General features: G+C 38.5%; 3 protein-coding genes across 3 annotated transcripts in view; 1 reads left to right on the top strand and 2 right to left on the bottom strand.

Annotated features, from left to right (window-relative positions):
* Positions 1–2,050: 2,050 nt before the first annotated feature.
* TMEM182 (transmembrane protein 182) lies at positions 2,051–23,297 on the bottom strand. Its single transcript, XM_017818454.1, has 5 exons — positions 22,948–23,297; positions 22,457–22,556; positions 21,042–21,140; positions 12,494–12,631; positions 2,051–3,101 (listed from the first exon to the last, which is right to left on the bottom strand). The coding sequence occupies exons 1-5, from the start codon at positions 23,086–23,088 to the stop codon at positions 2,878–2,880; spliced, it is 702 nt and encodes a 233-aa protein (XP_017673943.1). The 5' UTR covers positions 23,089–23,297; the 3' UTR covers positions 2,051–2,877.
* Positions 23,298–33,234: 9,937 nt separating this feature from the next.
* On the top strand, positions 33,235–41,676 carry MFSD9 (major facilitator superfamily domain containing 9). Its single transcript, XM_017818390.1, has 6 exons — positions 33,235–33,503; positions 35,477–35,564; positions 36,871–36,914; positions 38,097–38,226; positions 40,010–40,219; positions 40,747–41,676. The coding sequence occupies exons 1-6, from the start codon at positions 33,405–33,407 to the stop codon at positions 41,529–41,531; spliced, it is 1,356 nt and encodes a 451-aa protein (XP_017673879.1). The 5' UTR covers positions 33,235–33,404; the 3' UTR covers positions 41,532–41,676.
* A 7,000-nt stretch (positions 41,677–48,676) lies between these two features.
* The window catches only part of SLC9A2 (solute carrier family 9 member A2), a 32,968-nt gene continuing 9,555 nt past the window's right edge, over positions 48,677–72,089 (bottom strand). The window contains exons 3-12 of the mRNA XM_017818389.1: positions 70,181–70,431; positions 63,976–64,193; positions 62,344–62,546; positions 59,659–59,748; positions 58,347–58,417; positions 56,815–56,976; positions 56,143–56,239; positions 55,111–55,242; positions 53,173–53,263; positions 48,677–51,145 (exon numbers count right to left, since the gene is read on the bottom strand). Of these exons, the coding sequence (XP_017673878.1) occupies positions 50,775–51,145; positions 53,173–53,263; positions 55,111–55,242; positions 56,143–56,239; positions 56,815–56,976; positions 58,347–58,417; positions 59,659–59,748; positions 62,344–62,546; positions 63,976–64,193; positions 70,181–70,431 (1,686 nt within the window). The 3' untranslated portion in view covers positions 48,677–50,774. The remainder of the gene's footprint in view (positions 51,146–53,172; positions 53,264–55,110; positions 55,243–56,142; positions 56,240–56,814; positions 56,977–58,346; positions 58,418–59,658; positions 59,749–62,343; positions 62,547–63,975; positions 64,194–70,180; positions 70,432–72,089) is intronic.

Raw genomic sequence — 72,089 nt, forward strand, 5'->3', positions numbered from 1 at the left:
CCATCACTTTTTCAAACACATTTCTTAGAAAAATAAATCTCTTTTCTTCCAATATGATCACAAGCTATTAAGCCAGAGAGGCAATTATTAAAAAAAAAAAAAAGGCAACAAACCAACCAAAAAAGAAAACCCAAAACCAAAACCAACCAAACAAAAAACCAACAAAACACAAACTCCTATGGATTTGTGGAGAACACATGTCTTTGACCAACTTCACAGAATATTTTGATTACAGTGTTTAATCCTCTTTACAATATTTTACACAGCTCTCATGACAATCCCTGCATCGCTGCCAAGGACTTTCTAGACAAAAGCATATCTGGAAGAATGCCATAGAGCGAGTCTCCTTAGCTGGTCTGTCTTCCATGAGTTCTTACAAACTCATTCCCCTGCACACATTTCTTTAATGAAATCAGAAGAACAAGAGTTAGACTGTGGTTTTAGTCCATAGAGAAATGCCTCTCCACCATCCTCAACGCTACTCCCTGGTCTGCAGTGACTACATATTACATATCATGTGCTTACCTACATCTATGTTTTGGAGGGAGCAAGCAACCTTCCAATTAAAGCAAATGGATAGAGCTACAGACTACTGCCAAAGTGTGAGTTTGAGTGAAGAATTAATGAGGACTCAAGCAATTTCTACTGATGCCAGGAAGGCTTCTGGACGTTTCTAAGGAAATCCTCAGAAACACCTTGGATCTTCAATGGCCATTACATCCACGGTCTGACCCAAAGCATTGCCTCCAAGAGAGGACGTCTTGCACACGAAAGTGCAACTAATTTAGCTGCATAATGGAGAGAGTTCTGAAGATGCACGTGGGCTGAATTAAGGGCGCCACGGGAGCCTTTGGCTCATTCCTTGCAGAGTTTATTAGTTGCTGCTGCACACATGGTTAGGTTTGCTGGAAGAGGTCCAGCTCTGAGGCACCACTCAATTCCTCCAGCTTCCAAAAGCTGCAAGAAAGTGGCTCAAGCGTATTGCCCCCTCTAAGCTCTTGTGCAGAATGACTCTCCCCTGCAGAGAAGCAGAGAGGGTTTGGGAGGGATACCTAGTCAATAACTCTTGATTATTGAATTTACCTTCACAATTACCAGTGAGTATCCTAGACTGTAAAGAGGGTAAATACCAACAGATTGTATTATTTGAGAAACAGTATGTGATTGTGTAATTAAGGGCATGAATATAATACCATATGCACAAGGGCCAGGGTTAATTTCAGCATTTCCTAACTAACCAATGGCATTATGGTGTAACCCTAATGTTCTCCGGATGGCTATCATTTATGTGGACCTCATATATATGCTTATGAATATTTGGTTAAAATTCATCTATCATACTCTCTGACACGATAATTAAAAACACTGTGTTAGCTGCCAATAAAAATATTTTTGTGATTTGGTAATTATTCTAAACCTCCCAGATTCCCTACCTCCCACCCTTGTTGTCTTCCTGTTCTAAAATATATAAAGCTAATCTTGATGATGGAAAAATAAATAAGTAGCAGGAAAGGCTGGAAAGCTTCCAATCACAAAAGCTCAAAAATAGAAGTAACATCCAATCTGTCCCACCACATCTTCTATATGGGCATTCCTTTCTTGCCTTTTAGCGATGCTTTTAGTATTCATAACAGCTGTGGAATTAAGCCTTACAAAATAGAAGAAACCAACATGCAGCCTTTACTTTTCCCCATCAGTCCCCAACTATTCTGCACTGAGTTACAAAGTGAAAACCAGCACACTCTCAGATGGATTTAATTTCAGCTTGGGCCCAATGCCAGACAAAGTTTCCCCATTGTTAAAACTCAACCCCATCTTTTCTACACCATGCATACAGTCTCACCCTTATCCCTTCTTCCAAACACACATGCACGCACACACATAAACACACAGAGAAACAGCCACTCCTACAATATAGAACCAAATCCACCTCTCCCACTGTCTTAGCTAGGCTCATTGCTTTCCCTAGGAAGCCTAGTAGGCAAGTTGGATTTGGTCTACAATGCAGATTTTTAAAATTTGGGAAAATGAAGGCTGCATAAGACACACATTTTCATGTCCTAGATATTGTCTTGACAATAAACCTTTTTTAATAAAAAAGTAATTTTACACAACCAGGAAAAATAAAAGGGTTAAAACATAATTAAATTCTTAATGCTGTAATTCAAAATACAATCTTGGCATAACTGCAGCTAGTGATTGTACTACAGCATTTTGGCTTACAGAGTCATGCAACATATATGGACTTCAGAATACAGAAGTATACAGCTTTCAAATGCATACAGAAAAGAGAAATGGGTAATGGAAGCAGTTAAGCTTTTACACATTCACAGCAATTGTCTTCTCTTATGTCCTCTTCTCATGGATCTGCACTCTATAAAGTGCAGACATCTTTTCTTCCATTAAAGCTAAGGCAATTAGTGGAAAATAGGAGAGGAGGTAGAATGAATTCCTGTATTTGAATGCTTACCTTCTCCTCTACTTTGTGCCATTCTCAACAAACAGAAGCACAAAGTAAATGCTAAAAGATAAATGCATAAAATCTTGATTTGGGTCACTTCATGTTGGGCTTTTATTTGCAAAAAATTTCTGCCTTTCTCTGTTTGCAAACCTACAAAAATGCTGCGAATAGTACAATCTGGAGAACCACATGTGTACTTGCTAAAGAATTAAAAACAACTAGTTGGGACTAGAGGTGGCTTCTTCCTGTAGTGAGTTTTGTATCTTTTACCCTTAAACAAGCAATAGAAGAACTTCCAGAAGTCTGCCTGCATACTTAGGATTGCCATAATGGTAATAATGTATAAAATTGTGTTCCAGCTTACACTCGTCACGAAGTTTCACCAGTATTCCTGTATTCCCTTCAGCAGTGTACAACTAGTCTGAATGTAAATAAATGTGACGCCCTACCAGTAAGAACAGCATTCCTGCTAATAAAGCAAAAAATACTCCTATAGGAGCCAGCATAAAAGACCAGCCATAACGTACATAAACAGCAAAGTCTGGGCAATCCATTTTTTTCATGCTTGTGTAGTTTTCCAGATCAGCCATGGCCTGGACCCAGATGACATACATCACGACTACCAGCGAAAACAAGACACCTGGAAAAGAAACACCAGGTTTTAACAATATAGTGTGAAACAGATGATGGGTGCATTTACTGTAATACCTAAAAATCCACCAGTGCTTGAGGCCCTGTCTGCAAGGCACAGTCAGCCACCACTGGATAATTTTTGCCTTTGGCTTCCTCTAACTGCCACTACCTCCATCTTGCTTCTGATTTGCACTGAAAGGCATACTTCCATATCTCCAAAAGGAGATATCTGGTTTTGGTAGGCAGACTTTAAGGCAAAATTCAGGCAGCTATTTACTGGTTTGAATTCAGGGATCAAAGCGGAGGAGGGAGGGGGAATGGGATGGGACAATCTGGGAAAAAATATCTACTTTTACTTCCCAAACTCTGACACTGTTTTTATGAGTCTTTTGGAAAGGAGTGGGAAATTTTTCTACCATCTTCCCCTCTCTGCATTTGCATCTTTATTCTTATAAAAAGGGCTTTGTTTGGAACTTGCAACCTCCAGAGTATTCTACTCAAATATTTTGCAGGAAAATTCCAATGTCTTTAATTCAAAATCATCCACATTTAGAAAAGAAGCTCTTGTTATAGGAAAAAAGACCAACAAAAATTAAATAATAGCTATGGAGCAGGTTATTAGTATTAATCTCAAATTTTATACAACAGTTTCCTGTAATTAATCCACCACATAATTCATAGCCTTTTCCCAACTACTCCTCTGGATTGTTTACACATGATAGTAATAGGAGCACTTGCCCTTACAAACTTTGTTAATCTCCTTGTTTCTATATACCAGAAGGAGATATAAGAAGAAAGTGCTTTCCAAAGTATCAGTTGCATTCCTAATATTTCATTTCACTCTAGAGGAATGTGGACACTTGAGAAATGCAAGCTTGCAGCACACATGTTCCAGCAAAACATTTGCTGGAAAACTGAGGGCACAAGTCTAAATTTTTTGCATGCTCCAGCGTGTATCCATTTGCTCTGGGAGTTCCAGCTGTCCCAGCATAGTTACAGCAGCAGGACTATCTATTCCAACATTAAAATGTTTGAGGGACACAACCCCATCATGTTTTTATCCCAGGTTATTTAGGTGCCTCATTAAAACCACAAGCCAGTGCATAGTCCTGGGAACACTGAACTGCCAAACTTGAGTCTAAAGGCTGTAGAGCTGCAGAGTATAAGTTAAAGGTATTTGTGATCTCTTCACCATCCTCCTAAATACTTGCAATGCAACCTTGAACAAATGTGACATTTGTGGCAAAATCCAGAAATACAATTTGTAAGCACCCATGGCCAGGCATTTTGCTCCAGACCCACATGTCCTGGTAAACTTTGATGGTTGCCTTTCCCCATTCCCAACCTGAGATGCTGCCTCACAACCTCCTTTCTCTGCCCTTTCTGCCCATTTAGCAGGGAGCAGCTCTTGTCCTCACTCTCTCATTTGACTCAGATAAAACTAGACAGGTTAGATGCAGCAGCTTAACTTGGTGATCTGGTGACCTTCTTGTCGGTGCTTTATGGTCAAAATGTAATAGCTTTACATATATCCTGAACATCTGACAGACGAGACCTCATGACTCAATGCTTGTAAACACCACCTTTTGAAGCCCACCAAAAAAAGAGCTGAAGTAGTTAACATGAGGCATAATCAAAACATAACTGAAATTTCCAAAGGATCTGCAATTTTTAGGAGGCTGAAAGAAAAGTAGAAAAACTAAATAAAGAAGGAGGCAGACACATTTTCTCTCTGTGAAATATACTTCCGGGATTATATTTTTTGCTAGGGCTCAAATTTCTAACTAAGTTTGAAAAAAACCCCCAACACTCAACTCTAAAAGGCATAAATTCAATTTTGAAAGTATTTTACCCAAGTAAAACTGAATTTTGATGGAATTTAGTACTGCACTTATATTAAACATAAAATTGGTGAAACAATCAGAGAGAAAGATCACCTTAGGGCCAGCCAGACATGAAGAATGAGAAATTAAATTGCAGACTCTCCAAATATAATTCAAATTGAGCAGAAGATTCGTAGAACAGAATGTCTAATGATAACAGATAACGTAGGCAATATAAGAAAATTAGAACCAAACACAGTTAGTAACTTTTGATTTAAAAAGTAAAAAGATTCAGGGCCAAATTCATAAATGGAGTTATTAGATACATGGATTTTGCTCAAGGTTTCAAAACTTGAACACACACAGAAACAACGTAGCCCAAAGATTTGGAAAGATACATTAATAACCTGGCAAAATCCATACAAACATTGGAATTTACCTCTTCAGCTGGCTGTGCCTATGCATTTTCAAATTTGTCCTCTATTTATTTTCTTCATTGGGGAAAACTTAGTCCAAAACAATAATAACAAAAAGTAGTGGTGCATATTCCCTTATTATAGCAGCAGGTAAGTATAACCAGGCCTTGCACATCTGGAATGCCCTCTAGCACCCTGGGCAGAAACAAAGTTAAGTAGGCCACTTAGTTGGAAACATCTGCCATTAAAACAAGACTGCGTCAGAGGTGCTTTAATCTCGAAATGGGCATCCCTTGCTTTTCGGGCAGTCTGAAGAAACACCTAAGTGATTAAACTAGAGCCAACACTATGTAGGGGCAAAACAGCAGGCCAATGCTGCCACACTGTGCTACCATACGTGGTAAAACAACTTCAGGGAAGCTAACATCCACCGGGTGTGATTTCACAGCAAGCTGTTATACTGGTGAGTGGCAAATTGTTGGTATGGAAATTTGCAGAAGAAAAGTATATCAAGCAGAGATAAATGTCCTTCTTTAAAAGAGAAGAAAAAGAGAGGAAGAGCATGTAAATCCTTTCGGCTAATTAGGGCACTAAAGGGATATTTAAGTGTTCTCACTGCCTGCTAATGGAGACTAATTAGTAGGTGTATTACTTAGTGTGTTCAAGAAATATCTTGAACAGTAGAATCAGGCTAAGTAAAAACTGACCATGTCCTGTTGTCTCCAACAGTATTTTATTCATTAGTGCTCCTTTTGTCTAATTTTCACAGAGTTATGATTTCACAAGGGTTAAGCACTTAGACAGGAGTTTAGTGAATATATATTTATTCTGAGAAATCTGTTCCTGCAGTCTTGCACTGACTATCTGTTGGGAATGTCATGAACTCTCAAAGCCAACACAAAAGTAATGAGACTTTAAAAAACTCCAAAATTCAATGAAGCAAATATTTTTAGGAAAAATGTGTGCTATTATGTATTTCTACATTTTTGGCATTTAGACCTTTTGCATAGTGTGTGGGAATCCTTTTGCCCTTGCCTCTTAGTGAATATAAAATGAAACAGCAGCTGTATAAATCAGGAATGATGGGGAAAATTACTCACAGAACATGAAATATGTCTGAGAGAGATTAAGACACATAAATACTTCCCTACTACTCCTTTTTCTTTCCTTTTTTTTCCATTTTTCTTTTTCTTTTTTTTATAAACACATGTTTGATACACAGCTCTGTGCAGTGTGATAAGACATGGGACTTCTCTGAGGTCACACTTTTCTGTCTTTTGCATTCATTCTTTTGAATTTCTTTCAAACAAATACTTGTGCATTTTGTAGAGGAGAAAGAATACAGAACCTTTAGAAATGTCTGTGAATTCAAGAAGCAGTTTGCTGGCCTTTGGTACTGATTCTTCCCACGTAGAAATGCCTTTCACTTGTCAGTGGTGAATGGCTGTTTGTGGCATGAATCTTTTACTATGCAGACAAGAAGACAACAGGTGCTGGAAAGAATGATGTGAGCTTTTTACTTGTGCCTAGAAGTTTAAAACTCTTTATCTCACTTGAGGAAAACTTGTATGTGTGTGTGTGTATGTATTTTTTTTTCAATTGCATTTTTCTGTTCCTGTCCTAATTTCAGATTCTACCACCTACCTTGGCCTTTTGTGATCTTTATTTAAAAAGACCAAAGCACATGCAGAGGATCCCATTTAAGAGTTATAGGAGTTGGCATATGTCTCTGAAGACAGATTTTTGTCCTCATCTAGGATATACAATTAAAGTATCAGCTTTTTTTCACTCTTTTGGCTGGAAGCAGTTGTACTTCTAATCTTGCTTCTTCACCAGGGTGTGATTCTGTAATGCTCTGTGCACATCCTGGAATATTGCTTGTTGACGTCAGTACATTAGGACAGTTTTTACCACCACACAGGCAGAAAGAGATGCAAGGTAATTATGGACTTTATTGAAGGCTGCTGTGATTATTTTATGGCCACTTTCTCTTCTTTTCCTATGACCTTTGAAGTAACTATAAGGCTTCTTGCAGTTTGCAGCACTGTAGCTGCTCTTGGACCAGCCTCTGATGTTGTAGACATGAAGGTGAGGCTGCAAAGGCAGCACTTGAACTGTGATATCATTGAACTGATATACACTCTTCACCCACAGGTATAGCAGCTGTAGTTTCACCTGCAGCCTCAAGTGGTTTATGAGGTTACAACAAATAATAGGGAAAGCTGCACCAAATAATTTTGTGCTCCATTTGTCATAGTTTATCTACACCACTCATAAGAGAAGTGAGCAGCCTTTCTTAAAGATCAGAATTAGGAAAAGGCAAGTGTGTGACTCTTCCACAGGTCAGACATCAGAACTGTTCTGTGGGTAGGTTTGTTGTTTTCCTGGAGCCCAGATATACAACACGGTGAAGAAGCTTCCAAGGTTCTTTGACCTCTTTGCAGTTCATCCACCTGGGCACCAGTGATGCTGTCAGAGAGAATGTCAGTGGGCAATTATAGGGCTTTGATGATGAGAGGTAAGGGCCCAGGACCCAGGTGATGATGATCTCAAACCTATTGCCCAAAAGGTAAAAGCTATACAAAAGTTGCTATACGCTGTGCATCAGCTCCTGGCTTTGTAGCTAATATCACAAGCAGGGCTTTGGCTTCTGTGACTACAGGACCCTCTTTGAGATGTGAACATTTAAAATGGGGTGGGATGGCTGCAGTCTGCAGAAATAAATATCTTGAATGGATAGGGATCTTCTAAGTAAGAGGAGCTCATGGGTTAAGATCAATAAGTTGGATAAAAGGGTGCTGTCATGGTGAGCATCTCCTACAGGCCACCTAATGAAGAAGATAAAGTGGACTGGAAAAATAATTACGATTTCTGGTTCTCATGAGGGACTCACCCCAATATCTTCTAGAAGAGCAACATTGCAGAGAGCAGGCAATCCAGGAGATAGGTAGCTGGACTACATCAAGGAAAACTTTTTGAAAGAGCTGTGGAACAGACCAACTAAATAGAAGTGCTTTGCTGGATCTGCTACACACAAATAAGAAAAAATGGGTCAGGAAGATGATAGATGGTGTTAGTTGCTTTTATAATGGTCATGGAATGGCAAAGTTTAGTGTCCTAGGAAGAACATGGAAGGTGAGTAAGAGATTAAAGACCCAGAACTTAGGAGAACAGACTTCAGTCTGTGTAGGGAACTGGTAGGCAGGATCCCAAGAGACTGCCCTGAAGGGCAAAGGATGCCCAGAAGAACCGGTTGCTCCTCACAGGCAGCTTCCTTAAAGGACAAGAATGCTCCCTCTCAGTGTGCAAGAATTCAATGAAGTCTGACAAAAATAAAAATTAATCTCATACAGAGCCACATTAGCAAAAACACCATCATCAGGTTTGAAAATACTATTATTTCCCTTTATTCAACAGTTGTGATATTGTATATGGAAAACTATGTCCAGTTTGGGGACCCCTGGTGAAAGAGAGGTACTGATAAACTGAGGTGATGACTATCAGAATGGTTAGGGGGATGGAGAATGAGAAGAGGCTGAGTGAGCTGGGGAATTTTAGTCTAGAGAAGAACCCAGTCTTCATCTTTCTAAATAAAGTTATAGAGAAGATGAGGACGGACTTTTCAGAGACTTGCAGACTTGAAAGGATGAGACAATGGTCACAAACTGCATCAAGGACAATTTCAGGTGAAAACAAGGAAAAAAGAAAACATTTTTCACAATGAAGTTGATTAATCTGGGACAAGTGCCCAAAGGTGCTGTGGAACATCAATTATTGGAGATTTTAAAATCTCTACTGGATAAGGCTCTGAGGTGCCTGATCTAACTTTGAAGCCAGCCCTGCTGTAAATGTGAGGTCAGACTTGATTGCCACAAGAGGTCCTTTCCAACCTAAATTTATTTGTTTCACTCAAGATCTCTGTTTAGGCTTCTTCCATAGGTTCCTCTAAAAGGCAAATCTGCCTTATCACAAATAAGGTGAGGTGTCCCTCTGAGTGTTTCTTACTATTGACAATAGAAATTTAAGCAGTTGGTTCATACAAAACAGCCTTCAGATGGCTGAACAGTTGGCGTGAATCTCATTCCCAATAATATCTTCAGCTGCTTCCAGAACCCTAAGGCATCACAGCAGACCACACTACAAGTACTCTTCAGTTGAGGCAGAGCTTTTATCTGCTGCCTAAGTTGTCAGTTAAGGTTGCAGAAGGATAAAGATATTTCAGTTCAACAACAGGTATTAAATCTATTTCATCTAACTTCTTTTAATGATATGTAAGCAGGAAAATGAATGATCTTCCTATCATCTTCCTAATTTCCACAGAAAAACCATCTTGTCTAGTTTCATTCTCAGATTATTCTCTCCAGTATAACAGATGCTTGAACTTTGTGGTAAGACAGCATCCAGGCTCTTTCAAAACAATGTATATAATTCCTTTTTTTCTTCAAATCAATCTGCTGGTTTGTGTCTTGGAAGAACTCTAACTTCACCTAGAATCTAAGTCACATTACATCTTTTCATTTTGCTGTTAGGTCTGTCTTTAAGTAGATGCATACCCTGGCTGCATCCTGATCACATGTTTGTATGAGTGGTAAATATGCACCACTTCTCATCACTCTCCCCTTCCATACCCTGTTTTTCTTTGGCAGGCAGTAAACAAACAGACTCTCTAGTCCTGAAGGAGATGGGTAGAGGAAGGGGTCAGGGCAGCAGGGACACAATAGAGCACACTGTCCTGACTTCTAAAGGCAGGCTAAAACACTCCTCTTCTGCATCGTATTCTACCTTATCTTGCTCTGTCCCCATGTTATCCCAGATTTAAGATAATAACTATTCCTCCTATTGTGAGAAATTTTTACTGGGAGAGAAAGAGAGATAGCAATTTCATGCTGTCATACCTTCGGGTCTGAGAACCCCTCTTACTCTCCATTTCATGTGATGGGCCATTGAATGGTAACACCCCAGGAAAGTAAGTTGTTGCCCAAAACATCCCACAGGACATAGCTTTAACTACTGAAAATGCAAATTATTTATAAGAACTTCTTATGTCAGTATGGTCACACCAACAAGCATGATTTTTAATTCATGGTATAAATAAACTCTCTCCTTGGCTATGGGCAGTATCTGTGAGAAGAGATGAAAGCAACAGACTTCTTTTTAGTGTTTTTGTAGGTGATCTGAAGTGTTGGATAGGATAATGATATTTATAGTAAGTATCTTCCCCAAGCAGTCGTGCCCTACTGGTGGGACTGGGAGTAGGTGCAGAAGACCTTGGTTGGGAACCACGTGCCCCTACCCAAGCCATAAGGCCTGGAGCAAGCTGAATGGGTCCTATATTCTGCTGCCATCACTACTTTTTACCAAATCATAGCAGGATTTTGCTAAAGATCTTTGCTTTTCAACAACAGCAATAGTAATGGTAACGGTAATAGTAAAAATAACATAGCTCTTCTCTGAAGCCCTGATTGAGAACAGTCCTGAAGTTGAAAGATACTACATATAGAGAGAGTAAAAAAATCAGGATTTCCCTTAAAGAACATCTGCTCTACAGGGACAAAGGGTGAGGGGCAAAGACACAGACCCAAGGTCACACACTGGGATAATAAAACACTTAACTTCACACACCTAAAGATATAGTCTCTCCAGATTCCCTCAGTAAAGGGAAGAGGGGTGTAAGGGTTCCTCCATAGCGCATTCATCTGATCCAATTAGGCCCCTCTTTCAGTATGAAATGAATCCCCAGCTGGGGGAACTTCTTATACACCTGCTATTTTTACTGCCAATAAATGTTATTGCCTCTTGCAAGCCTCCTAGGGAAGCAGAGGGAGGCTACTGCAGACTTGGGGATCTAACTTTCCCCTAAATGAGGGCAGATCAACTGACCCAGAGTGTTGAAGACACACATCGTTTTTCACCTCTGCCCGTCAGTTCCTGGCATCTTTCAAGTGCCCTTTCCCCCTCAAACAGCCTCTGCTACTTTCTAGTGACAGCTGAGGTTTTTTATGCATTACAAATGCAGAGAAAGAGCATGGGACTCGCATGGGCTCTTGCCCTGCAAATTAGTGACAAAATGCATTGAAATATCTTAGGATTTCCATCAGACTATGAATATTTTTTGCACGTCTTTTAAAAGCATGGAGGAGCAATTCTCAAGGGATCAAATGCAAGTATGTAGGATTTTCTTCAGCTAAAATATTATAAAATACTTCCCACACTTCACTGAGAGTCCTTTAGAGAGGAATAATGATCACTAGTTGCATATGAAGAGCTGTGAGGTGCAGTGGGTAAGCAAGGTCAGCAGGTCAGCAGAGAAGCAGAGAAGCAGAAAGAGAGCTCAGGCCTTTTGGTCCTGATACAGGTGGCTCTACCCTGTAACATACTGTGTTCTCACAGGGCTGCCTCTCACCAGGCTTTAAGCAAAGGAGAACACTGATGGAGCACGTACTATCATTTACATCCTATACAACTACATCTTACACACCAGTGTGACATCACAGACTTTTCAAGGTTAACCAAAAGCATGCCAGAGAGCTGCCCATATCAGCTGAATCCTGGGAGGGCGCATCCTCCACAGTTCATGTGGGTTATGAGGAAGGAGGGAATTCACTTACTTGTTATCTTTCATTCAGAGAGGCTTAGAGCTCCTACTTACTCATATGACAACTATTTTATTATCAACCACTTACAATACGACAACTATTTTATTTACTCCTATCACATCCAAAACATTTCTCCTATATTAGTCATGTGAATGTACTCTGTTCCCCAGCTTCCTCAGAATCCACTATAATCATCTTTCATATCACTGATGAAAGACAAACCCCTCTCTTTAGCTAAAGCCCTTGAGAATCCTATGAGGCAACATCCCTAAATATGTATTCTTTTCCTTGTAGAAAAAGTAGATTAAAATTGCAGTGTAATTTCATAATTTGTCCTGTTTTTTTTTTTTTTAATCTTAACCCAAAAATAGCTTTTAAAACAGCTTCATGACTAAATAACTGTGGAAAGAATTGTCTCCAAGGTGGGCGCTCCACAAGCCAAAGGATAGAAGCATATGCTTTTTTTTCTTTTAACCATGATTAATATGATTTTTGGTCAAGGAAAAGGGAAGAAATAACTAATCCTTTCTATTCTTTAATTGACTGAGCAAACAGTATACCCACCAGCAATGATGAAAAAGCCTCCTCCTGCTTTGTATAGAACGTGACTGGCAAAAGGAGCTGCACAGATGATGAAGAAACTAGCCATCACAATAGTGAGCACTCCCAGGAGCATAAGAACTGTCCAGAAACCTCGATAAACTGGAGAAAAGGAGAAGGAAAAAAATTACAATGCTTTTTAGAACTTATCCAAATTGGCTAACGAGATTTTTTTCCCCTTGTCTTATCACTTGCTTTGTTAACAAATGAAACATTTATTCTATTTTTCATAATCATTATATATCATGTGGCCCAAATTAGGTTTGAATGCCAGTCCTTATCTGATGATCATGGAAAATAGGTTGTAAGTTACCATGAATGAAATCCATCTGATGATTATTTAACAGTATCTTGTAAGATAGCAACTTGAGCAAATTTACACTCTTTCAAAAATGGTACACCAAAGCTGTAGCAGTGATTCTTTGGACTGATATTTCACCAAAATTGTCTGGGAGAAGCAGAGAGCTGCAACATCTTGACATTCTTAGTGTTCGGACTATATCACCAATAAGAATCCGTAAGTTCTCTACAATTTACAACTCGATAATACTCCTTATGTATAGTCAAATTCAGTAGACAGAAACCTAAAGCAGGAGCAGGGAGAAACTGAAAAATGTAAATAGGATTGCTGAAAAACAGTTAAATGTTTTAAACCAGCCTATTTCTGCTCTAAAGATCTTTGTATTTTATTAGATTTAAAATGTTATGTTTCAGAAGCCCCTGTTAGACAGTGCCAAGCAGTGCTGAATTAATGAATGCAGCTGGTGATAAATGAGCTGAGAGTTTTGTGACATATTCTGGCCAAAAGAGTCTTTCTAACAATTAGTTTTTAGCTGGTTAATTGCACATCCATTTAACAAAGTCATCATTTTACAAATGCTACAAGAGTGACATAAATTTCTCCCATGAATTTAAAAATTGGTACATTAACACAACCCATTAGTAAAATTATGAGTTGTAAGGATCTTCATCGTCAGATCTGAAAATCTTGAAGCACTGACAATTCAGTCAGTGAAAAACATTTCCACCCAACTGAGGGAAAGTATGTAAGCCAGCTGGCAAGTCAGGAAAAGTGAATCACAAAAGAAACTGCCACTTATCATCTGACAGCACCTACTTACTATTATGGCAAAACACAACCAAGCAGCTATTATACTGGTTCATATCCTGAAAGTTTTAAATTCATACAGCTTGTTAAAGACAGCTATTCTGGAATAATTTGGGTTTGCTCTCATCTGAAATCTGAAGGTACACTAGATATTAGCAGATCACATTTCCCACTAGTGTGTTCCAAAAAAACCCTACTGTTTTTAACTTGACCAGCTTAACTCTTGTTAAAGTACTCACCATCATACTTGTTAATGTATTAGCTAGATCATGTTCACCACATTACATTAGCCATACTTTTCAAATAGCAACCTTTTTAATCCAGGCAAACATTCAGAGACATAATTTTCTGCCACACTAATGCCACAGCAGATTTGGGCACATAAAGGAGGAATGCACCTGAAAGTAGCTGGCAGAAGGGTTAAAATTGTGTTTTGGTTCATAAAAATACAAGTTTTCACTCCATACAAACAAAAAACTATGGGAATAGTAGGTAAGAAATAAGGCTATGGCTCAGCAAAGCAGTTAAGTGTGCATTTTACTTTAAGTACTCTACCTCTTATGGGGTTTAGGCACCTGTTTAAAGTTAAACACATAGTTAAATGATTCACTTAATGCAAATAGACAGTGAATGGAGACCTAGAGAGGTAAATCTCTCAAGTCCTTCAGTCTTGGGTTTCTGAAGCAATTTCATATTATTTTACTCATGGGGCTACTTTGATAAGCTTCACTGCAGTCCCCAAGTCCATGGGACATTACCTCCTCGTTTAAAGCCTAATCTCACTAAATCAGCCTATAACCACCCAACTCTTTTACATGGATAGCCCAAGGTACTTCAAAGTCATGCTATATAATAGGACACATTGGCCAAAATGGACCTTGAAAAAGCTTTCTTTGATATTATTATGGTCAGTCGCATAAGTCATGCAGCAGTGTTTCTATTTTCTGAATGGATGAGGACACAAGATTCTCCAGCATTACAAAATCAGCATCCACTTTCATTATCTGCTTTTCATACAGGAAGCTTTGAAGTCTGCTTTCAGTGACATTTTATGAGAAAAGCTTGATTTGATACTCAAATGTTCTTAGAAACAGATCACAGAAGGAGTACAAATGTAACTGATGAAAATTTGTTTAAACCTCCCTGAAACTATACAAGAGAAAAGCTGTTTTTCTGCTCCAACAGTGTAACTATTTTATGCATTATATGTGAAATATAATAGCTTCCATTCTATTTCTCTAGAAATAATTATTTACTCTAGAGAATCATGGATAAATTCTGATTATCCTAATACTTGCTTATCAAGCAAATTGTCATTAAACATCAATTAAAAAATACAGTGTAGTTGACCTGCACAAAGTCTGATCAAAAATCTGTGACTTTTCAAGCAAAAGAGAGCCCCCTCTAATTTGAAAGGCAGTAAGCCATTTGAATAATTTCTGGCACAGGTCTGAAGAAACACCCTACGAGCAATTAGACTTTTGTAAGGGAGTTAAAAAGCAGCCATTTTTCTGCAAAGATGGCTTCACTTATTTTATACTCTGATCATTTTTGCTCAGATCAAATTTCCCATCTTCTCTACCTAGATGGGCAAGATCACTTCCTAAAGGGCTAATCATTCAAAATTATGAGTCAGGCCTACTGCTGTCATTTTGCTTACCTGGCATCTACAGACAAACGCAAAAGAAGTGGTTGAAATTAAACCTTCCTAAGAATGAAATTACTCTTCAAGTCAAAGACTTTGCTGCTCTGAGATTGAGGTGAACCCTGACAGACAAAATGCAACAGAAGATGCTGCTTTGAATTATGCTTCTTTATATCTCATGAAGAGGGCTGACACCATGATCCAAACAGTCTGTTTCAAGAAATAATGGTTCAGTGGACCTATAAAAAGTGTTAATACAAGTTTGCACCATTTCAAATCACACTGCAGTACTTCATAGGATAGCCCATGTTCTGGTCCAGACGACAAGGAGTACCCTTGTCTCTTCCAGGTACTTCACAGATTATATTAGAGTCACCTACCTCAAATACATTAATTATTCCAAGTATTTCCTACAACAGAAGAAATAAAATACAAACACTATTGCAGAGTCCAAAGTAAACATATCCACAGTGTTTGAAATCTTAGATACCACTGCTCTGTGATGCAAGAGTGCTAAATAGAAGGTTTTGTAACTTGTCTTGGTGACCTGCCCCTTTGTTGAGTACAACATTTGCCTTAGAAATGACACACAGGCCTACAAACAAAAAATAACACTTAGTAGAAAACAGGAATACACACAATATACTTTTTTTTTTTTTTGAGCTCTGTACTATTGCACCTGTATGGGAACATTACGGTTGCAACATATTCCTCAAAAATCGCCTGACCTGTAGTTTTCCCTTGCTACTTGCTTTTCTCTCTAAAGATCCTAATTTAAGTCCCTCCAGAGACTTTTGCATTATTTGAAAACTAGAAGAAGTATCTGGGTTTGAGCTAGGGACCAAATTTCGGAGAAATGGTTGAAAATTATCAAAAATATTATCAAAAGCTTCCCTTTTTAGTACAGTAGATTCCAGAATTGGTTACAAACTGAAGTCACAGATTCATATTTTAAAATGTTACTGGTGCATGATATGAAAGAGAAGCAATAATATATTTGACAAAGTTACAGAGCTGTGTCACCTACAACACGCACTTCTTGTGTAGCAGTCATGCACACCTCTGAAGCTCCATAATGGTTATTCAGAAACAGGATAGATAAAGACACAAAGCAACACCCTTCTACTATTGCAGATGCTAACATCAGCCTCATAAAACCACATCAGGTATTTTATTGTCCTTGCTGGCTTCAAGTGTTTTCAAAACTCAGCCATCAGTCCATATATTTTCTGTGGCTTATCAAAAAAAAAACAAACCCAGCCACTTAATATTGAATTTAATATCAATACAGATTATTAAGCACTACAAAACCTTTTGAAGCATGTGTGACTGCAGTGCCACACAGACATTACTAAGGAGAGGCAAAATTACTTGGAAAAGTTGCCTTGAATTATCACCCACAAGCTCACGTCCCAAAGGGAACAATCTTGTGATCTGACTGTGGATTGTATTTTAGAATGTCTTCTCTTTTCCTCTCTATTTAATGTAACAGATATCAAAATGCTTTTGACAAGAGTATTGCCACCAAATATAAAGTACAGTGAAAGGTGAAACACCTGAACTGCTCTCAATCAGGAACATCTCTGCAGATAAACAACTGTAATTGAGATTACAGATCTCAGCAGCACCACAAGAGATACACCTGGCAACACAGTAAGCCTTGCAAGACCTTTCTCAGCTCCATTTAATACCCTTTAGTATCTCTTAGTACTAACACTCATTTTAATAACTTTAACAGCAAAATAAATACAATATTCACAATATAGATACATTTCTTTCTTAAATACTTCTTACTTTATTGATGCTTGGTGGCCAGAGAGCTCTCCCTTCCTAAATGTACTGTATCTCTCACGGGCAATTATATGACTGTATTACATAACAGCATTTTTTCCACATAGAAATAGACTACTGCTAACATTTCACTTGTACAATTTTTTTTTTTGTATTTCATTGCTGATATTTTCTAGATTTCTTTATGTTAATTTCAAACCATTAATAAACCTGCCAACAAATTTGATCTCACCATTTTAAATTTAAAAGCTGCTGAATCAGAATTTCTCTTTAGTCCTACAAATATTGTGTACTATACATTATATTAGGCACTACTTCAAATGCTGGCAATATGCCCAGTAATGGACAAAATAAGATACTAATAGTTAGAAAAAAAAGTATTAGCAGTTACAAATTAGAGTATTAAACTAATGTGTCAGTGCTGCCCCATTAAATTGCTTCCACTTTAGCTTCAGAAGGCATTGGGGAGACTTACAACAGCTAAGGAACTATTGTTTATTTCCAAATTAAGTTGAAAAAAATCCTCTGAAAAATAAAATTAATAACTTAGTGACTAGGTGCTAGATTTTTCATTTCTTTTTCTGAGGAATAATCTCTCAATAGGCCAATGGGACTATTTCCACAAGTAAGGACTTAGGACATTTTTCAAAAACAGGTCTAGTATTGCCCTATAGTAAAAGAGTTTTAGAAAAGTGTGATAGTCCTCCACATTAAGTAATCTAATTACATGATATCATGCATGAATCTAGTTAACAATGAATTAATATTTAAGTAGTATACTATTATGTTTTCAAATTTATGTTTATGTTGCTACTGTGGCACTTTAATCGTACGGTCTAATTTAATTTTTTTATTCCTAGGTTGTAGTCTGTTGCCCTTATGTTTGTGAATCATATAAATAAATCTGCTAGCAACACAATGAAGTGCTAAGTCAACTTAAGAACTGCACACTGTAATAGTTGTCACTATAAACCTCTGTACCATTACAGAATGTCACTAGTCAGGCTTCCCCTGAGTTCACTTAGATGCCTGTTTCAGGCTAAGATAAATGACATGGCCTACAAATTTCTTTAAGCACATTAACGATAAATGATGCTTCACACAGCTTTCGACCACACCTTACACGACAGCTAGGTGAAGTCCTCCCCACTCTGTCAAGATATTAACAAAACTAGTAAATGAACAAAAACATTATAACCATAATTAAAAGATATAACAAGCTGCAATTTCAAAGCCATGCTATATAACCCCTTGAAGGTGATCATGCATTTAATGGTAATAGTTAAAAGAAATCTGATACATTAAAGCATGCATTCAAATCTCCAGTATAAGCATCACTTTAGGCTTTTCTGTCTTTACTTTTCTGTTTAAGGCCATAATTCTTCACACCAAGAGCTCATAGTCTAGGTTTGTACATCAGGATGAACCAACCCTTTGTTCTAAAGATCTGTAAGACATACACTATGCCGTGGTATGTTTAGTGTTACCAGCTCACTGTAACACTAAAATTCAAGGTCCTCAGTCTTTTGAGAACTATCACATGAACGTCATAAATTGAACATAGAAAAAGATGTAAATAAGCTAAAAGAGGATAGATGAGGCAGTTTTGAATTCTGGTCCAGAAAAGCTCTAAGCCAAATTCCTACTAATACTAAAGCCAAAGGAATTATGTCAACAGAGAAACTGGTCCAGACACTGCACTCAACAATCATTAGAGATTTTATGTTCCTCAAGCAACTTCTCTTTGCCTGAGCTCTTCTAACTGGATGGTGACATGGTACTCCAACAACAAGCCACGCTTGTGTTTCCACTAGGGAACTGCAGTTAAATTGAAATTCCTCTGAAAGGGTCCCAAAGTCTCTTAAGCCAAACAGTCTGTAAAAGAAGTCACATACATTTGCTTCCTCAGAAACTAACAAACCTGTTAACAGAAAGTTAGAGATTTTTAGAAAATATATTGCATATACGTTTGATTTTTCTAATGAAGTTTAAAGCTTTTTATTCAGCTGTTTGTTTTTCTATGAAAGAGCACATGAATTATTTTTCACATGAGAGAATATTTCTTCTTATCTACTCCTAATTAAAACAGGACTTGATTAAAATAGGTCTCGACTAAAAACACAATGATAAACTTGTGGGGAAGATTTGGGGGTTTTATCATCCCCAAAAGTGAATATGTCAAGAAAACTATGAGCCATGAAACATGTATCAAGAAACAGTAGTAGAACTGAAAAAAGGGACAATAACCTCAACCTTTTGGTAGTGCCTTTTTATTCTATGTTTAGCTGATGCGGACAATTGGATATACAAATCATTGATGAAATCGTCTTCTTCTTCATGAAATCAAACAAGGCCTTTTGCCACTGGCTTTACAGAGAAGTATTTCCTCTATTGTGAGTCAAGAAGAAGAAGACAACCTTCTACCATTTCTTAATTTAGCCACTGCAGTTGCAGCGAGGTTTTAAAAACTTGTTTGCCAAATACCACATGCAGGACTGACAGTCAAACTAGACTAAAGGAGAAACAAGTTTTGACCTAACAGAAGAGCTGATGAATAAACTTCTTCATAAAAAGTTGTGAAAGACTCTTGAATAAGCATACCTGCTCTAGTAAATAACTCAGCTTGGATGCTGAAAATTAACTGTAGGCATAAAAAAACCCAAACCCTCTTCAGTTTTAATGAGCTTGAAAGCAATCCAACTGTATCTATTTATATAGCAGGAATGGCTCTGAATATACTCTACCTGGGCCAGCATCTATAGTACAATTCTGCCTATTTTTAATCTTCTAATATGAAATATAGATAGGAAAATTATATTTGAGCAGTGGTTCTTTTGGTAAACATTAACTAAAATTAATTAAACTTTTGATGATATTCCTTCTCCTTTCCTTTTTCTCTGTTTGTCCACTTCTGTGTAATCACGCAATATAATTTGAGGAACCTTTGTGAATGTATGAGTGAACAGTGGAATACAAACTCTGCCTAGACTATTAGGAGCTGATGACTCTGTCACTTTCAAATGAAAAGATAAACTGTTCTAGATGCCCTGTAAAGTTACAGGTTAGATCTCTGAATGGTGAGGTCTGAATTCTTCCTTGACAAACAGTTCACAGTTTTTTAAGACTAACAGAACAATTATAATTCCCATTTATTTTCTTTTTCATGTCTGCAGCATAAAAAAATTGGATTCTAAAGACACTTCAAAGTTATCAAAAGCATAATTACGGCTTCAGGACAGGAAGGGGTCACTTAGCAAGGTCAGAGACATGTGGCATCCACACAGAACAGACTGTTTGAAAAGTCATATGAAATAGGTATCAGAAGTGACTAACTTCAAATATATTTGCATAAAGCTCTCAATCTGATGAAATGTGCTCAATATTTTTAAGTAGCTCCTAAGTTTTGTAAAAACAGAGCTTTCCAGGCATTATTCAAACACAAGGTTTTCAATTATTGTATATCTTTCACATGTATCTATTTATATGTTTCTCTGTTACAGCGCTAGATTTTCTCAGTGACGTATATTTGACTTAGTTGAATAAACTTAGACAGCATGAAAGCCCTGTTCCTCTTTCCTCATACAGTAAAAATGCAATATATTTCCACATGATTATTTATTTAACAGAAAAAACCACCTAAACAGTTTTACTGAAATACATGACAAGAAGTACTTGTTTAAAGCATTCAGCCCAAGGAAGATACTTAATATGTCAGAGAAAAAAGCACTAGAAAAGAAATGGCTTTTTTTTAGAAATTACCTCAATTCTGCCATCAAGCTAAGCATTCATTTAAATGATTTGTTAAATAGTGGCTTAAATATGTATGTTGTAAAATTATGAGAAGTACGAAACACCAAAACTCTGTTAATTAAACTGCGTGGAGTGATGGCTGTTTTATTCGGAAGCATCCAAATTGTTTTCTTGGAACTATAGACATTGTATCCATTTGCACCAAAAACAATACTTACTGATTGCAGAGTCATAGGAAGTTGAGTTGTGTTCATCTCGGAGAAGAGGAAATGGTGACAGGTAAGCATGTGTACAATTCTTAGAAGGTGATTGGTTAGCTAAAAATGAAAGAAAGCTGAAGATTAATATTTTACTGCCTCAACAATATTTTATGTCTGTTCTTCAAATGGGCAAACTGAGTTTCATAGGTTCTTTCCTAGGCAACAGCTTTCAGTGGATTTGATTTCGTAAGAGATATGAGCCTTGTTATCCAAACAAGGATATTCCTTAAAGAGCAACACAGATTTGTACTATGGGAACGGTAAATTAGTCACACTGAAGGTTACACTGCAATTTATATGTTCTGCATATGTACGCTTTTGTAGCCATAGGTACCTCTCTTTTGAGGGTTAATTATGTTCATCTCGTTACCACATGTCCCACAAAAAAAAAAAAAATTCAGGAAATTACTGTTCTCTTGTGAAAGGACAATGAAAGCATCAAGCATCTTCAGAAAGTGTACAGTGTCCACAAATATGAGTTTGGTCTATGGAATTAATATCCCCCAGAAAAGAGTAATTTCACCCTTTATATTAAATATTTATAAAAACATCACCTTCTTTCTAGTTAAAGATAAAAGCTGACTATAACTTAAACCACATTTAAATTTCAGATTTTTGACCACAGAATTCTCCAGATAAATAACAAGGGGAAATTAACTACAGGGAATATTACATTTTCCACCTAAGAGTAAGCAATATATTTTACAAAATATGGTTTATTAAAATCAAATTTGTATGATGGCACCTGCTTTTCACAAGGATTATGGAAATCTTGCAATAAAGAGAGGGAGCTCTCTATCTCAGAGGGAGTGTAAGACAGGAAAAGAAGTTTTGTTTGATTTCTTCATGGGGGATTTTGGTTGTAAAATACTATCTGATCTTCCAGAATCTTGGCATGTAGTGAAAGAAAGCAAAGGGTCATCTGGAGATGGTGTGTCCTACACCATTTTCACATTCCTTCCTTAACCCACTTGTAGAACCTGATGGAGAAATTCTCCAAGCAAAAATTCATAGTTCCCAATAACCACTAAGCTCTTTTTTCCCTACATAACAGAAGAAAACCATCTGTTTAACAGTTAGTGGCAAGAGACTGTGTAGATAAGAATGGACTCAGGTTAACAGAGCAGCCATAACAATCACAGCGTAATTTGATAGTTAAACTTGTATCATTTGGTCCTGGGGTTTCCTTTAGTACAGATTACAAAAGTGTGCGTCAAGAATTTATTTTAGGGTAGCTGAAGAAACTGATCACCAAAGAAGCCATATGAAATCCAGTGCTTCACAATATAGAAAAAAAAAAAGAAACACCACCAAACCCTAACAATTTTGAGAACAAACTACTTTAGCTAATGTAAAAAGAAAAATTTACTTACTATACCAGAAATTCCACATGCTGGCATTATTATCTCCTACATTTCCACTAAACCAGCATCTCCAGAAGAAACCTTCATGATGGAAAGTGGCCTTCACTCCCTACAGGGGAAGAAAAAAAAAAAAGAAATCCATTATCATGTAATATTTGAATGGCTGAAAGAAGTAAGTTCAACCTGAATTAGATGTTGAGGTAACAAAAATCATAATAATGACACACACCTGTGTGCATGTAGATCAGCTATAGCATATCTAAACAGACATACTTTTTTTGAAAGGATATCCTATGGCAAAAGCAGTATCACAAAAGAAAAAGTAATTTTAGAGGTGATTACAACTGATTTCAAGAGGTTTTGAAATAGGCTTGTAAGACTCCCAGTGGTCAAAATTAGTATATTCAAAAGTTTATACAGAAGTAAATTCTTAGAAAATAAACACATCCAAGAAACCTATATATATAATTATTGTTATAAGTAAAAAAGTCCATACTAACCCCAGCATCTTCAGGTGCTTCTGAACACGTTCCTATTTCCGTAGCAAGAAGCCAATAATCAGTTCCAAACGCCACCAAAAAAAGCAAAACCCCCAGAGCTGCAAAGAAGCCTCCAAAAAATATCCCCACACTCAGTTTCATTATCAAAGTTTGGGTTTGTTTTTTTATTTTTTTATTAAAAAAAAAAAAAGCTTAATTACTTGCGAGATTGGCAGTAAAGTAAAAAATAAAATATCGTGAAAGTGACTAAAAAGCTGTTTGGAGAATACAGCTCATATCGGAAGAAAGTTTCTCTTCACTTGACTTTCTGTCTGTGCCCTTCTTCCCAATGCCCTGTGAGTCGATTTGTGTCTCCGAATTTGTGTTCCATGTGGCTGACTCAAGTCTGACAGATGAAAAGGGCCTTCTATTTTAGGACACTGATGGCAGAGCTTCACTCTGTTTCTCTGTCTGGGCGAGGCCAGTCAGAAATAGCTGACCTTCCCCTAACTAATCAGGGATTGACTTGAAATATTATTGCAGCTGGTGCACCAACATCAGCGGAGATGGAGTTGCAATGGCTCTGTCCATCTACATGAACTGCATTGCAGAGCACTTACTAGGAGCAAGGACTTCTAAAGCTCAGGCCTGGTGGTGAATGCTTCCTTAGCTGCTAGCAGGGAAGGAAACACCTGCAACACTTTGGAAGTTACTAGAAGCCACATTACAAAATGAAGGCTGAGGGTTTTTTATAGAATTTTAAAACATGGTAGCCAAATTGCAGAGATGCCTTTGAAAAATCCTAACTATTTTTACAAAATAATTCTCTTTAAAAAATTACATCTTATCTTTAAAGTGATAGGTTTAACAACACTAAACATGAAAGTATTTAAATGCTTTATTTATTCAGATGCACCTTATCAAAAATGTATGAAGTTAAAAATTCCTCCCAGCACCTGATAAAAAAACTTTCATCTTTTTTAAACAAGAAGACACTTTCCCATACACATGCTTTGGCCATTTTGGAAAGTGATGAGGTAGCACATATAAATTCTAAATACTCACTGCACAAGTAAAAAGGCTTTTTCAACAACTTCACTTCATGGCAAGCAGGCCTTCCCAATCTTCTCTAGTGGCTTACAGGGTATGCTACTACAGAGATTTATTGAGTTTATACTGTGCACCAGATCCTGCAGTCATTACCCAATAAAATTTCATTGGCATTCTCTATCATCAGAGTAGAAAATATTCCACTGACGTTGCATGCTGGTAAGTATTGGGATCAAGAGAAGAATGAAGCCAGTTTACTCCTGAAAACACTTGTCACAAATTGTATTGCAAAAGACTTAGGACTTCAGGGAGACTTCTACTTCCAATATCCCAATATTGTTTGGACAGTGCAGCAGCATGCTTAAGGAGAGCAAGAAAAATACTGTTTCTACCATCTCCTCTCATTTCTAGACAGATGAACAAGTGCCGTGTCCTCAGTGTTTTTATAACACTATATTATCTGCTTAACACTATATTCACATTTTTTACAAGTCATATTTTATTCAAACATGATACTATACTAATTCCATACACAAGCATATCTGACATTTTGTGGCCTTTTTGCATTTCAGAGTTTCAGTGTATGCAGAGAAGCAAATGAATACTCAAACAGACTCTTTTTGCCATATTTGCTTTTCCTGACAGCCACTGATGCAGTTCATTTTGCTATAGAAGAAAGAGATGTTTGCAAATATCACTTCGGAAAGGGATGTTCTATTCTTCTTTATTAAAGAAAACAAAAAAAAAGTCAGGAAAAAGAAGAAGACATAGTATATGCTATAAAAGAAAAAAAAATTATTACTTGCAATTTAGAATAATACTTTAACTCTTGGTCAGCCCTGAAGTGGTCAGGCAGGTGGACTAGACGATTTTTGTAGGTACCCTCCAACAGAAATATTCTATTCTATTCTGTTCTGTTCAATTCTATTCTAATGTGTCCAAAGTAGCACCAAAAAAAAAAAAATCAGTTCAGCACTAACATGCCCAAATTTAGACAATTTCACGTGAGCTACGTCTTTCCATAATAATCAATAGCAATCACACTCAGCTGAGCCAGAGGGCCGTTCATCACAACCTAGATTAGACTCACAGAGATCAGTTTGATCACTCAGGCAGACACCTTGCTTTAGCCAGTTTCCACAGTATCCTGCTGGCTCTCAGATGCCACTGCAAAGGGCATATTTCCCTCCCTGTTTTAAAATATATGCTAGCCCCATGCATGGGTCTTATGTACCCTCTTTCACCTTGAACGACACTAGGACTCTACATGACGGTGATAGAATCATGTCTGGAAAGAGGGATACAGTTGCCTTACTGTCATCTCCCACAAATGCTTCAGGATGTCAAAGGCAACCAGGTATGACAAGGGACTTAAGGGAGACTGACACTTTTCTTGAATGACAACTACAGTCCAGGTTCACACCACCTAAAAGTGATCCATCCTCTGTTTAGATGGCTAAAGCCCATCTCCATTAGCTTGTCAGGTCATTCTGGAACCACTGCTGAGTATTTTAGCTGGACCTCCATCAACTCTAATGGCAACAAAGATCTGTATTTTACACAGAGAAGTCTGAATGCACAGGTCTTAATCTGGAACTGAATCCCACTCAGTGAACTGGAGTTCCCAACCATTTTTTGTATGGGTACCCCTAGAAAGCATTGGCCCAAAGTTCAAGAATTTTATTCTGTGAAATCCAGAGATGTAAATAGTCACAAGATAAAAAAAATCCATGATAAAAAGTTCTTCATGATATCCATTAAAAAAATAATTCTGATGCATTGTTTAACACAATGCCATTTAGCTCATCCTAAATAATGGGGGGGTTATAACTTCACAATAGTGAAATGACTATTTCAATGTTACAACAGAAGTAAAAGGAGAACTCCAGTCACCTGACTCAGTCACTGAACCACAATTAATAAAAAAAAAAATCAAACAGCTGGTTCCAGTCGTATTGCACCTACCTGGCTTCAGGTCAGAAAAGTTAGTAACCATGTGAACCCATTTCTGCCTGAGAGTAGCTTCACTGAAAACACTTTGCATGAAAAGTTTCACTGAATTCAAATGACAGCTGAATTACTGAATGTGCAGGGCAAGCATTTATTTTTAACATACTGTACATGCACTCTGGTCTCAGTTTAGCACGTTCATCCTGAGAGGATCTAATTTAATTATTCTCTTTTATATTTATGGCACATTCTCTGGCAGTGTTATCTTCCAAATACTCTAACATCACCAGTATTATGCCCAGCTATGTCAGGAATGAATCAGAAGCCATGTTAAGACTTGTTATGTCAGCTTAAAAATTCATGTTATCCACTACTTGAATATTCACAGAAAGTCTCAGTGCACTTTTTCTTTAATTAAATTAAATTCTGAAGGTTTGTCACTAGAAGAGAGAATGCTTCAAGGCAGAGAAAATAGGGCCAGGCTTATCAAGCCAAAACAATCGTTATTCTGAATCTTATACAATCTGGTCATTCCCCAAATCTTCCCAAAATTCCTAAATTTCTAGAGAAATACTGCCATTTTAAACCAAAATGACTTAGCCAAATTTATTCTTACTATAATGACAATGAATTAATTAAATCAGTTTTAATAAACAATCAGTTTGGCCAATTAAGCCCAACATTCATTGATTTATAGAGTGAAGATTGAAGGCCCCAACATAATGGATGGATTCCGAGGTCATTTAACAAAGCTGGCAAAAGTTTTGTGATTTTATTTCTGCTTATTCACTAGAAGATAGAGCTAAATTAACTCCTGAATCTGCATATTTTATTTATGCATCTAAATAGCTCCACCTTCAATATAGTGTCTGAGCCCCTCCTTGTATTTAAAAACAGAAAGAAAAAAAAAAAACACAAAAAACCAAACATGAAATCGAAACAATAGCAGGCTGTGTCTTTCTTCCTTTTGCATCTGAAGGGGAAAAAAGCTTGATTAGTTTATGGGAAGGGGAGGTTGTTTATTTGCTTGTTTATGTTTGTGTGTGATTGAGTAAATGTCGTGTGCGTATGTTTGGAATTGGCAGGCAGCTCCTTATCTGTGCTGGCAGATATGTCCGTGATCTAAAAACAGCGTTTTAGAACTGGCTGCATGTCTTGCTGAACACCAAGAAACAATTTCAGCAGCTGCCTCAGAGCTGAGTCCTTCTGAGACCTCAATGTCCATCTACAGCTGAAAGAAAACATTCTGAACAGCAATGGGAGTGTCTCACCCGCTGATACCGATCCTCATTCTGTCCATCTTCCCCAGCTGGGCAGTATGTTATCTACTGCACCTACATGATCCATTGTCAGCAAAGGGCAGACATACAGACTATAGTACACCTTGTCCACTAATTCTTTGGCTGGGATTCATCTTACCTAACACTAGACAGCTGCAGGGAGGTTGTCTCCAACTAAGCTGGTCACCTCAGGTTTCCCCTACAGTCACATCACCACTTTTATAGCACAGTCCATCTGACCTATTTTTGGATGACTACTTCAATGTGCAAGGAATTGTGTCCTAAAAGCACGATTGTTTTTCTTATTCTTTGTTTTGTTTTGCTCACTGACTAAGAGAGGGTCTGGAATAACTAATTTGAGATACAACCACTTAAATTTTAATACTATAGTAAATCAGAAAACAAATCACAGAATCACAGAATGATTGAGGTCATCTTGTCCAACTTCCCTGCTTAAGCAGGACCACCTGGAACTGGTTGCCCAGGACCATGTGGCTTTTGAATACCTCCAAGTTTGGAGACTCTAGAAACTGCCTTGGGCAACGTAAGTCAGTGCTTGGTCACCTTCACAGTAAAAAAGTGTTTCCTGGTGTTCAGAGGGACCCTCCTGTGTTTCCCTTTGTGCCCACTGTCTCTGGTCCTGTCCCTGGCATCACTGAAAAGAGCCTGGCTCCATCTTCTTTATACCCTCCTTTCAGGTATTCATATAAAAATCCCCCTAAACCTTCTCTTCTCCAGGCAGAACAATTCCAGCTCTCTCAGCTTTTCCTCATAGGAGAGATGCTCCAGTCCCTTTATCACCTTAGTTACCCTTCATTTCACCCTCTGCAGTATGTTCATGTGTCTCTTGTACTGGGAAGCCCAGAATTGTACCCAGCACAAGTGTGGCCTCACCAGTGGTGAATATAAAGAGGAAAGATCACCTCCCTTGACTTGCTGGCAATGCTTTGCCTAATGCAGACCAGTATAACATCCATCAGCTTTGCAGCAAGGGTACATTGTTGGCTCGTGTAAAACCTGGGCAGAGATTGTAGAGGTGTGCTGAAGTCCCCTAGAAATGGATGAAAGCAAGTCATTTTGAACACAGGTATCACCAAGTCATTCATTTTGCATGAGCTATATTAAGAAAATAGGTAAGAATATGGTAAGAAAACAGGGGACATAAGCAGCATATATCCCAGCAACAGCTTCAACAGGAATTCCAATAAACCAACAAGAAAAATGTTCTTTATGAGGCATTACATCTACACATTTTTATGTATCCAGGATCTATTGTTACACATCTGCAGCCACCCCAATTAACAAAGCTGAAGGGGGTATATCCCATCTAGATCCTGCCTCATACCCTCTCCATCCTCAAGACTTTGACATTCACAAAGAATCACAGATTTATTCAGCCACAGAAGAGAAAACTTTAGTATGAATACTAGCGGGTCACTCTTTCATATATTCCATTCTTCACTGTATCCTACATTAAATCTACACTGGATACAATAGTAAAAATATAGAAAAGCACTTTTTATTTTTTTTTAATTGTGTCATGTTATTGATTCAAGGTGTGATGAATCCATGTCCCGACGTTAAGCAAGATAACTAGAATCATCAGTGGTACAAGAGGGTGTATCTGAGTTCCTTTATCATATCACCATCCTTGGTGAGTGCTCTAAATTTTTATAATTTTTAAAATTACAGGGAATCCAGGCCAACACCATTAATGTCTCCTGCACTGTTTTAAAGTCATGACACATCCCATGTGCAATTTTCATAGAAATGAATGAGTTCCCTAATTTTAGGAGGTGTTCCAGGCAGTTTTCTATGGAAGCAGTTATCCACCTGCACCCCAGAAATAGTCAGAAATTAAGAGTTGGACCTTTCTTAACCATTTTTATTACTGTCCTGCATGGGTCCTTCCACAGCAAGAAGCTATTATAGATCTCACTCTGAGGCTGTAGCACCTTCCACTTACTGCAGATACTTTTTGGTACATATTTTTGGATTTTATTCAGGAAGCCTGAAGAACTAGACTCCAGTTCTTTCTGTACCTTTCCAGCTTTTACAGAGCTTCTGAGGAGAAAATAAATAAATAAATTTTAAAAAATCATAGACTAGGTGTGGGGCGATATAAGGGTACCATAATACAATAGGAAATAGACTAGAGTCAACAGGAGTCATCCAGGCAATCAATAATCCAGGATCAATAAAATCTAAACTAGTTCTGGTGTATTCATCTGTTAAACATTAATTGAAAAAAACATAGAAAACTACATGGCCCTAGTTATGCTGCTATGGAATCTCCAGCAGGGAAGAATTACGCCCAATGCCTGAAATAATTCCTCCCTTTAACAAGTTGTTCTGTTTTTTTTTTTAATAAATATTTTATAAGTTGCTCTGACATACTCACCAGCACTTATAGCTTTGAGGGTGGAGTCAATTAAAAGGTTTCTTTCCACATTCCTTAAATCTGCAGGTCTTTTCAGACAGATTACACTTCAAATGTCCTTAAGATTAACAACAGATTCCAAACTCAAGTTCATTTAAGTACCTCTTAAAATGTTCTGAACCACTGGATTGTCACTTTTTTTACTGGGCTCAATTCGTATTTGAAAAGTTGAAATGACTGTTGAATGCTACCCTAATGATCTGAAGCAATAAACCCAAATGAAGTAAGTCATTGTTAGATTCACTAAATTTGATGACAAATTGTACATTTGGGGGTCCTGACCTTACCCACTTGTAATGCAGGAATCCAAGAATATGTTCCATTTACCTGAATAAATTGCTGTAGTTGTCTTAGGTCTGCCTTACAAAAGTATTTTACAGACTGTATTTAATAATTTATGAGGTTTAAAATTTTCTTCCCTATTGAAGGAATGAAGGGATCTTTCTTAAAAAAAATTAGTTAGATTTCATATGACTCCATCAGTGCTTTCACTTGTCATGGCTCGGAGCACACACAGCCACTGAGCTGGCTGAGGAAGGGCAGCTGCAGACTGCCTCAACCCTAGCTTGGCAGGTGACACCAAATGACTACAGTAGACATTTTCAGTAAAAGGCTGCAGATGTCTCACCCCTTCCCCTCATGACCAAGCTGAAGCTCAGACATTCTCCCCAGACTAGTTTTTCCCCCATTCATAATTTGAGGCAAGAATAGTCTATTAAGGCTGAGGACAGTCTGATCTTTGGCAGCCCAACACTGTAAGAAACATTCCTTCTGCCATTAGTCTCCCTCTCTCTCTTTTCTTTTTTTTTAATTTTTTTTTTTTTTATTATTTTAAACCCTCTTCCATGTATTCAAAACTGATCTTCAATTAGGACAGGAGACGTAGGCACAATGTTGTATTAGTATGCAGACTGAAGGACTGATACAAATGTAATTAAGTTTTCCTGCTTTTCTACTTACTGGTTCCTCTGTTGATCAAAAGATGGGAACATGCTTTTTGGGCCATGGAATAGCAATAAAAACTTATGGTCACTGGCTATGTACCGTGACTACCAAGTTCATCTGATAATCACTGACTGTCACAACAGAGAGGTGACATGCTCAGCGTGCATCATGCTTTGTTTCTACCTGCGCTTTTACACTTAGGATACCTGCATATTTTGAAAGCTGAGTACTCAGGTTGTGTACTGACTATAGCGTCTGCATACTTTTCTTGGACTGGTGATTTTAATTTTATTGCTTCTACTGGATCATGGAAAAAGGGATAGAAATAAGAGGATCGTCTAGACATACTCCTTATCCATTCGCAAACAGTTTGGAGACATATTGGACAATTCTGAACACATGCTGTTTGCCATTTCTGAGTATGTACTGCCCTACTGTCTTTAAGTATCATTCAGTAACAAGTCAAACACCTTAAGTAACAGAAGTGTGCCATATTGATGGTTAGTTGATTTTAATCAACCAACTATGTAAATCTGCCCCCAAAGATACCAGACTGGTTCTATTTTCTTTAAGATTCTTATAAATGGTCTTCTTTGTATTTAATTCCTTTAATTGCTAGTCAATTTCCTTATCAGTCACAAAATCACTTTATTTAGGGACCTTTATCTTAAGATTTCTTTATTTTGGGAACCTTTATCTTGAACTTTGTAATTGCAATGACAGAACATAAGTGGAAACTTTGAAGCAGCTGGGCTCATGTGCCTTCAGTTCAAAGGCAAGAGAGATACTTGCCACATTACTATATATTAATGCCTTTTTCTTACATATTATGCAAAAGTAAGCATGTTAAAATTCTTTTAACAATATGACCAAGTTTGCCAGGACAAAAGCAGTAACAGCTCTGTTAAAGGAAGAGACATCTAAAAATATTTTCTCCATGAACAGTTTGCATTGGCAATGTTATTGGAATATCATAAAGTTTGGTTACTCTCTGCTTTAAAAGGCATTCTGCATAGAGATAGCTTGAAATAACACACAAACTAAGGATCTTCATTGTCAGAATTCAACATTCCTGCCTGCAATATTTTGTCCCCATTATATTAGATCATTCTGATCTTCAGAATCTGAGAAGAATGCAAAATAGCTAACTCTGGTTTCTCAGACTTACAGAGACTACCATTTACATAAAACCTCAAAAATTTCACTTGGGCTCAGTGTTTGCACAAAAGTCAATGTGCCTTAGACCCCAGGAAAAGTACCTAAATCCTTACAAGATCTTTTAATAATTCACCTCTTTAATAGTTTCTTCTGATAAATTTTCAAGCATTTTCCATTTCTTCTATCAGAGTTAAAATGAGTAAGGGTAAAATTAGCGCAGTGTTGAGCAGACAATGTAGTGGCAATTCCCATGATGCTCTAATATTTAAGTATCCTGTCACCATTTTGCCCATTTCAGAGGAATTGTATGCAACTGTGAGATCTGTTAATGTTATATCCAGAATTTTAAAAACCTCACTGAGAGGATTTTTTCTTCCAAGTGGCCTCAGAGAGATAAATTAACAGGATGTATTGGTTAACCCAATTATAAAACATCACAGTCACTAGAACATTAAACAACTGAGTTATTCTGGAGATTCTGATAACATCTTTGTCCCTATGCATATACTAGTCTAAGCTTTGCCTTGGTATCTTACAAATAAGCTGCATATCTAGAAATATGTCTTGCCTTACATGTTCGGGTTTTTTTCAGCTTAATTCTTTATAACCATCAGGAAAATCACATTTCCCTCTCGTTTTTTGTGACCTAAATCTGTCAAAGAACCTCAGTCCTGTGATATTTATTTCTTCTGAAAACACAAAGATAGAATTGAAGTCATGCTATTGTCAGTTACGGAATGATCACTCTCAAACTTTACCAACTGGTGCTAACTTTTAAAAGTCATCAACATTTTTCAAAAGTTTCTTCTTACTGATAGTTAAAAAACAAGTTACAGCACCTTCTGCTCCCTTTTGTGGTTTTCTGTAAGTATTTAAAACTGCAGCCCTTTCACTGATCCCTGGCCTAACAACTATATAAAAGAACACTTCTGCCTCCAACATAAAGGTATTTTGCATGTGACAAAAGCTTCCACCTGTGCATCTGAGAAATTTAAGAATGGTGTTTTACTTCTCTGGATGCAAATGCATTATAACAATTAACAACAATTCCAGCTATCCCTGACTTTTAATGAAGATACAGCACAGTGGTGTGCGTGCTAAGCAGAAAGAGGGATGCCCTTCTTCCCTGGGCAGTAACACTACCACGAGCCACATAGCCAGGCAGGAAAACACTTTGCTGCCAGAAACACTTGGTGCTGGCACCGGGCTGAGCCTCTGAGAGGGCCAAGCACTAGCACTGGCGGTGGGACATGGATATTCCCCATGGAGCAGGCAGGCTCGGAGGTGCATAGGCTCAAAAGTCATCTTTCTGCAACGACCTCGAGAACGGTGCAGAGGGTCCAGCACCACGCTCCTACGGCATATTCTGCCCGTCGGCTCCATCTCGCTCTTCCTGCCTTCCTTGGGGCCTCAGGCCCTGACGTGACGGGTTGCAAAACTCCCCTGCACAAACACGCAAGAAGAGGCAGGAAGGGCAAAGTCCTGTGGCGTGGAAGCACAGATCTCTTTACTCTTCGTCCTCTTCGCCTGAAAAGGAGGAAACACGGAGAACGCGGTGTCTAACGCAAACAAAAACACCGAACCCTGTCCTGCCAGCCCCGCGCTTCCGCCGCGCCGCCGGCACTGCGCACGCCCGGCACGGCCACCGTGCCCGCATGGAGGAGGAGGAGGAGGAGGATGGAGGCCCGGGAGCCGCGGGGGCTCCGGAGCGGTCCGGGCGCTTCGTGCGCTGCCTCTACGTGGTGGGATTCCTGGTGAGCGGGGAGTCGGCGGGAAGGCCGCGGTGCCTTCTCGCGCGGCCTGGGGCGGGCGGCCGCGCCCGGAGAAGGGAATCCTTTCCGCTTCAGATAAAGGCTGCTAGGTTCTGGGGTACATCGCTGCAGCTGCTCCTCGGGGAGTTGGGATGCTTGTAGCGATAGTGGTGTGTAGCGGCTGTGCTGTTTTGTCCGGGCGAACAGCCCTGCAGTTTGATACAAGGGTCGTATTTTTATCCTGTGCGTGCCATGGAATAGTGCAGCGCCTTTAAAGGTGAGTCTTGCCTTGTGCTTATAAGAGAGCTGAAATACCCGTGCTTGACATAAACTTATATTAAAAAAAAAAAAAAAGAAACACTGAACATGGGTTTTTCTAGAGGAAAAATCTGAGAGAATATAGACTTTAAAGATGGATCATATTCTGTATTGATTCACCAGCCCCAGGAAAGTGCCATTTGAGATTAAAAGGGATTACTTGGAAAGTAAATACAAAGTGAGTACGAATTTGCACTGTGAAACGTCGAGATACTGTCTTCCCTACCCTTAGGTTGGGCAGTAGAAACAACCTAGTCAGTTTGTGTCCTGGACTAAATACTCCAGGTAAAGGTGTGTTAGAACAACCTTTGCTTCTTAACTAACTTTTACACAGTGTGGTTCTCCAGCCCTGTAATATCTTGCTGACACCGAGCCAGAGCACACACAGATGTCAACAAAGTGTCCTTTCAGAGGTGTGGAGTGTCCTGATATAATACGGAGCTGTTGCTTGTAATGCAAGCTTCCTGTAGCCAGGCAAATACAGGGTATCCGTCATTCAACATAAGAAATTACACATGAAATGAGAAGTAACTACCCATAAGAGGATGGTGGTTAATGGGTCTTGCTCTACCTACACACTTATGACAAGTCCAGTACTGCCAGGGTATATTCTGAGCCTTGTTCTTTTTAATGTCTCTATTAATAACCTGGACGAGGTCATTGAACCTCCTTTGGGTTTGCAGATGTCACCTAAGACTGTGTTACTGCAGGTGTTTGGAAGTCATGTACTCTGTTTGTTAATGCTGATGTATTTAATGATGATTCTAACCTTGTAAATCTCAATTTCAAGCATCAAAAGATAATTAATGACAGACTGTGAGAATTTAGGGATACACATTGTTACAGTTAATCAGGCTTTGGAGTAGTCCAGTTCAAACAGTCGCTGATGAAAGGTGATCTTGCTCCGATAGATCTTCTCCAAGGGACAGTAGATGCTGTGTCAGATTGTAGTAGTAGTGGAAGAACTACTACGTCGCTGTGGTGAGCTTAACAAAAGGGAAAAAAGCAAAAGGAACAATCAGGAGATCCTTGTGCTGTTCAGGATGGGCAGTGTCCTTTTCCCTCCTCTTACAAAATGTTTTTCACAAATACTTTTCTTTTTTTCTTTTTTTTTCATGTTTCTGTCTTTTCACTACATTTAAGCTATACACAGATGTGTAAGTAGGTTTAGATCATAGCTTCTTCCCCATTGCAGTTGAGTTGAAATACTGTAGTTTTTCAAAATATACTTTCTTTGCACAAGTAAAAAGTATTTTTAGGTCATTGAAATTACAGACAACTTCGAATTTAAAACACTGGTACCAAGTACTTTTCTTGTTAAATGGGTAAAGTTTAATACATATTAAAGAAATATTTAATGTTTAAATGTGTATCTTGAGAAGGATTGTATCTGGAGGGGGGGAGAGGACTGATGTTTTCATAAGTTTAACTCCTCCAAGAGGCAATCCTTTATCTTTCAGTTTATGTGTTTTGTAATTTTGTACATACTTGATGCACTGCAGAGGTTACAACATACCACATTGACCATGAAAAATTAATTTTCTTTTAACCTTGTGTTGATATGGAGGTAATTTACTTTTTTTTTTGTTGACTGTTATTAATCTAGGTTTCTATCATCTTTGTAGAAGTTATTAAAACTTTTTCTGCCTTCTTTCCAGGATTTATTTGGGGTGAGCATGGTTGTTCCTTTAATGAATCTTCATATCAAATCTCTAGGAGCAAGTCATACAGTGGCCGGAATAATAGGTGAGTTGTAGTACTTGACTGATTTACCAAAGAATAAGATAAGGCCTGGATTATGCCTTACTGCAAGTTGGACATTGTAACATAATTCTTCCTTGCTAATAGCACAATTCAAAGTAAGTAAGGACAATTTCCTAGTAAAACTGTAAGGGCAGCCATACTGGGTTAGACCCACAGACCTGTCCAAACTTGCAAACTGACAGTAGCCAAAAGCACACGCATGGGAAAGAGCACACTTGGAAAGAACTAGGAAGGCTTGGAGTAACATTTGTACAGATGCTTTTCCAGCATCCAAGAATTCACAGCTCAGCAATTTAGAGAGCTAGAGGTGTTGCTTCTAATTTTATTGTTATTTACAGACTCTGCAAACAGTACTTCTGTAGCTGGTTCTCCAAAGGTTTCAAAAGCCCACGATTGCTCCCATTTTGATTAAAATCCTTGCAACTGTCTTGGCAAAATATTTATTCACTTTAAGGAGTTTTTACAAGTAAATTCTGAAGATTAGGGGTTTTATCTTGACATATTAAGTCGTAAGGTAAGCTCTGTGGGTTTAAAGTTCTTTAAAGTACATTTTATGGTACTGTTTATGATTTGGAGTGATACAAGTATGATATTCTTTATAGCTATGTGGTTGACATAGGCTCTGTTATTTAGTTTTTTATTGTATTGCTTTTCTGTTTTAGCACTTTTCACGAAATAATTCTGGTTCTACACTGACTTGACAGTATTATTTTAAGGAACAATTAGTTAGAAATATGTCTTCATTTCAACAGTTTGCTTTGATTTTTAACTTTAAAAAAACCTGGGATTTGAGATGTATTCCTATAAATAAGAGAGTCTGGCAGATATTTCTCTCTGCTTCTCTTCATTCATTCTTTTCTGTCTCTAAGTGCTGATAAACTCCTAGCCTCCGAAATGACAAAGTACGGTCTGCGGTTTCTTCAAGGCATCTGTGGCGCCTTGCAGTAGGTTGAAGTGCCAAGTGGAAAATAATTAGTCCCTCCCAGTAATTAAATTCTCTCCCAGTTCTGAGAAAGCAACCGTAAATGCATGTATCTGTTTTGTTGCTGTTGTATCTGTTGCTTTGTTATACAAAGCAACATCATTCTACCTTACATAGTTTTACAAGTTTTCAGCACTTTTGTTTTGTCATTCCTGAAACACTACCTTTGGTTTGTCATGCTCCCTCTTCCCATTCTTCCAGTAAATTATTCCCAGAATTTCTCTCATTTTTTATGATTTAAAATTTTGTGTATTTTTCATTAAAAAAAAAGTTTAATTTTTAATACTGGTATTTTGTTTGTTTTAGGATCTCTCTATGGTGTAATGCAACTGTTTTCCAGCACATTTGTGGTGAGTTCTAACACTACATTCCAGAGCATGTTGGTGTTTCTATGGATTGTAGGGGGAAAAAAGGATGAGGCTAATAATGGTGTTTCTTGGCATTTTGAAAATGCATAAAGTGCTCTTATAAGCATTTTTGGTTGGAGGAACCAGGTTTTAGTTTGTGTGAAAAATGTTTGTTTCATTTATAGTGAATTGCCAGATTTTTCAGACTGAAACGGAATACAGTTTTTAGACAAAAATTAGAATACAGATTTAGGCTCAGATACGTTACTGAGCACATCACAGTCACACAGGGTTTTCTTCAGCATTGGTGCTGGTAAAGCAGTTGCCTTCAGTGCAGTAACCTATCCAAAACCAGTCTCGTGAGTCAGCCCTTCATAAGCCTGTTATCTAGTTCACTTTCCATGCCTAGTGAGCAGTGCCTTGTAATTCAACATATGGTCTAAATTAATGCATTGTATCTTTGCTCTTTGTTTGGCTTTGTTTTCTATTAGCTATTGGTTTTTTACATCCTAAGATTACCCTGGTACTAGTTTTCTAGCTTTCAGGGGAGCAGATTTCAAACATCTCATGAAAAAACTGTTTCAGGGTTTGTTACCCAAGCCATCTGGGATAATTTGCCAACCTTGTGGCATTTTCTTTGAACTGCAAGACCATTATCTACTTTCTTAAAAAACTATTTCCTTTTTGGAATCATGCTGATTTATAAGCATGCTAAATGCAAGTTTTCTGTTTACCCTTCTCATAACTACTTCTTACCTACGCACTCAGATGACAAACTTCTCATATCTAGGATCATTCCTTTTAGGATGTTCAACAGGTGTCTAGTACGCATCAACCATCAATGCAAACAAATATTTGTGGTTGGTTATGATAAGATTTTTCAGAAGACCACTACTGCTAATATGTATTGCAGGACTATTTTTAAAAGGGAGAAATTGTTTTTTAAAAAGCTGTATACGTAGCATTAAGTGGAATCATAGTTTTGACAGGTGCACTGCCAACAGGGCAGAACTCTGCTGGGGACTTGCAGATTTTGAGCACTTAGGAATGTTGTGCAATAACCTTATTAAGCTTTCATTGACAGTCCTTTGATCTCTTTTCTCAATTTAATTTAGAAGTACTGATTGTTCACTGTACATAGCTTAGTGTTATAAAAAGCTAATCTTTTTTTCTGCTTTGTAAAAGGGCTGCTGGAGTGATATAGTAGGAAGACAGTATTCCTTGCTTGCTTGTATTCTTCTCAGTGCACTGGGTTACTTCCTTCTTGGAACATCCACCACTGTGTTGCTGTTTGCCATTTCTAGAGTCCCTGTAGGTGAGTACACACTTGACATTTTGCAGTTTAAATTCCCTGTAGTCTTAGCTTGAGAGTTACTACAGGAAAAATCATTATATGTGGGTGACTACATCATCACCCAGCAGCACCAACTAAACCTTAATAATGGAAAAATCTCTACAAATCAAGAATTCTCATTACTTTTTCTTGAAAATAATTTGAAATGTTGTTGTGACCTAACCCACCAGGCAGCTAAACTCCACAAAGCCACATATTCACTCCCCCTCCCACGGCAGGATATGGGAGACAGTTGGAATTTAAGAAAGTAAAATTCATGGGTGGAATTAAAGACAGTTTAATGGGTCAGAAAAGGAAAGAAATAGTAATAATAAAAAAGAATTAGAATATACAAAGCAAGTGATGCACAATCAGTTTCCCACCATTCGCTGATCAGTGCTGAGGCTGTTTCTAAACAACAACCCCCACACATTTGTATGCTGAGCACACCACGGTATGATGTGGAATCTCCCTTTGACCAACTGGGGTCAGCTGTCCTGGCTCTGTCCCCTCCCACCTTCTTGTGCACCCCAGCATACACACTGGTGGGATGGGGTGAGAGGCAGAAGAGTCCTTGACTTAAGGTAAGCACTGCTCAGCAACAACTAAAACATCATTGTGTTATCAACATTATTCTCATCCTACATCCAAGAAGAAAATTAACTCTATCCAGATGAAACCAGGATAAATGTATACTCAACAACTGTCACAACTTTTATGCCGCCTTGAATGGCTGAAATTTATGAGAACAGGAGTGCAGCAATATCTTGAAAGAGGCTATTGTAAAATTAGTCATAGCAGGTACACAATATACCGGGTGACTGCTGAAAATCTTGGCCTGCAATTGCGATGGAGAATGGAATGATATGTGTGTTGGGGTTTTTTAATGCTGAAAATATACCTCAAAGTGATACTAGAAAATTTGGCTGAAGTTTTAGGTCATTGCTTCAACCAAAACATTTATGTTGTACAAAAGCATGTATGTTTGCAGCACAGAAGTGAAGTTTTTACCAGGGTTTGTAGCAGAGTTCTTAAAATAGCTGAACACCTACTGGATATATTCTGATACAATAAGCAGTGCTATTACTAAAGGGCACTTTTATGGACCATAGTTTTAATTTAAGAACTCCTAATATTGTTTCTTAATTTAAAGACAACTTGCTAATGAATCGCTTGGTTGAAATTTGATTAGATGAGTAGTAGATGTAGTACTTTTTAATCCTGACATCACAGTGACTGTGACAGCATTGCCATGGTCAGAGGGAAGCCACATAAAAGATTGCATTATTAATATTCTTGCAGTATGCCTAACCTTCTGTGCTCTTCTTTTGCCACCCACCAGTTTCCCATATGAACTTGGTGCGTTACAATCTTGGCACTCTTCATATTCAGCCAAGTTGGTACAGAGTTATGTCCATAAACAGACAAGCCATTTCTACTCCATCAAAGTTCCTGTTTTAGCAGCTATTTTATTCCTAGAATGCTTCAGCACATGACTTAGTTACTTCTTTCATCAGGGCTGAAGGAGCACACTTTGACACCGATGCCTGAATAATTTTGATTCCTAAGTCCAAATCCTTAAACAGTCAGGATTATGGTCATGGCCCAGTGTGCTGCGTGGCTCTAGCATTGAAGAATTTGTGATTAATGGGATCTTAAAAATATAAATCATACAGATTTTGCTTATTGATATTTCTGATAGCTTCTGTCGTCTTCAATCTTTTGAACAATACATGTTTGTTATTTTGTTTATATTGTGTTGCAGGTATTTTCAAACACACACTCTCTATCTCTAAAGCCCTGCTTTCTGACTTGGTTTCGGAGAGAGACCGCCCTTTGGTAATGGGACGCTTCAATGCAGCCTCTAGTGTGGGCTTCATTCTGGGGCCTGTGGTTGGTGGCTACCTGGCAGAGTCGGAAGGTGGCTTTTATCAAACATCCTTCATCTGTGCCTCTATCTTCCTTCTGAATGGTGGTAAGTTATATGTCACATTTTGCATCTTGGGTCCCTTCATTCAGTACTTTCGTGTTTTTATACCATCTGTAATACCTTGAATTCGTAGTGTATTTATCATGTATGGCATAAATGTTCTGTATACTGATACTACTCTTTGAATTTGAACCTGAGCGGAAGGAATTTTGGGAATTTTGAAACAGTTAACCTCTAGGTGCTTCTCCTTTGTTTTGCATATATCCCCTTTACATTCCGACACAAATAGGAACTTTTGATGTGCCTAAAGATCAAGACTAGAACTCAGAATTTTTGCTTTAGTCTTTAGATTTGTTCATATGGTATGAGTGTGGCATTTCATTGTTTCCTTTGTTGCTTTCACTGCATTAAAAATTGAACTGATACTGTGAATAACACTAGCCTTAATGATTACAATTTTTTAAGTGAAATTATTGTCGAAGTCCTTTTTTGAATTGTTACAGTCAAATTAATGTCTTTTATGTAAAGTTGATGCAATTGAATGAAATAAAATGATTTCTTGATATACATAGGTCTTGTCTGGATGTTACCTTGGAATGAAAACACTGGCAACCGGGAACATCATCAAGGCAAAGGAACAAATAGTCTCGCAGCAAAAGCAAATCATGACCCGCACTTCAAATCAGCAGCTAATAGAGCTGTGACAAACAATAATGTTTTCCAGTCTCCGTGGATCCAAGTTGCAACAGTGTTGAAGAAGATTAAAGAGATTGCATGCTCTAACTTGTGGGATATATTTTTAGTGCGGTTTCTGATGTCTGTGGCTATACTGCTGTACTATAGCAATTTCACTCTGGCCTTGGAGGAGAGATTTGGAGTGAAACCACTGTTCTCTGGATACTTAACAAGCTATAGCAGTGCACTTGGAGTCCTGGCTGGTTGTCTGCTCGGACCAATAACAAGGCTCTATCAGCATAACACTTACAGAGTTCTGTTGCACTCCAGCACTTTCACCTGTATGCTGATTCTCCTGTATGCATCAGCATTGAACATATGGATGGTCATTTTGTCTTCCACATTCTTAGCCTTTTCAACTACTATAGGTCGTACTTGTATCATTGATCTTGAATTGACCATTGGTGGGAATGAGGCCAGTGGCACACTTCTAGGTGTTGGACAGTCTGTGACATCAGTGGGACGTATAATTGCCCCACTCCTTTCTGGAATTGCGCAGGAGTTCAGTCCTTGTGGCCCTCCAAGTCTAGCTGTTGGACTAGCTTTAGTAGCTATTCTGATAATGAATGCAAACAAACAAAAATACTGTAGTCATGGAAATGTGAAGTTAAAAAATCAGTAAGCACAATTTTGTATTGCATAGGTGTATCTTCACCTGCCAGGCTTGTACAGTGGTTACATGATCTTTTAAGAGGGCACATTGTGTTCATGTGGAGGCAAGTATTTCTGCTGCAGGGTGCTGATCTACGGGGAAGCCGTACAACAGGTTTGTGAAAACAAAGGAGGACAATGCTGGTTTTCTGTTAACTCTAGATAAATGTTATTCTAACTGGTACCACTAGAACATTTGTAAGGGGGACCAGTGTTGCTATGTTGCTATATTGTACTGCCTGTGATTTTTTTTTTTAAAATGGATTTTTAACCCTTTTTGAGGGGGAAAAAAGAATACCATGAAATGCACAAATCCTGGTTGTAGCTCATATTTGAAACAGTGTTTAGATTGAGAGACTGTTAAAATACAAAAATTGATTCTTATTATTTAATCAAAGGTGGATATTTGTTATTTAATCAGAAGGAGAATTTGCAATATGCTTGTTGGCTAAATTTCTTATGCTGTGGTCAATTGCCATTTGTCTTCTGTGACAGTAGCTCAGTTAATAAGGTGTTTGCTTATGTGATTTTTTTGAAGCATACTTTGTCTACAAAACTTGCTGCACACCATGATCAGGCACTTTGGGATAGTCATCCAACCCCTGCTGATTCCTGGTCTTTCCCAGGTAACAGAACTGGGTATATGCTAACTTCGTGTATTAGAAGACCTAAAGTGGACAATTTTAAAATGCAAGTTTTATTGAAATTTGAACTGATGGTTTCTGTTTAGTAATAACTTCTACTGCTCAATTTTGTCATAAATATTTGTTATTATTTCCTGTACAGTTTTCCAGCCTTCAATTTAAGAATAAATTTCCCTCTTAATTCTTTTGAATGACTGTAAAGATGTGCTGGAGCAACTAGCAGTAGTTCATGGATCTTGAATAATGCATCCTCTCTCATCTCAGGCATAAGTGACATTTCAGTGACAAGAGAAAAATTTTTGTTTGTATTTTAGTCATTGTTTGAGTGCATGGCTTAATTAATGAGAGGTTACTCTCAGAGCTATACTGGAAGTTTTAGCAGTCCTGTGCTATTTACTGTTCAAGCTCATATTACTTGCCACTCACCAATGTTTGTATTTCATTTGAAACATAGGAAAAATGTATTTTTCACTGATAAGGTTCCATATGCTCTTCCTAATAATACTTAAAGAAAGTACAAAGTCAACTATATGTAATTGTTGGGTTGAGGGAGGGTTTGTTGAAAAACAGTTTAGTTATCTTCTTGAACACATCTGTACAAACACTGTTGCTGCTTCAGGTGAGTCATAGATGGTTTTTGCATTTTTTATTTTCATTTTCTTCTTTACCTTTTCCAGTGCCTGCTAGTGGTCAGATATTTGTTGAAATATTCCAGTAGCAGCACCATGGGAATATATATATATATATATATATATATGTACGTACATATATATATATATATATAAAAATATATAAAACGGAATTGTTTTAATTTTATATATTGACATAATCACTGTCTTATTAGTGCTGTGATTTCAGTACATATCCTCAGAGTTCTTTATTACAATAATCTTCTCCCGAGGAACTTGAGGCATTTTCAAGTGTCTTATCTTTTCTTGCCTTGTTTGGTAGATGCCTCAAAACATTGTTGCCCTAATTTTCCTGTTTTCTTTCTTTTCATCTTTTTTTTTTCTTTACCTAAAACTTTTCAGGGACTTCTGTTTTTCATCTCTAGCAAGGGGTAAAGGAAATTAGTAGGAAAAAAGCTTCAAAAATTAATATATATGAATGATTTAGTAATTTTTCCAATACTTGCTGGTTATATGAGGTAACATTTACCTTTCTAAGGTGGTGCACTGAATAAGTCTGACTTCTGTAAACACTTATACAAACACATACAGCTGCCTGAATATTTTTTACAAAATCTTTACAACTTCACTGGTTTATCCATAAGTGAAAAATGTGCTTTCCCCTGTAAGCAGATATTTTTTATTTTATTTTGAAAAATGGTGCTCCATATAAGCTAAATAAAAATGAAATTAAATACTAAAGTTGAGAAATCTACAAAAGCCTGTGGTCTTGGGGGCATGTTGCAATACATTACAGAAGATAAGTTTTTAACTTGTAGGTCAGAATGATTTCTGAGGTGCCACAGAAACACACCTTCTTTATACAGCCCCAGGATCAGAAAAGTTTCAATAATTTTTTTTTTTTTTTAAGGATTAGAAATGAAGTGACATTCCACATGCATCATTTTGTCATTGTGCCTTTTCCCCTCTTCCTCTGCTAAAACTACAGCACAATACAGAACTGTTCAACTCAATATGAAGTGCAGATTTTTTTTTTTTCTTCAAACCGTGATTCATATGATCATTTGAATCTGCCTGCATTTCACATAAAAAGCACAGGAACCAAGGATTCAACCAAGAAGAACTTGGCAATTTTGGGATAAAGTGCTTAAAGTTACTGTTCCTAGTGCCTGGAGACCACATTCGTGTCCCTTGTGTTGCCTCTTAGTTGCCATAACTGCGTGAGTTCAAAGAATGATGACTCAGTGATGTTCCCAGAGATGAGATGTGACTCCCCCTTTCAAGTTCAGGGAGGAGCAGCTGCAGCTATTTTTGGCCACAGTCTAGTGGGGAAACTACTGAATTACTAGGCAGTTTCTTGAATCCAGTTGTCCTATCTGAAGACTGTAACAAAAGAAATCCGAATATGGACTAAAGGAAAAGAGTTTCTACCAGCAAATTACTGCAAAATAAGATTTTTCTCTTACTTGCTGTGACTTTATTTTGGCTTGGTTTCCTTGGGCATGTAGGAAGGGTAGGGGCATGATTTGGTGTTGGTTGTTTGGGGGGGTTTTTGCTTTTTGCTTTTCAAAATTTTCACTTTGGTAAAAGTGACTTTTCTGACAGTTTTGATCAGGCCATGTTGAAGACACTACATATATAGGATATTAATTTATATCTGTAAAACAGCTGGTAGCATATGATATGCACTGATTTTGTTGCTTTTAAATGATGAAGCAAATGTAAGATTTTTTTCATGCTGGTGTAGGCTGTATACATTTGGAGAGATCCTTTATAAACATAACCAGTTGTGGTGGGTTGACCCTGGCTGGACACCAGGTACCCACCAAAGGCACTGCATCACTCCCCTCCACAACTGGACAAGGGAGAGAAATTATAACAAAAGGCTCGTGAGTTTAGATAAGGACAGGGAGAGATCACAAACTGATTACTGTCATGAGCAAAACAGACTTGACTTGGGGAAATGAATTAAATTTATTATCAATCAAATCAGAGCAGGATAATGAGAAGTAAAATAAATCTTAAAAACACCTTCTCCACACACACACGCTCCCCTCCGTTCTTCCTGAGCTTTACCTCCTCCCCTGCCACAGTGCAGGGAGCTGGGCAAGAGGGGGTTACAGTCAGTTCATCACGTTTCTGCTGCTGCTGCTTCTTCCTCGGGGAGAGGAGTCCTTCCCCTGCTCCAGCATGGGGTCCCTCCCACAGGAGTCGTCCACAGGCTCTTCCAACGTGAGTCCTTCCCAGAGACTACAGCACATGAACTGCTTCAGCATGGGTCCATTCCACATGGTGCAGTCCTTCAGGAAGAGGCTGCTCCAGCATGGGTTCTTCACAGAGTCAGAAGTACTATCAGTAAACCTGTTCAAGCATGGGCTCCTCTCTCTGTGGGTCCACAGGTCCCTGGAGCCCTCTCCAGTGCAGGTTTCTCACAGGGTCATAGCCTTCTTTTGAGCATCCACATGCTCCAGCATAGGGCTCCTTCACAGACTGCAGGTGGATATCTGCTCCCCTGTGGACCTCCATGGGCTGCAGGGGGACACCTGCTTCACCATGGTCTTCACCATGGGCTGCAGGGGAATCTCAGCTCCAGTGCCTGCAGCCCCTCTTCCCTCTCCTTCTTCACTGACCTCGAGGTCTGCAGAATGATTTCACCTATTCTCACTCCTCTCTGGCCACAATTACTTCTGCACAATAACCTTTTTTTTTTTCCGTCTTAAATGTGTTATGCCAGAGTCATTACTATCATCACTGAGTGATGGCCTTGGCCAGCAGCGAGTCCATCTTGGACCCAGCTGGCATTGGCTCTGTTGGACATAGGGGAAGCTTCTGGCAGCTTCTCAGAGAAGCACCTTTATAGCCACCCTGGTACTAGAACCTTGCAATGCAAACCCAATACACCAATTCTGCAGAATTCAGTTTCTTGTCTAGTTTTCTTTCCTCTAAATTTACTCAACACAGCACCATCATAAGGGTCACTACCATTCTCATTTTCTGAGAACAGGTTGATTATTGAGCAGGTAATGCAGCAACAAAACAGGACAAGGGTTGCTTATGAACTGGCGTGCTTGTTACTTCAACCACTCTGTAGTGCCATCACATCCCTGCTGATGGGAACCTCTGTGGGTATGTGGAGGTGCTGCCAGTCCCCATTTGGTTACAGGTGTTGTGGGATACTGTGAAGTAAATGATCCTTTATAGCTTGGCAATTTGGCGTTTGAAAACCCAAGACTTGCCGGTGCTGTTATTGCTGTAATACTGAAGATTCATTCACAAAGAGCTGATCATGAATCTTGTAAGGGAGTATATTGGAGCCCGAACTTTAAGAATCAAATGACTGTGAGTGGAGGTCAGACTGCTTTTAAAAATGAAAGAGTGTAGAGCTTGCTTTAAAGGGAAGTCCTGAAAAATTTATGTGTTAATTTACAAAGAGAAATTAATCCAAAGTTCTAATTATTTTAAATCTCAGCATCAAAGAACTTTTTTCTGAAATGTGCTTCACAGTAGGAAACAGTCTTCCATCCTTTCAAATGTGTAATAGATGAAAAATAAATTAAGTAAACTGGAGTATTTAAAATTACTTTTCTTTTTTGTGGCAAAAAAAAATTACTTTTAGAAACAAAACCTGTGGCAATAAGGGTGCTGTTGTAACAAATGACAAATTTAAACCTGAGCACATGAACCACTGAAGGTCACCAGAGCAGCCACCTAACTACTGCCTTCCCTTCTGCAATTTTTGTCCCCCGTATTCTGCCACGTCTCACAGGATGAAAAGGTTTCCAAAGCACGTCAGTGCTGTGTGGGAGCCATATCAGGGTTTGCCATCTTGGGAAAGGAATAATGCTAAACCAATCTCCCCCTGTTTAATAAATTGTCTGGCCATCTAATAGATAGGCCAGGAGGGAGATGAAACTCTTTGACTTGAAAGTTTTAGGAGAGTCTTCATAGCCATTCATACAACAGACAATGTCAAGCACAGCTGCAGGTTTATCTTGAAAGTGTAAGTTATATCATGATCTGCTGAAAAAAGGGCTAAAAAAAGGACTGTTAGTCTTTCTAGTAATCTGGATTTAAAAAGCACCTGAATCAGGTAGTCCATGATTTCTCTCTATACTGTGTCCTAAAGTGGTTCCTCCTTCTCATGCTTGGACTTGATACCCCCTCCTCCACGTTTTCTGACCTGAGCCTCTGATCTATTGTTGGCATGGCTGGGACTGTGTATTGCAGATGTCATGTTTTATGCATATTTACAAGGATATTTTTATACGATCAGAGCTCTTGTAGTACAAAAAGCATTGCTCCAGCTAATTTCACAATCCTTCATCTTTTCTTCAGAGGCTGGGAAATGTTGGCAGAACTTGGAGAATTTTGGAAATGGCACATTTCTTGCAGCATCAGCTGATGTCTGGAATTGGTGGACTTGGCAACTCTTCAGAAAGTTGGTGGAGGGTGAAGTGTGTTTGCTCCCAGAGAGCCCAAGATACTCTTCACAACAGGCATATTATTTTGGCAATTTTTTTAACTATGTTTTTCTATGTGATTTCTGTGTGGCATTAGTGGAGAAGGATATTCTAAAGTTTCTAAATTGTTAGGCAGCACAGTTTTCTTTTGATGAACTGGTTTCAGTGAAGTTTGCATTATACTTTAGTACCAAGTAGGACAGCCCTTAAAATTTTGCCTTTCATGGCAAAATATTGTTTTTTCTTTCATATATCTACCTAAAACAGATAACTGGATGTCTATCTACTCTAGCCCTTGCTATACCTACTTTCTGATCTATTTACTTTCAATTTATAGGCCTCTCAGCAGCTGAAGGGGGAAAGAAATTCTCAGAAAACCCTAATTCAGAGTGGAACATATATATTTTCCCTAAAACTGTAAAACTGAACTTGCTTCATCGAAAACACACTAAAATATTTATACTACAGAGTGTACTGGGTAGTCCATCTGGAAACAAAACATCTGTATGTGGCTTTGGCATGTTTCCCCATCACTGCTGAAGATGTGGTTTCCTGAAAAAGTGAGAAACGTCCCCGGTCAATACATGACTTTCCCCATCAGATGGTGCTCGAGGACAGATTTATTGGGCATTTCATCTCCAGCAGACAAACTCTCATTGACACAAGATGAAGGAAGTGTCTCCTCTGCAAGTTCAAAAACTGCTATCTAACTTGTTTTGATTCTGTGGGAAAAGAAAAAAAAAAAAAGATATAAAAGGTAAACCTCTGACCCGAACCAGAGCAAGAGTTGAATGAGAAGGGTTACCTGTGACACTGACTGTGTCACCTGCTGCTGTCATTGCTACTGAATAAGAGAACACCCAGGAAACCAGTTTCCAGAGATGACAAGGGTCTGATTCAACAGTAGTGGAACAGAGCCTGAAAAGGGTGGGAGGAGCAGGAGTGAAGAAGGCAGAGAGTACTTGCAAGGACACAGAGTCCCGGGAGATTTGCAATTCTGCTTCACAGTGTAACCATGCTGGAGATGTGCCTTGATGCTTGTATTCTGTGGATTCTAAAGTGATTTGGAAAGGTAACAACATGCTATGATGTTTTGAAGCACCAAGTGTTTAAGACCATATTTCATAAAAACGACCTTCAATTTGATGTGCTTGTACTATGGGGCAACCACTTTAAGTACCAAGATCTGAGCATGCACGGCACTAATGGGCAACCAGCATAGCATTAAGGTTCCTGAAACCTGCATTCATTATTTAAAATTGTGCCATAAAAAATAACGACCATTTGAAAAAAAATAAAAGGCAGCTTTCCCCACATAGAAGCCAAATGCTTGGTCATTACCAGCATATGGATGAGAAAACTCCACAGAGAGTAAACTAAATGTCTATGTGCAACATTTCACATTTATTAATTTTGTTAGATTTCAGATGGGCCTGATATAAAACACCTAATATAAGCATTCTGATCTGCAAGGAGGATGTCTCAAAACTGAAATCCAAACTCGAGGCTTTTTTCTTACTTAAACATGATCCCAATAATGCAGTGACAGAGCATTCACTGGGTATTTTACTGATGAAACATACTTTCCTGTTGAAATACAAATTTAAATTTGTTTTTAAAACTTGCTGGCTTTGTCTGAACCCAATTTTATTTCCAAACAAGAGATGATCATTAAAGGACAGGTAAGTATTGATTTCCACAAAAATCATTTGTTGAGAATAGCTATCAGCTTTTGACTGAGATTATAGCATTCACACAGCCATCCCTCTGCAGCTTAGACTTTGCATGTGCCACACAGCAGAAACTTCCATAGCTGGAACAGAGGAAAAAAGAATAAAAGACCTGTGCCAAGGAATGAGCTTAGGAAGGTTTGATATTTCAAATACACACATGAAATAAATATTTTGGAAAAGCTGTTAGAAGAAGCAAAGACTTAAATCCCCATTTATCAACCCCACCCACAATCATTTGAAAGAAATCTACCCTGTGATTTTAAAAGAAAACTCTGATTTTTAATAGTTCTTTCAAAACAAGCTTAAATAATAAAAAAATTAATCGTATTGCCCACAGATTTAGAAATGTGCTAATGAAAGAGAACAGTTATGATTTCACAGTGTACATTCTTCAATGACAGTTATCAATGCTGTAACAAGTAGAATGATTTCTGCATTGTGCTGAAATGTGTATCTGTGCTAATGCAAGCTTAGTACGTAGATTAAGTGGGACAGAAAGTGCAAATTCCTGAGAGCTACAGGAGTATCATTTATTTTAATGCACCCTCCCTTCCCATATGCCTTCAAATGGCAGCCATTGACACTAGGATCAAGAAGTCCATGTTATTAAGGTGCACAGTGACTTCATCAGATTCCAGGGCCCCTCTCTGCTACTTTTCTGTAAAAACAAATTAGATGGAACATTTCTGTTCCTTGGAGTGCATAGCTCAGACAAAGAAAAGATTATCTTTCCTCTTTTATAGATGAGGAAACAAAAAGTAAAACAAGTTGACCAGGGTCACAAGCATGAGTGAGCAAGCTTTCTTGAGTCTCAGTGGTCCCTGACTCAAACAGGAGACTGCTCTCTTTGTCTACGTGCAGTGCTCTGTAACTATTCTACTGCTGTATTCGCATTGCAACCAAGAAACTAAGGTGCAAAAAGCAATTTTGATTAAGAACATTATTTATCCACTTGAAGTTTTCTTTTTTTTAGGCCTTCTGGTGTCCCGCTAGTTGCTCTCAGCTCCTGCTGACATTAGTGAAAGCCAAGGTAATTCAGTTTTTCTTTGGTGATCCTTAGTACCTTTCAAAGGTAACATATTGCCAAAAATTCAGAAAGTAAAAATTCAAGCTATTCAGGTCTTGTCTCTGTTGCGAGTCCTTTATATAAGCCATATTTGCAATTCTGCCCCTACAGCTCGTTCCTTCTCTTCTTCCTCTTTTTCTGCATCACAGGTCCTCGAACAAACTAGGCTTCAGGAATATATTTATTCTTCTTTAGAAGTCTATATGATAGGTGCATTGTGCAATTTTCAGTGTTACTCATACTAAAGCTCTGGTTAAAACAAGTATTATTGGTTATAAATAAAATATGAAATGATACACTTTTTTTTTTTAAGAATCCATTCATCGCTGGACTTTCAACAATGATTTTCAATGGATAACTAGGTATTGAACTTCCATGACTTGGTTCCACAAGGCGATAAGGCACATTTCCATATATCTTAATAGTGGAAATAAATTAAATTAAAGCATTGCTATAAGTTATTTATAAAAGAGATGATTCTTTTTAATGTCTTCAGCTTTGCAATTGTTCCAGTATTCCTTTCACTTAGTTAAAGGCATTGACTTTACTCAAATGGAAGTGGTTAGACCCAAATTGAGGCTTGTTTGGTTATTTTAATGGATCCTGCAGTCTGATCAGATAGTGTAGAATTCTAATTCAGTATGTTCATGACTTATTAGCAATAGTTCTCTTTTGGCTGTGTTCAGTACGGCTGGTTCTCAGGCTTATTTCTCTGCCTTTCCCCTTGCGATGCCTGCCTAACTAACCGTGGTGGTGGCATAGGTCTTGCTGGCCCATGGTCTGCAGTCAGATCTTCCCTGCTTAAAGTGCCAAATCTTGGTCTTGTGAGCAGTGGCTGCCTGAACCCAATGGACGGCTGAGGCAAGGTGCTTGGTTCTTGCTGCTCTCCTCGTCCATCCTGGCTTCCATCAACTTCATTCTTCCACTCCACCCTAAACTCAGGCAGTGGCCTCTGCTGTCTCAGTCTCTGGTCTCTCAAGATTTTCCCTGCTCTGGGTCTTAGATTGAGCACTGTAGTAGCGGCATCCAACTCAGAGTCACTGCTGTCACCCACTGTTAATTGAAAACAAAATTAAAATTTTAAGTGCAGAATATAACTGTTTCAGGAATATTCAAATAACAGCATACTGAGCATTAGTAGCCATAGAAAAAAGTTTCCCTCTATTTCCTAAATTTGGTGCTTTCTGATTAGACCCAGTAACAACAGCCTCTTAATTCCACCAGTATAGAGAACAGATCTGACTTACAAACACCTCTCCCCTCAAAACTGTGATTTTTAGAAAGGCCTCACTCAGCTGCTCCTTGATTGCCAAGTGTGTCCTTGTTTAAATTGACATTTCCCCAGTTCTGGCTCTGAACCTGGAAAACCTGTCTTTTTCTGAGGTACTTAGGGTCTATTCCTTGCTTACATCCAAGCAGGATACAAAACTTAGATTTCTTACCCTCATATCCCAAGAAATCTAAACTGAGAGGCATTTCCAGACCATAACGTGTACAGGGGCTCTAGAAATGTGACTGGAAAAGGAGCACCAATACCAAGCAAAGGATCTTTCAAGGTCAATGTATAGGTGGGAGGAAACATCCTATCCTTAATATGCCTGAATGTCAGACATGAAAGAAAATCCACAGGGCAAATCTTACAGGTTGCAAGTGGTGCAGACTATTTCTCCTGCTCACAGCAGGGTAGAAAATGGCCAAGGGAAAGCTGGCATGATTGTTTAGGGAATGCTCATAGATGATCACTACCAGGTAAACCAAGCTGGAGATTGCCTGGATGTGCACATGTGCATATATTTCTTCTCAGCAGATTTCTTTAAAATGAATTAACATCTTCATCAAAACTTTCACATTTTAGTAATTTGATAGTTATTTTAACAATAAGTTATGAATGCCTCTGATTAGTTCTTACACTTAAGTCAGAAATGATATTTTAAATATATCAAAGTAAAGAACTGTGTATTGTGCAACTGTCATAATAACAACTTCCATTAGGAGCCTTCATGTTATTTCTTTTAAAAAGGTGAAGAAGGAGTCAACAAAATATATGACCATGTAATTGTCCATTCACCCAGATAATTATATATCAAGGAAGGTCTTCATCAGACTGTGTTTTCAGGCTTTTCCCCTCCTAAATATGTCAAATAATATATTTTTTGACAACTGAATAATCTGGAGGCACATTTTCTCTCTAATTCTAGATGACGGTAGGTGACCTCTGCAGACATAACTACAGAATAAAAGGCATCCTACATTCAGGAGAGCAAAGATGTAATTATTAAAAGACAAAACCATGCTCTATTGCTAAATTAACCAGGAAGGGTGGAAAACTAATTAGGGTGGAGATCAGAACATTTAGTAACTTTGCAGAGATTTAATCTTCCCAGCAAGAGATCTTGATGGTAGCTTGTCATGAAAGGAAATGCTCCTGAGCACGGTATAAGCATGGTAATGCAACCAGTAATAATCAAAAGTAATATACAGAATTGGGCAAAGTTTTCCCATCTAATAACTGTCTTCCTCCAGATTTTGTTTTTAATTTTTTTGTTAGAATTCAAGAACTCCAATATAAAACATTTGTGAGTTTATGCAGCGGGGAAAAATTAACAATTCGTTTGTAACCCAGAGCATTCTGAGAAGTTCTTCACGAGAACAATAAACCAGACCTCACGTTCTCATTCTCCTCTCTGTTTTGGTTCTCAGAGCAGTGTCCTCTTCCCTGACCCCAGTGAGAAAAGAAACCATATAGCCTCACAATCCAAGAGGGATATCTGGACATTATGGAATAAAGGCAAGGAGAATGAGCCATAGCAGTGTTCCTGGTGCAGAAGTGTTTCAGGCTGCTGCTTGCTCACATGAGGAGATGTGCTGGGAGGACTATGCCACTATAGAATAGGAAGTGAGAAACCCCACAAAATGCTGCTGTCCAGGGCATTTCTCTACACTCAAATTCCTGCTTTAGGACCCACTGCTTTTAATGCTCTAATATTCTGATTTCTCTAAATCATTCCTGGAAAAACTTTCCTTCTATATATGCAAAATGACTGCAGCACAGTAAGAGACAGCAGAAAATTTTTCATTACCTCTGGAAGACGTTTTATTTCTCACTCGTAGTTTCTCTGGGAGTTTAGTATTTTTAGGAAGTGAAAGGAATCTTTTTGTATTTGCAGCAGCCTGCGTGTGAAGAAATACAAAAAATGTTAAGTTACTGCAGACTAGTGTAGCTGCATAATGTGTGTTAAGATACACATCTGAGGCTTGAACGGGTTTATGTAGCTAAAGGGCTGGGGAGTAGTTTGGGATTAGCTAATATGTGATCTTTTACTACACGCTCAATGCTGACTGCTGTGCTAACTAAGGCAAAGACTGTGTAATCTCAAACAGCTTAATCAAATGAAAGCCTAGTGATATGCCCCTCTGAGATCAGAGTTAATAAATATATGGTCTCTAACTTCAACCTTGTCTGTACAGGTTTTCCTAAGGAAGGCAAACACTGCAAGCATGGCAATTCATGCAGCTCCATGTTAGAAACTTTTTATTAGTCAGCTGCAAAAATTTGGTTGAGACTGAAGCTTGGGCACAAGCAGTAATCTGTGTTCTGATTCTGCAAGTGCTTTATACATATAAATGACTTTATACAGTTGACTAGTCACACTGAAGTTGATGGGGAAGTTAGGAACTAGCGTGATCATTTACCAGTTCAGGGCATAAAATCCTTGTTTTCCTCAGAATAAGCTTTAAAGACCCAGGGAGCAGAGAACACCTCATACTTCCTGAAACATGAGAGGTACTTTCCAGGACAAGTTGCTTTTTTTAAAATTCAAGTTTCTCAAGGACATCCTTTCTTAAATTTGTTACAAAGATTTTTTAAAAACTTTATCCTCTGATTGTACCATTCATTGTGGCACACTCAAAGCGAACCTGATAGGAAATGTATTTTCTGTGAGATATTTTTCCTCTTCGGGTTTTATTTCTTTTCCTCTCTTTTCTCTTTTTCCTCTTCCCTCTGTGGTGGATTTATGTATGAATAATTATTTTTAAAATTACAGCCTGTGCGTTTTAAAAAGTTGTAAGTCACCCTGTTTCTCGCCCTGACACAAAAATCATGATGAGTCTCCTCATTATTCCACCTAGAAATCATGTATTTGTATGACAAAGACAACATACATAATTGTGGTTGAGAGGGAAGAAATCATTCAGAAACAGTCTTATTGTCACAATTAACACCACAGCAGCCCTGGTAATGAGATACAGCAATTTTGGAGGCATTATTCCAGCTTCAGCTGATGGACAACTGTATCCATTAAGACAACAGTCACTAAGTATTCCTGTAACATGAAAATACATATTTATAGGATGGTTAATTTCCTTGATACCTGATATGATTTGGAGGATCAGCTTCCCTGCTGATTCAGCATTCTCCATTCAAATATGGTCAGAAGTTTACGGTGTGGGTATTGCAGGATTGCCTCAGAGAGCCAAATATTATCCTGCCACAGCAGTTCTTGTAGGTAGAAGAGATGTCTCTATTCTGTGTCAAAACCTGAAGTCCTGACTATATTTTATGACTACTACACCATTTTTCAAGTGAAGAGTTCACTCTGACTAACTCAATTAAAAGCTCTCTTTCCCATATTTTGGAGCATACTGTAAATAGTTTTTCTATTTTAAAGTAATTTTTACCTCAACTATCCACACATCATCAAAACACTCATAGAGAATACTGACCTTAGAAGTACATTGTGTACAGAGCCTGTTCAGCTCCTCTAAGATAAAATTATGTCATCAGATCCCATTTTCATATCACACTCTACAAGACTGAAGCTTTGCTGAAGTGGTCAACACAAATAAGGGGCCCACAAATGTGTGCAACTCAAGGTGGAAGGGTGACATTATATGTATAGTTGTCTTCCAAATTCAGGATTTTTTTTTTCTGCATGTCAGAAGATTTTTTTTCTGCATGACAATTAGCTACAAAGAACTGCTTTCTACATAAAAAAAAAGAAATAAAATGCAAGTACCGGTCTTTCTCTTGACAGGCTGTTTGTTTTCCTCAGGCTCTCCCTGAGGCTGTGCCGGCGACGGATCAGAATTTCTTTGGCCTGCTTTTCGTTTGCATCTGCAGCCAGGCTATGTCGGTTGTAGGACATTGTCTGAAATACAAAAGCAGTGATCACAGCCTGAAAAGCATGATGACAAATGTGTTGAACTATATGAACAGGGCAAAACAGGCTTTTTGCTTTTAATGTTTTCATAAGCATCGTAAATCCTTGTGAACAAAATCATATTGCAGATGATTAAGAACAAGAAGAGTAATTATGCCAGCACTTTTTTAGTCATCTGCTTCACCATCACTTGTTTCATTTGCTGCTTTGTTTTTTATTTAACCTGCTGATATTTATAATGAAAGAGAAAATGGAAAAAGCTGGCTTAATACAGTGTTCACCCGCACACTGTAGAAGCTCGGTCAGTATGTCAAGGATGCATATTTGAAAGTGATGAGTCACCTAAGGGGAAGTCATTTTTACCTCCAGCAAGCTGAAGCTTGCTCCATTTTTGAATGTTTTCCAAAGGCTCAGGCATTCAAACTACTTAGCCGCAGGAGGGTAAATGTGAAACGTCCTTTTGCTTTTAGTTCACTATTTTTCCAGCTCATCACCTCTGCTCTTAATACAAACAACTTCACAACTGTAGGCAAATAGGAAATCTAATCCCATATCAAGGAGTGACCAAAATATTGATATAAGTGGACAGTGTTGGGTTGAATTTGCACCTATGATCCTATTTTAATACCATACATATATTGGAGGTAATATGACAAAAACATTAAGCTTTATCAGTAGTATAAGATCAAGTAAGCTATTTACACTAAGGAGTATGGATATGCTACTGTACATATGATAGGACATGGATTCAAGGCAACAGAGGTAAATAAGAGCATTAATTATTATTCTGTGGTAGAGCAGATGTACTAGCCCAAAGATATGTTAGGAAGATAATCAGCATATTCAAAGACCAGTGGGATATTTAAGAATGCAAAACTTCATCCTTACTCGATGTCGTATTTGGTAGAGATTCTTTGTTAATATTTCCCGCATGTTTTCCATTTCAGTGGGAGAAAGTGGCTTTATCTTTCCTTCATGATATTCACTGTTGTAGGATGAAAAAAAAAAAAGCAGATGAAAGAGAGAGAGAGAAAAAGATTGTTTTTGTATTTATGACCGGGAGTTACATTTTAACTATTTCCTTTGTTAGAGTTGGAAACAACACTTCAAAACAACCGAGGAACAGGTGAAAACGTAACATGGAGAAATGAAATCTTGATTTGAGTCAGTGGTAAGACACAAAACTGAGTCTCCAAAATGTGATATAAATTACATTAAATTGTAAGTGCGATTTAGGTACTTTTCAAAATGCCCCTCAGGCTTCCCCTGTAGCTATTCTGAGCAGATGGGCAGGCACATGTTCAAGACCAGCTCCCTTCTAAATGGCAAATCAATGTTCCGTGAGCAGCTATCCTGGTAAAACTACAGATTCCAGAAGAGTACAGCTCACCAAGCGAGCAACAGAGAAAATGGTCTTGTTTCACATCCTCTTACTGTTCTGGTGACATTCAGACACAAAGTGTCTTATGTCAAAGTGATTACACTGCGTACAGACCGGGCTGTGAAATAAATTATGAGACCCAGAGGAAACGCTTGGTCATCACGGTATCTCTTGCTTACCTGAGAGACCCCGATGAAGGGACCTTGCTTATCATTCCACTCTCTGCCATTTCGATGGCATGCTTGATTTCTAGCTTCTTGTATAAAGAAACAATGCTGGATTTAGGCTGGTTCTCACGGATTAGAAGTCTTCGCAGGTATTTATTGTCAAACTTTTTAAACCTGTACATGAGGCAAACCAGCCCAACCAGTTAATTTTTACTGCACGTAGTTAAGAAAGCCAGTATGCTTTACATAATGCAACTTTAAAGGAGTTTATTCTCTGGGAATGTGTCTGTTCATATTAACAACCCATGCTAAGTAACATAAGAAAGCATTAATTTCATGTTTACTTCAGATAGATAGTTTTAACATGTGTTTTTGTTAATATGGTAGCGGACAGTCTCCATAGCAGCAACTTTTAACTTTAAGGTATTCTGTGTTATTAGAAAATATTATTTTTAATTCTCCATTTTCCTCAAGACAAAGAGAACATTAAATATTTACTGTAATAACAAATAAAAGGTCTAAATTTGCACCGACTGCTTTTTCTTTGAAATTTTAGCCTGTTCTTGTAAAACTTTGGAAGTTCTCCCTTCCTTTAAAGCTAACTGCGACCCTCTTGGTTGCTTACTGAAAAAATATTGGTTACAGAATGGGGGATTTTGTTTGTCAGAGATCTCACACAGGTTAGAGGAGAATCAGGCTGAGTAAAGAAAAGTTGTATCCATGTCACTTGTATCCATGTCAGTTGTATCCATCACTCATGTCTGAGTTTCCCCCAAATCATTTGGAGAGACCTCTCCTCAGCCCTTCCTCCTGGTGACATTCCTCTTTGTATAAAACACTTGAATTCTTCTTGGACCAGTGACTAGAAGGTGGGTGAGTGATGCCAACGCTTTGGGTCCAAAGAATTTGTGTCATTTTAAAAGAGGTTGTTTCTGAGAAAAGGGAATTAGATCCAAACCAATGATGATGATGACTCAGCAGCTAAAGTATGAATTATTCAGGTATTGCCAGGGGTGATCTTCTTCGCTGACACTAAGTCTTAAATAATACCATCAAGAACTGTGGAGTTGCCTGACATTAGGCACCTCATGCCTGCTACTGCCTTGATCTTTCTAGAGGAAGTCCAATAGCTTTTGTATGATTACCATCAAACAGGGAACTAACCTCTCACTTAACACTGCTAAGCCATACAATTTGCAGCAGGAGAGCTGGATGGGATGAAAGGCTCACTAGACACACAGGAAATTCTCTGAAATAGTCAGAAACAGGGAGAGGACATGCACACTCAGAAGTTACCATACTTTACCCTGGGATCAGAGGGCTGCCTTTCTTCCCAGCTGGAGATTTTGTTCTACTTGCTTGTGGTTTAGTTAAAAAGACATTGTTCTGCTGCTTTTCCTCTGAAACCCACATGTTCTAAAAACAACCATCCGCTTTCAAGAATAAATGCTGAAAATTAAATATGATGCCCAACAGCGTTTGTTTCTTGCTACTGAGCCATTTCAGCCTCTCCTGTATAACAAAGAGTTTTAAATGCCACTTACTTATCTCTCCAAAAGTTGTGACCCCAGTGTCCACATACATCTTCAATTCCAGTCTTCACATGGTCAAAGAACTAAAGGAAAACATTGGTTCATTACATAAACTTATAGACATCACTAGGCTTACTCTTAGATATTACTAGTTTCCAACTTACTTTAAAACAGAAACATGTAGTCACAATTCAGGACAATGCTTCCATTTTACCAAATGCAGTTCAACCAAGCTCAGAGACAGAATCTGTTTTGTTCTCCTGGAGCTTCCTTAGTTCACAGCCCCAAAAGGACAGAAGTTAGTTGCTAATTTCCTCAATGTCCATCCTTCTCAGCTGCTGCATGAAACTAAAGTTTTTTACCATATTTTCACTTATTTGAAATTCCTTAACCACTGTGTGCTATGCCTGGGAGACTTCCCCAGGCCTGACAGTGAAGCAAATATGATTTTGTGGAGAAGAGAGTCTGAGTAGGAAGAAGTTTCCCACGTCAGCCCCTCAGGATGCACAGGACAGAACTGAGAGAGCCAACATCAGGTCCTAAGCTCCTCTTTTAGGGAACTGTGGTCTAGCCTCAACTTAAAGCATCCTGTTCACCTAATATTAGAAATACATTTTTCCTCAGTCTATTATGAATGATAAAAACTGAATCAGTTCAGCTGAGATCTCACTTGATCCCAGAGGCAGCATGTTTGCTCTTAATTCAAGAACCATAGTAGAGGTCTCTCAGTAGTGTCTCTCTAGATGCCTAGACTGACTTCCTTCCTAAATGTGGGCCTTGCTATTCCTCATTTTTGAAATTTCAAACCACTTGCCATAGGCACGCTGCAAGGAGAAATACATTCAAGTACATGCATGGCTAATAATCTGCAACAATTGGAGACACACACATAGCAAACACAAATCCATTAAAAGGCTGATGATGTAAGAGTTAAGTAAGTGTTTAAGAGAAATTTGCCTTTGTTTAATTAGATTAACTCAAATGCAATACAATTAAATTGCCAAGGGTTTTCCAGTGTAGCTAAATTATAAAATAACATGTATCTCATATGTGAAACAAACTACAGAAAATTAATTTACTTCAAGAGTTGAACTATTAAGAAAGTGAAGATTCCAAAATAATAATATGTAACGATAATTTCGGTAAATGCCAAAGGTTAAGTATAAGCTTTACAATTATTGTTCTTATAACAGCTATCAAAAAGAAACCTAGTACAGCACATGCCTCTCCATAATACTGTATGCTGAATCCTTGTCTTACTGACGGTGACTACGAATTTCATCTACCCAAGGGTTTCATCTATGATACTTAAGCTGAAACATACCCTATTATAAATTTCTTCACTGACAGCAGGTTGCTTTTTATTTGACCTTTTGACATCAAGAAACTCCACCAGTGGGCGAATTGTTATTCCCTGTGAAGAAAAAGAGAACACAATAACTATAAACGTGAATTCACTCTTTTGATTAGCAGGTATTGCACTTAGCTATTAGCCCTTGTCAATACAGACTCCATTAATGCAAGAGAAGGAAGGAAGGGGTTCCCTAGAGCTAAGAAGTACTAGAGGGTCAACCTAACAAACCGTATCAGGAATACACCATCTATCCCATCCATATGATTTTTAAACTTTTTTTTCCAGTTCTGTGTTAGAAAAACACTCACTTGTTTTCTGAATTAATAAACAGATTCCCCATAATTTCAAAATGGACATATAAAGTCCTCTTTTTTAGTGACTACTTCCAAAACAGGTAGTCAAAGATACGTCAGCATTAATACTAAAATTGCTCTTTAAGAGTATGACATTAAGGCTTTTTGTAAACATGCCTTGCCTGACTATTCTCAGAGAAATAACAAAATTTTTGGCTATCACAGAATGATATAATGGTTTTGAATACTTATTTGTGGAAGAATTGACATAATTTGTTTACTTGTATAGGCACAGTGGCACAGGGGAGAGGAATTAATCTTTTGTGGTGTTGAGATCAGTCCCTACTATCCCAGACAACCAGGTCACATTTCTTTTTGTAAATGAATCACGTTTTATCTTAAAAGTAGTTAGGTTTCTTTGCCCCATTGCTCATAATGGAACACTCATCCTGAACCTTATTGTTCTGATAATTAGAAAGCTGCATCTTAATTGCATCATGGTCACTGTGTACCACTTTGTTCTTGTGCCAGCATTTGTCTTTTTAGTTTAAACTGTGTTCACTCCCTCGTATAAACAGTAATTATAGTCCCTCTTCTCCTTCATTTTGCTAAGGCCAAGGCATCCTGGTCTCTTTTCACGTGACAGACTTACCAGTCCTGTGGTCACTCCAGAACACAACACTATGCTCTGATGGAAACACCTGTATCAGTATGTCTTAAGATTAGATTTGCCTTTCTTCTGTTCCCACTGCAGTGTTGACTTAAAATCTAGCCCATTACCAACTAGTACACCTGTGTCTTTTTCCCTTTCTAATTTTTTCCAAAGGTTCCCATTTCATAAGAGAAATTCCTAGTAAGAAAGTCCTAGCAAGAACACGTTTGCACTTTATTACTGTTCAGTTTCATTCTGTTTCTATCATATTGGCCCTCAATTCTTTCTACAGGATACTTTTATCTCACTGTCACCCTAAGAACACTTTTCAAAGTCTGTCATCAAGAAACAATCAGCAACAAAAACTCCTACATTTATGTGCCATGGTCAATAACAAGAATATTAAAGAAAACCATCCTCAGGAACCATCCTTGAGGAATTCCATTAATATCATCTCATCGGCCTATTATCTGGCCAGGGTGGTTGAAAACTTGAGCAGGTGCCCAGAGAGGCTGGGGTATCTCAATCCACAGAGATATTCCGAACTCAACTTGACATGGCCCTGAGTAACATGATCTAGCTTTGAAGGTGGCCTTGCTTTGGGCACAGTGTTGGACTAGAGACCTCCAGAGGTCCTTTCTGACCCAAAGGACCATAAGCTTCTATTTCCATTTATAGGAGAGACCATCAGCTCCTTCCTCGTTTACTTTACAGTCATCCTAATGTCAATCTAAACCTCAGTTTAACGAGTAGTTACACTAACAATCTCCTGTGTAGCCCCCTCCCCAACGATTTGCAATAATCCAGTCAGACGAGCTTACTCTAGAAAATAAATTGCCTTATCAAAGAATAACATCAGGTTTTCCTTTGGTAAAACACGTGGCATTTCATAACACATTCCATTTGTCTACAAATTTTAAATTATTCTACCCTTCAAAATCAGTTTTCACAGCTAAAGTCAACTAATGGACTCTTTCACAAGCATCAGCACAGATACTTGCTACTTCCCACAGCACCTTAATCCACGCAAAAGGCAGGGTAAAAATATTTATATATATATTTTTCCCACAGACATGAAATTTCATTAATAGCCATTCACATCTCTCTCACTGCTCTAATAACTAGTCTGACATGCTTATTTGACAGAGTTGGCTGCCTCTACACTTTCCAGATTTCAGTCTCTTCCCTGTCTCTTGGCCACTCTTATCCAGGCCTCCAAGGCCAGCTGGTCATCAGAGACAAGTTCACATTCCTCTGCACACCTGGTGCTTTTGTAGCGATGTCCAGCTGGTTTGCAGCATCACTTGCCAACACTCAGACTCCAGTTCACCTGTCCAGGCCCTCAGTGTCTTCCTTTCCCTGCTCACTGTGCACTGTATCCAACACTGAACTCCCAAGTAAATGCACAAATTTAAACATTCTAAAAAAAGGAATTAGTGCTGGAGCTGTACCCAGAATATCTTTTATCTCTCTTTCAACCTCACGAGGTCTTAAATACTTAATACTACTTATATGTTAGTATAAGTACTTAATATCAAGCATACTTTTGCTACCTGCCTGTGGTATGGATAGAAATTTTTTTTAAACTATGACTATGGAGAATACCTTCAAATATGTTCCTTCCAGTAAGTTAGAACATTTGTTTGTCTACCCATTGCTTATTTGTAACCTGTCTGAGAAAGAAGGAGCCCAGAAGATAAGAGGTACTACCTGAATGAAAACAGTAAAGAATATCACCACAATAACAGCAGTGATGAACAATTTCTTCCTGGGAAACACAGCAGGAGGAAGCAGAAATACAAGCGAAAAACAAATAGCTCCTCGGAGGCCTCCATAGGCGATAATAAATTGGTCCTTAAAAGTGAGAGGTATTGTCCGGAACACATTAATGATCTGAGTCAGAACAAAAACACCTGAGGGAAAAGAACATAAATACAAGGAGGAGGGAAAAAAAAGGGAACTTAGGTTACACAGAAATAGCCCATGATGATAATATTTGTTCAAAACCACTTTTATGTGCTTCTTACCTTTTATTTGCTTCTCCAACATATAATATTGAAGAAATGAAATATTACTTAGCAACTTGAGCACACCATGGAAGAATAATTACAAAAGCCTAGGGAGCATCATCTTAAACATATTTAGTGAGCTAACCACCTCAGGTCAGGTGAATTTATGACCTGAAGCAGCTAATTGATCTCCACAAGACAGCTATCTGCTGGATTCTGCACTTCTAGAACAGCAATAATTCTCTGTGTCACTATAGACCAAGACTGCTAGTTGCTTTTTAATAGGATTTGAGGTGATTTTGAACATTTTGGCTTGTCACCTCCATTAATCTGAGCTTTGAACCCTGCAAACTCCTATTCACTCAATTTTACTCACACAGACAGGAAGGATGCAGGAGTGGGGATGGGGGAAGAAGATGCCAGTGCATGCTGCTGTACTATAGGCAAAGGCTCCAGGGATGCGGCAGACTGAAGTAAAGGTATAAAGGCAGGTGAAGGGAGCAAGCATGGGGGGCAGGAGCCGGGCAGCAGTCAGACTGCTTGGCTGCTTTTCAGCATAAGGTATTAATTGTGGGTTTGCAGGTGCAGTAGAAAAATAGCCCAGATTTCTGCTCTGGGAAGGAGACTTGGGAGCTGGAAATAAGGGTGCAGAGGCAGATCAGAGCATGAGCAACCTTTACACGTGGAAGGACTGAATCATTACAGATGAAGTTTGGGAGAAGAGCAAGTTTAAGACCCACAAGCCTGCCCTGCACTTAGGTCTCCAGGTAAAAGAAAAACAGCTAGTACTGTAAACTCAGGAGGGATGAAGCAGTTTCATATATATAGAGAGAGATACACATTTATTTATTTATTATACCCCTCAACTTATATATATATATATATATATATACACACTTAAACTTATATATATACATAAACTACAGCATTTCCTGTTTTGGTACTAATTATGCCAATGACTGGGAAAATCCTAAAGCTAGTAAATATAAACTTTAAAAAAAACATAACTCTCAGCCTGTTTAGCTGCTGTACTACATCTAATTCTTTTAAGCAGAATTTGCTTATTTGTAAATAATGTTTACTTAAATACATGTATTCTGATTAACAAGCAGAGTGCCTCTCACTTTAAATGGGCAGGATCAGGGCAAAACTGATTTTTAGGTTCCATTTTGGGAGAAGGTGGAAACTGACCCTGCAATATAGGACATATTACAAATATTACTTCCATTCCACCATTCATGATGGGACTTTAAGTTCTGGCATTCTCTATTTGACAAAAGGTAAAACATTTCACTTGCAAAGAATACAGACCCATAGTCTGAGACTTGCTTACCCAGTGCCCTCCAGATTAAACAGAAAAGGAGGGTGAAGCTAACAAAGGCCCAGTTCCACTCATGGTTCTTCCCAACTGTAGACACTCCCATGAAGATGAAGATTAAGGTCTCACTGACACTGCTTAGCATCTTCATGAAATATTTTATTGTCGTATAGGATTTTTGAGAAACATTTTCCTCCACATATTTATTCATGGTCATGGCACAAGCTGTGATCCTGAAAGGCAAACATTATCCCATATTTCACTTGCTTTATTTTTTTTTAGCATCTTTCATATCTACATAATATTATTCACTTTTCCATAGTTCCCTTTAAAATGCAAAGCATAACTTGCTCCATAACCAATCTCAAATATATAGGCTTGGTGAACCTACAATTTTGGGCACATGATTATTTTTTCTGCACTGTAGAGTTTTCTGAGAAGACATCAGTACATGGATACTTTTGTCATATACTAAATGCACATAATCCGTTCAGTGGTCACTCAGACTCTGTTTTGAAAGAGGCAGGGATGAGGAGAGACAGGGACAGCCCTAAAAAACAGGATTTGCTGCATCTATTGCTGCTGAGGGACATCAGACAGGATGGCAACTGCAGGGGCAGGGCAGGACTTCCCTCCTTCCCTACCAGCAGTTGTCCCACCTCAGTGGCAGTGACAGTAGCCAGCTACTCTTTCCAGGCAAAGCAAGCAGCAAGGCTACAATTTGTTACCCTTCACCACTTTAAACCACTGCTTGCTTTGCCTGCACAAAGGGCTGAATAGGGGAAAAACACCACCAGAAATCATACAGGTGCTGTTGCACATTTAAAGTACCTACAAATGGATAAAATGGGCATCTCAGCTGAAACATGAGAGAAAAGGCTTACTGTAAGTACTCCTACATGTCCATTTTCTGTGTTAGTAAACAGAGTTTGTTAATCCGCAGAAAGAGCGAAGAATGGTATCACTTGCTCAGTATGGTTGTCCATGGTATAGGGATGGCTGAGAACCACTCAGATACAAATTTACAAGTTTAAGGGTAGTTAGCAGAGCTGGCTGGAGGATAACCTCAAGGTGGTGCCTCAGTGTAGGGAAGCACAGCCTGAACAGTAATTATCAGGGTGGCAACTAAGGCCAGATACATTGTGAAACAGCTGTCATTCCTGGTTCTACTGTCTAGGGCAAAAACATGTCTTCTCTGATTTCCCAGTTAAAAACACTATACATACCCATGTGTGGGTTCTCAGTCAAACCCTGTACCCTAAATGTAAACAGAGAGAGTGATGTGTATTTACATTGTCTTACTGAATACAGCCCACAAGGACTTGTCCTACAGTTATTTATCCCAGTTCAACCAAGTTTTCAGTTTCTAATTATTTGCCAACACAGGGGATACTTCTTCCTACTGAGATCTCTACACTTCTCTCTTTTGTAGAGGAGGATGGCAGGTTTGCTAGCATCTCTTTGGAAAAATGTGAACTCTCCCACATTTTGTAGAGATCCCACTGCAGATCTCTGCACCCTCTCTACAGAGAGGGTTTGCTAGCATAACTACACCTAACCTGGCTTTCACTCTGCATTTTTGTCCACCTATACTCGGTGACAGAGAGGCAAATCTAGTCAGCACAAAATAATATATCCACTGCCATGCAAAAACTAGCTCCAACCCTAAGCAAACTCCTAGGCTAAGAAGGAAAGTCTCACTAAGACTATCCTAGACTCCCATCTGTATTTAGTACTGAAATAAATGCCTGCTCTCTCCTCATTGCCAGCTGATTTCATCATAGTCTTGAACAGAAAGATCCTCTATAGCCCACAAGCAGCATGCTGCTTGGGAAGCAGAGCTCATCCTGGTTACATGGCATCCACTGTGGAAGATATAATGTGGATTTCAGAAGCATGCAAGCTTCCTCCCTGAAACGCCAGGTGGTTTAGGCAACCTTTCTAGTTTGAGCATGTGGCTGGGACAAGAGAAGTCCTGCATTTTTGCCAGCACTGACAAACTGATGATGATCTTACAGTTGTCCAGACTAGGGACTTATAAGAGATCCCACAAACATATGTGCCTGAGTATCTCGGGAAGAAAACGGAGAGGACCTGGACCATGCATGGATTTTGTCCTGACAAGAAGCAGTGACTTGGTCAGGACATATACTCAAACCCAGAAACTGTCAAAACACTCCCAGGTTCCTCGGTTTGCACATAGTTCCAGTGACCAACCTCTAAAGTACATGTGCAAATCTTCTCAAATATACTCTCAAATGTACTTAATACTTTGACCCTCCATAAGTCTCCTTCTCAGTAGCAAACCAGCTCTCTACAAGTCCCAAGCTGCACTGACAGACCTAAAAATACCTCAGGTTATGCCATGGGTTGTGACAGCTCTCCTGTGTGTGCACTGCTTATCTACACAAGCATAACAAGTCTGATTCATCCTGGCTACCTCTCGCTGATGGTACACACAGTGGAGCTGGCAAGTGCAGGGGCAGCAAATGCAAAATAGCAAGAAGGCAGTGGGTGGGCTGCAAAAGAGCCACTTCCAGACCCACAGTCATTTCAGAGTCTCAAAGCAGCAGCTCAGTGCCCGGAAGCATTAGGGCTGTCAGATCTGCATCAAAGGCACAACGAAACACTCAGTACTATTTATTACCTTCTTAAAATAAATCATTTTCATGATTATAGTAATTTAGGAAAGCCCTGCAGCATGGAGAGCAGGGAAACAAGCTCTGGACAGGGTTTGTTTTTGGATCCTGAGGTAATGGAGACACTGTAAATAGATAAGAATCTGTCACCAGATTAATCAGGATCTTTGCAAACTGTAACTTAAAACACCTACCACACTTAAACACTAGAATTTAAACAGACAACACTCTTATATTATTATTTTCAGTTATACTATGCATTCATTCAATTAGTGTCAAGTAACTTAGGAGTTGGTTCAATGTTAAAACAAATAGTGCTGTACTCTGTACTTTGTTACTCTTCAGGTAAGTAATATTCCACAGCTAATCACTGCTCACTTTCAATCTCTTCAGAGTACTTATTTACATTAGAAAAAATACCTCTTGAAGTCTCTTTTGTTTGAAAATTATAGGGGGATATAATGTTAGAATTTAATACAAAATCAATGTCTTTATGCAAGACTTTATGTACATTATTATACTATGTTCTTCACAAACTAAAATTTTACTGTCATGATAATCAAAGCCAAAACTTAGATGAGTTTTATTTTATATTTCTCATCCACATACATTAATTCTAGCCTCCAATTTTGTGACCTGAGGCAGTTGCCTTGGTCAAGAAGGGGAAGGGAAAAGCAGTTAATTGAAATTAACCTGCAACATTCTGTACTTCTGAAGAATAAAAGTCTCCCTGTATAAACAGTACAGTTTCGTTCAGGACTGCAATAAACTAGGCCAGCGGGTTCAATCCTCAAGTTTCCTTGACCTACTAAATTTAGTTTCAATGTTTGTTCCTTTCAGCCTGCTAATTGTTGCAAAAAAAAAAAAAAAAAAAGGAAAAGAAAGAAAGAAACCTACAGTAATAGTTCTGCTGCTTCACAGCCTTTATGAAAAATTAGTAAGCAGAAAATGCAGCATTATGATTAGAAATGGAACCAAGCAAATGAAGTTCAGATTCACATCTGTATGTTTTGCACCCGTGATCCTCATTCATGCCCAGCTCTAATTACAGTAGAAGCTCTTCCCTCTTCTTCTGAAGAGGATTTTCTCACTGCAGTTCATAGGGACACGGTTCAGTCCCTTCACTATTTCAGACAAGTAACCTGGTGCAGGGGTTACACAGACGATTCAAGAATCATTTGTCCTTAGTTATCAGAAGAGTGACAAGCACCTTTTATTCCTTTGCCAGTGAATTCCTACTTGCCCAGGAATGAAGCAATCTGTGTAAGTATCTTATTTACTTGATAACACTGTACATTCCTGCTCATGTCCTTCCCCTAAAATATGGTACAGCATGTAACCACAAGGTCTGAGTATCTTTACGAACCTGGTTATGAAAGAAGTGGGAATCAGTTGTTTAACAGACTCACATGGATATTGGTGAAAAAGGGGAGATCAGGCAATTATTCCCCACAGGCTAAACTATAAATGGCCACAGAAGCAAATAATGCATGAACAATCTGGGTTGTAAGGGACATTCCAAGGTCATTTGGTCCAACTACATGTTGGAGCTGATTTTTAAGTCAGACCCAAGCAATCCTGCCATGAGTCAGTCGTTGCAGAAAACAACAGAGAATTCAATACTGCTGTGTGTTTTTGCACTGTGACACAGAGCAAATTACTCTCTGCAGTTCAAAGGCCAATTAAATGTGAAAATCACAGGGTAGATTTACTCCAAGGAGATGCAGAGATTGCAGGAGCTCTAAGGCTCTCAGAAGCACTGCTGGGAGGGGACACACTTTGTGGCTTATGGCAGCTGAGATCCTACACGGCTGCAGAGAGCCCTTGCATCTTGCCTGGGGGGGGGTACTGAGGTACCCAGGCCTGTTAGCTATTACAAAGTATGCTTAGAGTAAAAAACATGCAAGACATTTCAAAGATAACTTATTTTCTATTGTGCTGTTCAAGGGAAAAAATACTTTTTGTTTTCTCTTTTGTTTTGAACCCACTCAGGGGCCACTGTTACAAAGGAAAATGAACTAGGTTGTTAGTGCTGTGGGAAGCACTGGTGTGCTGATTGCAGGCACTGGCATGTGGTGGGTCCACTGACCCACCAGCAGACCAGCCATGCCCTTTCTGTTGTGTCTTGGATGCAGCAGGTCCAAATCAGTATTTTCATGAAAACTGCCACAATTTTTTCCATGTACAGTTTAGCCACAAGTTTTTGGTTTAGAAACCCTTTAAGTATTCGATCATAGAATGTCAAGGACATTTGGCTTAAGAGGTGGAGGAAACTAAAAACCACACAAACGCTATGAATAGAAGCTATGGAAAGAGATGGCACATTTATGAACTCGGTCAAAGTGGATGCATATGCTGCTTTATTTAGGCTCGTATCGGAGAAGGAAACACATGCAATCTTTAGCTCTTTACTTACATTAAAGTACCAACCCCTCTTGCTTCATGGCATATTTCTATTTTTATACTACTGAAATCATCAGCTTTAAGTTTCCTTGTAAATTTCTTCCCAGCCCCAGAAAACCTTATCCTGGTGTTACTATGATATTAAACCTACCTTCACTTGCCTAAAAGATAATAATCAGATAAGGTATTATCGAGTATTAGTGATCCTAAGAAGTAACATCAGAGCTTACACAAAAAGCTATGTTCCTAATGCCTGAATGACTCATATTTGCCACTAGAACAATACAAAGTCATTAAAGAAGGTTGGCCTTTAAAAATATTACTTGGAACCAGAGCAAAACCTTTAAGTATATTAAATGTCATAAAGGCTCTTTCTAAAGTTGAGGTTGTTAAAGTATAAACAGAATAAAGAGAGAGGTTGTGCTCTTTTTTTACTGAAGCCCAGGAGTGAAAAAACACGAGTAAAAATATTTTCATCTGCTGGAAGTGGGAAGAATAATATTATTTTATATAGGGCATATACAGAACATTGTAACACGCAAGCACACATATCAAAATACTAAACTAACAGATTATATCACCATAGCACTGCAAATTGTACATTCAACGAGTCCTTATGGTGCTTATAATCCAGCAGGAGTTTGCCTTAATGATACATACCTTGTGTTCATGGAATGGTACTTACTGGCCGCTCACATGACTAACTGTTAGACACAGTTTCACAATACACTGGCATCGAAAGTGAAGGCAGTTCATGAAGTTCCTACCACTCCTACTCCCTCCCTGCCACCATTGCCCCTACATCACTGTGGGCCACTCCTCATCCATGCCCTTATGTCTAGTTCTAGGGTCACATGAGGACACAGGTCACCAAAGTGACCTGGGTTAAAAATAAGCCCCCTGAAAATACAAGTGAATATTTTTAACTTGGAACATTTCAAAGATATGGTTTATGATGTGTTGCCATGAGCAGTTTTAGTGACACAGCTGGTGTGGCAGCAAGCTGAGAGAATGGAGTAGAAGCTGGAGGGAAGAGGCCGGAAATCCTCAAGCCAGAATCTCTGCCATGCCCTGTGGAACAATGCCATATGGCAAGGTCTGCAAAATCTGATCCTCTCTCAAATTTCTTTACGCATTCTTACTTGAGTGCTATAATTAATGAAGTTTGGGGTACTTACGCCATGATGCCCGAGAGATGAAACATTTCAGCTGTTATGTATGACAAGTAACTGTACAGGAAGACAAAGAGTGGCTCAATCACTCGGATTTTATGGGTGAAACGGGTGGTAAAGGCTGCTACAAATCCCAAAAGGATTCCAATCAATACTCCACCGATCCCCACTATAAAGAAGTTAGCAATCCCAGCGAATATGTCAATAACCTTAATTGTGCGCATCTGGCAGAAAGACTTGAACAAATTGTACAGGACCTAAGAAGAAAAAGAAAGCACATTATGTTTTTGAACTCTTCTTAATTTCCCTTCATGTCATTATGTTCCTCTGCTTAAATGTTGAAGTTTGAATTTCTGTATCTCTCTTGAATTCACTTTTGAGATATGCTGTTGTTTATCTCTGGCATATTATTCATCATGCATATATATCAGGGAGATGCATAAGGATGGGTAAAAATCAATACTCCCATTTTTGCAAATGGGACAGGTTTCTTAACCTATGCCATTCCAGGAGCCAGGAACATAGATCTATCTAATTCTTCTTTCAATTCACTTATTTGCACAGCTTCTAATTTCTCCACAAATGTCAATTTCAGATTTCCCCCAGATAAAAGAAATAAAACAGAAAGAGAAAAAAAGATTGTTTCACAATCAGTGAAGAATCAGGTTATTTTCCAATGTGTTTGATCTACATGACACTGAGAGATGCAGTACTGAATCAGACCACAGATTCATCTAGCATGGGGGAGTAGGGAGGTTGCAGGGGGGTGGGGATGGACAGTGACCACCTCAAGGAGTAAAAGAAACGTTGTGTCCATTAAGTAAGTGCTCTTTCTCTAACTTATTGACCATTAGGAATCCAGCGGTTTACAGACAAAACAATCTAAAGTCCACATTTCTCTAATATCCAGTATTTTAATTACTCCAAAATAGACAACAATGGAATCAGTTACTCTTAAAGAAACCTTAAAAGGGTTGCCCCATCTGCAGACTCACATGGGAGATTTAAGCATTCCATGGTGCTGCATGTATGCTCCCAGCCCTGCAACACCATGACAGCTACACTGTCCTCTTGTACAGATCTAAGTTGGGTCACAGGTACCTATTCCTATCCCAGAGGGTTCACAGGCTAAGCCAGTGAAGACCAGTCATCTTTGACTGCTTGCAGGAGTTAAACCTCTGCTTTCTTTCTGGACTTCTTAGTGAACCAAACAGGTTTCTCTATCAAGAATGCTATTTGAGAGAACAATGTTTTATCAGCACTTGCATAGTGCCAACAGTGTAGGTGTTTGAGTAGTGGCTGGGAAGGATTTCTCATGTTTGCAGTCTTGTTCTCTCTCACTGACAGAACATAAGTTGTTCAGCACTTTTTAGCCAAAACTGGATAGGTCTTACAGAGATAGAAGTTTATCGCAAAGTCATGGCTTATTATGGGTCCTTTGAGCTAAGTGAAAGGAAACAACTGAAACAGAAAAGAAAAAATATTCCAGAGCAAGCATGAAAATAGAAGATTAAATCAAACCTAGAATGGTCAACAGTAATTTTCATTACAAAGCAAAAAATACAACAAGAGCAGGATCATGAACTATTCATTTGATAACAATGATGTTCTCAGGATGAGTCCACTTGGGAGAAGTGTCCCTTTTCACCTGGACTAACCCCTTCAACTTGCTGCTCTGAGGCAGACTTCCAGCCTTTTTGCCCCATTCCTTGTTGCCCCATTCCTTGTTACTATGTCGTGTGCAGGACAGGAAAGCATTGTCATAAGATTGACTGTTTTTCCACCTGTTTTAATTTGTGGATTCTATGGATTTGAATGAAGAGAAGTATACCAGAATTAAACCTATTGACAGTAGGAGTACCTTTGTTGGTCACCTTACAAGGGTTTCTTAGTTCACAGTCTCCCAGAACTCTGT

Source organism: Lepidothrix coronata, unplaced genomic scaffold (genome assembly GCF_001604755.1).
Source record: "Lepidothrix coronata isolate B3197 unplaced genomic scaffold, Lepidothrix_coronata-1.0 Scaffold68, whole genome shotgun sequence".
In the NCBI taxonomy this organism is placed as follows: domain Eukaryota; kingdom Metazoa; phylum Chordata; class Aves; order Passeriformes; family Pipridae; genus Lepidothrix; species Lepidothrix coronata.

Coding starts and splice junctions, on each gene's coding strand:
- TMEM182 (XM_017818454.1), bottom strand. CDS start 23,088: ATGAAACTGAGTGTGGGGATATTTTTTGGAGGCTTCTTTGCAGCTCTG. Junction 22,557..22,947: donor AAGCACCTGAAGATGCTGGG/GTTAGTATGGAC, acceptor CTTCCCCTGTAG/GGAGTGAAGGCCACTTTCCA. Junction 21,141..22,456: donor CATGTGGAATTTCTGGTATA/GTAAGTAAATTT, acceptor TTTCATTTTTAG/CTAACCAATCACCTTCTAAG.
- MFSD9 (XM_017818390.1), top strand. CDS start 33,405: ATGGAGGAGGAGGAGGAGGAGGATGGAGGCCCGGGAGCCGCGGGGGCT. Junction 38,227..40,009: donor CATTTCTAGAGTCCCTGTAG/GTGAGTACACAC, acceptor ATTGTGTTGCAG/GTATTTTCAAACACACACTC. Junction 40,220..40,746: donor TATCTTCCTTCTGAATGGTG/GTAAGTTATATG, acceptor TGATATACATAG/GTCTTGTCTGGATGTTACCT.